The sequence below is a fragment of the Adiantum capillus-veneris genome, chromosome 26 (assembly GCF_014529385.1).
Source record: "Adiantum capillus-veneris isolate H3 chromosome 26, ASM1452938v2, whole genome shotgun sequence".
Taxonomy (NCBI): domain Eukaryota; kingdom Viridiplantae; phylum Streptophyta; class Polypodiopsida; order Polypodiales; family Pteridaceae; genus Adiantum; species Adiantum capillus-veneris.
The window spans coordinates 118347855-118419943 of record NC_140956.1 but is presented as its reverse complement, the minus strand read 5'-3'; the positions used below and the strand labels follow the sequence as shown (position 1 = coordinate 118419943).

At 42.5% G+C, this 72089-nt stretch overlaps 1 protein-coding gene across 3 annotated transcripts; it reads right to left on the bottom strand.

The window, feature by feature from the left end:
* Nucleotides 1-40905: 40905 nt before the first annotated feature.
* On the bottom strand, nucleotides 40906-46497 carry LOC147424057 (Ran BP2/NZF zinc finger-like superfamily protein). Of its 3 annotated transcripts, XM_086500971.1 has the most exons (10): nucleotides 46396-46492; nucleotides 42973-43047; nucleotides 42768-42883; nucleotides 42451-42691; nucleotides 42108-42181; nucleotides 41964-42024; nucleotides 41786-41892; nucleotides 41671-41704; nucleotides 41446-41591; nucleotides 40906-41295 (listed from the first exon to the last, which is right to left on the bottom strand). In XM_086500971.1, the coding sequence occupies exons 2-10, from the start codon at nucleotides 43016-43018 to the stop codon at nucleotides 41293-41295; spliced, it is 828 nt and encodes a 275-aa protein (XP_086357097.1). In that variant the 5' UTR covers nucleotides 43019-43047; nucleotides 46396-46492; the 3' UTR covers nucleotides 40906-41292. The 3 variants fall into 3 exon arrangements, with proteins under 3 accessions (XP_086357097.1, XP_086357095.1, XP_086357096.1); XM_086500969.1 differs by lacking the exon at nucleotides 40906-41295 and having other exon boundaries at nucleotides 41302-41591; nucleotides 46396-46497; XM_086500970.1 differs by lacking the exons at nucleotides 40906-41295; nucleotides 46396-46492 and adding an exon at nucleotides 43815-44015 and having other exon boundaries at nucleotides 41302-41591.
* Between the last annotated feature and the right edge of the window lie 25592 nt (nucleotides 46498-72089).

Genomic DNA, 72089 nt, shown 5'->3' with positions numbered 1-72089 from the left:
TCTTTACTTAAAAATTCAGCCAAATAATGTATTATTTGTGGCTGCAAAAGTCTTTTGGTGGTCCCCTTTGAGTGGACTTCTCTCTTGCCTTCAAATGTAAGCTCCTTCATGTGTATGAAAACATGACCTAGAGTGTTGAAAAGATTGGCAATCATCTAGATGGAGGTATTATTGAAATTTGAAAGTGGGGTTGAGGTTTGAAAATGAAAACTAGTGAATAAAATATTTGGTAGAGTGGAATAATATACATACATGAAAAAAAAATATTAGAAAATACTAGAATATATATATTTAATATTTTTAAGGTCAAAAGAGAGATCAACAAAGAAAGCTTACTTATTATGCTACATCGTGATTGATTAGCATAAGTATTATTTATTTAATAAAGGCTAAAACGTTTGTGAAAAAAGAAGAAAAAAATCAAAAGTAACTTATATAATGGGAAATATTTTGATAAAAGGGCAAAAATATATGGGGGGGTTCCAATGCATGGAAAAGATTTCCTCACCGTTTATGCCACCGTTCCTCTATAATTCCCACCACTCACTCTAACAAAAGTAGTCCAGCATTGGAGGACTTCTTGGCAATACAATGCAACCTACCCTTGTTCGCACCTAGAAAAAGAGCATAGTTTCTCTCGTAGACCTTTGATTGAAATGAGAACCTCCAATCGAGTGAATATTCCCATCCATGTCGTCGTCCTAGGTACCATTGGGTGAGTCCAAGTCTTGTGAAGTGCCTTTTTGTGTCTTGTCTCAATGTGGGACGCAGTTGCTTTCAAGTCCTCACAAGTCTACATATTAGCATATATATGATGTGGCATCCCGCCACCAACACGTGGCACCCCGCCAAAGTAGATCTCCGATATCTTCCATGATGTGTGAGTGAGTTGAGGGCTTTTATATGGCTGTGTCCGACCAGTACAACAGATGTTTAGGAGCTTGGTGGGCTTGGAGGCAAAGGGACCGTCAGATCAAGCTCTAGCGAGATAACATACTTCTAACATTGTTATCAATGTTAATAAGTGGGTCGACTAGAGAGGTCGGCCAAAGTGGGAAACTCGTATAAATGAGCCTCCCCCGCCTTTATTTTTCATACAACATATGACACTTAACCTTCGAGTGGCTCAAGTCCTTCACTTACATGCCCTATCCACATTGAGTGCCTCTCTCTCTCTCTCTCTCTCTCTCTCTCTCTCTCTCTCTCTCTCTCTCTCTCTCTCTCTCTCTCTCTCTCTCTCTCTCTCTCTCTCTCTCTCTCTCTCTCTCTCTCTCTCACACACACACACACACATTTGCATTGTCACCAATGCCCCTCCCCTTCCCTCTGCATGCGTGCGTGCATGTGTGTGGCGGTAGTGTGTGTGGCATGTGTAGAGGAGTGTGTGTGGGTTGGGTGTCATGGTTACACGAGAGCCTCTATAGGTGTGTTGCTTCCACGCGCGTGAGAGTGAGCAAGTGTGTGCATACATGTGTGTCGTCATGTGTTGCCCAGTGGGCTCGCGTGTGTGCATAGGTATATGAGAGAGAGAGAGAGAGAGAGAGAGAGAGAGAGAGAGAGAGAGAGAGAGAGAGAGAGAGAGAGAGAGAGAGCTTGTGTCTATGTGTGAGCGAGCACGCATGTTATACGACCGCCTCCAGTCGTGCTCACAATTTGCACATACATAGGTGGTTGTCCATAAGGACCCACATCCCTTTTTCATTCATTGCCTGCAGAATAGACATATTTCACAAGAAATGAAGCATAGGAGCACTTGCTCCTCAGTGGGGGCACCAAAACAATGTTAGAGTACAAACACAAAGGAAAATGAATGCCTCTATAGCCTTGCATGAGCCACACCGTCAGAAGAAAGAACTATTGCATGGCCAAAAACGCTCGTGGTAAACACCTGTAGAGATTTATTAAAAACCCTCCAACCATGGAACACACTCAAAATCAGTAGAAACAAAGGACATCATGACAAAGCTCGTCTCGTGGAGATGTCCGTGAGTATCCATAGGCAAAAAACAGAGAAGAAATGAAGAAGTTATGGATGCTTGAACATGGAGGTGTCCTTTCTCTTGCTAAAAAATGATCTCTCTAGAAGTTTTGCAGGTGTTCCATCTATTAAAATGGTGGCTTTCTTATCCTTTATCCCCAAGATTTTTCTCTCTCTTCTTAGCCGACAAGGTTCTCTCCTCAGGCACCTTTTAATTGGGAGCGTGCACTGTGTGTGCGTATACCTACACATGTATCTACACGTGTGTGAGTGTGTGCTTTGTGTGCCCTCTCTCTCTCTCTCTCTCTCTCTCTCTCTCTCTCTCTCTCTCTCTCTCTCTCTCTCTCTCTCTCTCTCTCTCTCTCTTCTCTCTCTCTCTCTCTCTCTCTCTCTCTCTCTCTCTCTCTCTCTCTCTCTCTCTCTCACACACACACACACACACACACACACACACACACACACAAACTAGTGATGTGGCAAGCCCCTTGGATGATACACACACACACATTGTTGACGTGGCAACGGTCCAAAAAACCCACTGACAGGTTGACGTGGTAGCTAACATGGAAAACTGTATGGACCCCTGCAAATTGCATTGACTGGCTGATGTGGCAATTTTTAGTAAAACGCGTTGACCTGTGACGTGGTAGTCCTTACGATTTTCAAAAATTATGTTGGCCAGATTTTGGGCATAATGCTTTTGAGTTGAGAAGCTTTTGAGTTTCAAAAGCTTTTGCGTTATTTTTAACTGATTTTGGGGCTCTGCTTTTGGGCATCCCTTGTAAGAATAAATAATTCTGTTGGGCCCTCATTACTCAGAGCATCTGGACATAGAGTCTGAGTGTGAGATCCCATGGACTCCCTTGTACTTTGCACTCAGATTGATCTAAAAAGATATACAAAAAGGGGTCCTTGTCTTTGGGACCAATACCTCTGGGCACGAAACTACGCGGGCCATGTCATTTTTTGTGAAATGTTTTAAAGTGAATCTTTTCCATGTCACAGTAGAATCTTGACTTGGGTGTCCAAGTTTGTTACAGTGGTATCAGAGCGCGGCCGATTTCTCTTCTACCGAGAAATCCGATCCTTTCCTCATTGCGACACTTACGGATTCCAACAAGAATCTGTCGACTTCTTCTACATCTACTGACGCCGAGTTATTCGCACCACTCTCTAGCCCGGCCACAGAATTGAGGTAACTATGGCGAGTCGCCGTTTTTTTTTTTCAAAATCTCTCTCTCTTTCATTATTGTCCGCACTCTCTCTCATCCCCCCCCCCCCCCCCCCCCCCCGCCCCTTTTTTGCCTCGCACACACCTCTCTCCTTCCCCTTGTTTTCTTCCCACCGGCAGGCCGCGCCCGCCCCCCCCCCCCCCTCCCCCCTCTCTCACTATCCCCGTTTCCCCTTGCTTCTCTCCCCTCTATCTCTCACTTCGTGTGTACAATCGCTTAGGGGAAACGAAATAATGCAACTCTCCCTCATCCTCATATCCCATCCCTTGACTTCATTAAACTCCCCCCCCTTCCTCGATCAGAGACGGCCAAAAGTAGCCCTATCACCCTACCACCCCCCCCCCCCCCTCTTACGTGTCCTCTTCGCTCGGAGCCTAGGCGCATGAGATGACCTCTCTCTCCCTCAACTCCCGCACCCTCTCCCTCACATTCTCAGCCCCACCATCCCCTTGCTCACTCTCTCACACTCTCTCTCGCTCTCGATGTCAGCACAGACAAGCCCGCAGGCACAACCCACAGGGCGCTCAGATGATCTCTCTCTCTCTCTCTCTCTCTCTCTCTCTCTCTCTCTCTCTCTCTCTCTCTCTCTCTCTCTCTCTCTCTCTCTCTCTCTCTCTCTCTCTCTCTACACACCCACTCTACACTCTCACACACATACACACGCTTCCGCCCTCCCATCATCCCGAGCATCTTCTTCTCTCACTCGTCTGGTTTCCCCTGTACACAGAAAACGTATATATATATATATATATATAATTGAAAAAAAACCTCCTTCTCTCGTTCCCACACACGGCACTACACATACCTACCATATATGATACACACTACACACAACACAACACATACGCACACTACATACATACTCACAACACATATACACCATACATGCACACACGCATATACGCACTCACAAAAAAAAGGAAACTATCGACATAAACATCAAAGGAAAAAAGGAGGCCAAGTCGTGCGTCGCCAACACCAAAACAAGAAGTGGCACCGAAGGCATGCCTCGGCCAGCACAGGAGGCAACACATAACATTTTGGCTTCTCACAACAAAAACCCATTCCAACAGCACTAAAACCTCACACCGACAACCCGAACCATCGACAAAACCCTTTGTAAATGCCCTAAACCCCCACTCTTCCCTAATAACCTAGCCATGGCTAGTGGATTGTAAAAAAACTCTCCCCCACCCCACTCTTTCCTCTCTCTCTCTCTATCTCTACTTTCTCTCTCTATCTCTCTTACTAGAGAGGCATCTAGACCTTCTACAGCAACCAAAGGATATTTGCAATGACCATTAGGTAAGGACCACCTCTGAAACCTATATAAAGAGGCCTCCGCTTAGCACAGAAGACAAACACGAGGGAGAAGACACAAGTGAAGGAGGAGCACACTATCTCCATGCACTCTACATTTTAAGCACCACTAATGCACGTAGTGCACCCCATACTTGAGAGTAGTGGCATCATGTTTGGTTGCAAGCTTGGGCATTTTAGCATTGGCAACATCGCCATTCTTCCCATGATTCACCACATCACGATTGAGTTACTAATCATGACCACTCTATGCACATGAAGTAGTCACTACTCTCCCGCCAAGCAACATGAGCACGCTTGGATTGAAGGCATCAATGCCATGCTACCTTGGCCCGCTCTCGATGTTGGTGATTGATGTCGTCGGTGGCCGCATCGCATCGTCTGGATGTTTTCCCCTAGCTAAACTTCCCGCTAACTTCAACCTCACCTTGCACAATATGGAGCCTACCTTCCATGATGCATCCCTAATGCCAAGAGCCAGGTTTGTAATCGTCAAGATCACCACTTGTAAGTATCACCATCGCCAATAAAGGGTGCAATGTTGTTTTGATCTTTGGGGTCCATTCTCTATTTTGATCTCTCACAATTAAGGGATGTTTTGTCTCTTGTATATCGCCATGCTTGTGCTCCATCACGTGCAATCTCTCCCGCCAGTCAGTGTGCCCTATTCTGAGCTTTTCAGACACACTAATGACTAGTGATCAGGATTTCTTTACATGTGGAAGTTTGTTACACTACCATTTCATGTTGATTACCTACAGGGCATTTCAGGTTTGCTACCCTAGGTCATGTATGTTTGCGTCCTAGCCGCACTTATGCTAGGTGGTGCCCCTTCCTACCTATAGGATCACTCCTACCTTGAGATGATGCTTGGGGGTGTTCATGCTATATATGGTGTAGAGGCCACCCCATATGGCATGTCATTTCCGGCCATCATTTTCTTGGCGCCGCCACCAAGGATCCTTTCATGATACCTTCCAGTTTACAAGACTGAAACCCCTAAACTTTTGTGGATGGATGAATGGCTAGCAGGGTTCGCTATAACTGGATGATAGACGAAGAAGAGCTCCAAGCACAACTAGAGGAACTCCGCATCTCCATCAAAGCTCGAGTGCCACACGTAACGATAATCGATTTGCAGTGGGAGAGTCAACCAACACGCCAAACTCAGTGGATATACATAGGCTAGGTGCCAAGAAGAAGAAGGAGAAGGTCAAAACCATGCCCGCAACCTACAACCAACCCGCAACAACAAGATGGAGGGAGCTCTGCACACTAGAGAATCAACACTATTCTACTTCGAGAATCGGGTAACTCAAGTCACCAAGGTAATTATCACAGTCAGCTTCCAAGTCGCACCTGATGCTGCAGCACAGATAACGGAAGTATTTGCTCACGCTCTCACTAGAGAGGCTATGGATCTACTGAATTTGTTTCAGGAAAGAACACCACCCTCTCCCACATGCTTGGACAGTGACTAAGCACCTCTACGCTTCACATGAATCAGTAGAACCTACCTCAAGACAGATCACACATATCGACACGAGTACACTCAATCAAGGTAATACTAGACTTGAAGGCTCACTACCAGCACGTCATCGACACCATGTTGGGTGGGGAGCGATTTTTTGAGGTTCTAGCATCAGATCAGCCATTTGTCTTACCTTTGGTACAAGGCAATGTACCGTTTGGGATTTTAATCTATGTCCTAGTATAAGAGGGTATACATGCCTCCTTGTAAATAAGAAAAAAAAAACTTTTTTTTTGCAAGCTAAGCAGTGTGTCTTTCTAGCTCTCTCTCAGTAATCATGTCAAGTGTAGCATTTCCAACATTTAAAGGAAAGAAGGGGGAGGATTTGGTAATAGACTTCCTAGATGACTTTGAAGTAGCATGTGTAGTGAGCAACAAAGATACAGATGAATCCAGGGTTAATATCTTTAAGCATCTCATGAAGATAGAAGCTAGGTCATGGTACAATGTACTTCCACAAGCAACTAAGGATGACTGGGAGCCCTTAAAAACCGCTTTTAAGAGGCGTTTTGGGGAAGGTACCACTTCAGAGAAGTTGTGGGACAAGTTGAGAGACTTGAAGCAGGAGGGTCTTTTAGAATATGCCACCTATGAGTCCGAATTTGTGGATTTATGGGAACGGTGGGTTGAGTCACTGGCAAGGGGGAAAGCTGCGCCCAATTTCCTAAAGAAATACCGGTTCACGCATGGCTTATGGCCGCTTCTCAAGGAGAAGGTGAAAGGTAGATTCTCGGCTACGTACGTGTTAGCCGTCTAGATTGCTCGCCTTAAGGACAAGAAGATGCGAATGAAAGCCAAAGAAACCGAGTCAACAGAAGCAGGAACATCGCGCCGACCAACAACCACGACAACCACCATCCCACCACCACCACCGGCTCATGGAGTAAGAGATGATCAACAAGCTATGTTGGCCCATATTACTGACCAACTGCAGAATTTGTCTGTCCACTTAATACAGCAAGGAAGGAATCAAGAAAGAGATCAAGACAAAGGAGGAGCACGATGACAAAACAAGGAGCATCACTGCTACAACTGCTGAAAAGATGGTCACAGTATGTACTACTGTCCCAAACCACGGCAAAACTATAATAGAGGAGGTAGGAGGAACCAATTGTCACCCCCTAGAGAAAGAACACCCCCACCTCGAGCACTAGCCCCACCAACACAAATTCTACGCCCACCCCAAGCACCACCACAAGCATCCATTCCACCTATTCCACCAGCACCATCACCTGATCGCCCTGTAAACATCATATGGCTAGAAGAGAAAGAAAATTCCGTAGTAGTGGATCCACCCAGAGTAAAGGAGAGGGATAAGGGTAAGGAGAAGGTAACCTTTGTAGAACCATTTGAAGCCATGACTATGAAAAGAGCTAGGAGGGAAAAAGCTACACAATCAGATAATGAGAGAAGCATGAAAGGAGAGACTAGCAAGAGGCCATCCAGGCCACGACAAAAATTAGGCATCACCAACTTCCAGTTAGGGGAAAGTTCTAAGCCCTATGATCTAACATTGGATGTCGCAGAGCAAGGACCAAAGATTACCTGGCCACAGCTGCTACATCTCGCACCAAAGGTAAGGCGGTGTGAGCGGGATGGAAACACACAGAACGCCTCTATAACAACCCGACACACACTCTTGGAAAGATACACACACACACACACTATGGGGCACCACTCGGCTTACACAACCCACCTAGCCGAGACAGGGAACACACCGATGGAGCGAGAGGAGAGAGACTATCCGTTTACCCACTCCACAGAGAGAGAGAGAGAGAGAGAAAGACACACACACACACACAAAAAAAAAAAAGCTCAGCTCAAAAGAGGAGAATTTTTTATGCTTAGATACAATATATCTTGGGCCAACACCAATGGAGCAAATAGCTCACACAGTATGGGTAAAATAAGCCAGATACAATCACAAACTGGAGCAGAAGCTTTGCTCATTGGAGAACTTACACAGCCAAAACAACAGAAAAACAGTGAGAAATTTGGAAAAATGGACAGCGCCATCGCGTCCGGAACGGCCCAAAACCCCAGTCTACAATGTCAAAGTGCTCAAATCCGACCTCGGATGAGCAGTTTACGGCCAAAACAGGCTCCAAAATGAGCAAAAACATAGTTGCGGCTGTTCCGCCTCTTCTCTCCACTCTTTTTCTGGTCTTCTCTCTATTTTTTCAGTTCACACACTTAGCTTTATTACTTGGGCACCCTTGGCCTTTTAGATGACCTCAAACGGACTCGAACAGGCCAAAAACTGACCTCGCAGTGCATAGTTGTCACCTTTTTCAATCCATCTGCACACCTGGCACTCAGCTTTTTTCAATAATGCATCCCGCCACCACGTGAAGTGGCCCTAAAATATGGTCCTCATGATGACCTTTCTGCATAATTATCACAAGAATACATCCACGTCGTGTCCGTACTTATCCACGTGCAAGTATTGACCCCATTTGGCCTCCTGACGCCACGCACCTGCTTACCTCATGTCATCGGCCCGCGTATAGCTTCCTTGAGAAGTTTTACGTGCTACCAACTCCTCCTTATTATTAAAAAAAACACACTAGTACTGGTGATAGTGAAAATCGATCCACTATGTACATGTTGTCCTACTTGTACATGTTGTCCTACTTGTACACATGTGGGGCCCACATAACCACCTAGCTCTGGAAAATGGGCAATCCTTTATTTGATGCACCATGCATGTGTATGTACATATGCGCAATCTCTTGTTCCAAAAAACTCCTGACATAATTTGCCCATCCCCTAGCCTACTAGAGCATTCATGCTCAGCAGCAGCAACACTAGTAGATGCTCATTCCACCTGGATCCCACACAAAAACACTTTGCCTTCCCTGCATCAAAAGCTTAATCAAGCTTCCACCTGGTTCCCAAGGAAAACCTATAGAGATGCCATATATCAACTTTGCATCAAGAAAAACATCAATTACTTCGGCATAGACCTGCATGTGCAAATATATCTCCTTCTCCATAGCTGAGAGGTCTCCACTGATCATCTGTGTCATCAATTCTTGCTTTTTTGACAATTCAACCTTGGTTTGCATCATCCCTTCAATCACTTCATAATGCCCTTCACTTTCATCTTCAACCTCATTCGCAAATGCGACTAAACCAGACTCCTGGATCCCTTTGTCCATCAAAAGAAATGCGACATCAGCATCCTCATCGCTGCTGGTAGTGCTATCATTGTCCTCATCAGTCACTGTGGAATAGTCTTCATCACTAGACTCATCCTCATCTTCATAAAGCTCTTCCAATCGTTTCCTTGTGTCCATATTATATAGCTTCTTGGCACCTGTCTTTCCATAGAGGCTAATCGTGCCACGTCGCCAATCTTGAACAGCTCCCACTGCACGTAACCATGGTCTGCCCAATATAATAGGATATGCTCCCAACCCCGCTGGCATCACATGAAAATCAACCACTGCCTTTGCATCATATGCCTCCACTTCTAAGCTCTTTACAACACCCAAACATTTTAATTTTTGATGGTTGGCCAATCTGATCCGAAACCCTGACACGCCAGTCACTGTAAGACCCATCTTCTCAACGCATGAGTGTGTTATCACACATATTTGGGCCCCGCCATCAACATAGCCTTGTCCCAGATTTTTCCTTTTATGCCACACATCTACTATTGGACAAATGTCTAGTAGCTCATCCATCGCCAACACCTTAACTGAACCTCTCTCTAGCTCTTTCTCCATTGGGTTAACCATCCTCTTCCACTGTCGCTTTAGCTTAGGCCCCATCTCTATAAGCTGCCCAAAAGTAACATCTTCCTTCCTGCTTGTCAGATCCTCCTTCAAGTCATAGCTTAATTTCCCATCCCCTAGTGGAAAATCGGAAACATGAAACTTGCGACGAGCCCTTCTTTTCCTCTTGGCCTTGACATCCTCGCCTTCATGGCTCTTTCCCTTCTTCTTACTAGGACTTGGGGCACTCCTTCCTTCCTTTTCCTCTGTGGTCCTCTTCCCAATAGGCATCACTAATGTATCCTCTAGCTTTGATGCCTTCTCCAAAGTGACTACACTTAGCACTTTTGTCTTTCCCTTTTCCTCCTAGGTTAATCCACTGGTTCCTTCATCTCCTTTAATTTCGATGCCATAATCATTTGATCTAGTTAGCACCTATCTTGGCAATGGATACATGTCTCCCCCCATCCTTGGTGGCTTATCACATTGCGGGCTGATGTGACCCAACTCTCCGCAATTATAACATGCGGGCTGATGTGACCCAACTCTCCGCAATTCATCTCTTTTAATTTCGATGCCATAATCATTTGATCTAGTTAGCACCTGTCTTGGCAATGGATACATGTCTCCCCCCATCCTTGGTGGCTTATCACATTGCGGGCTGATGTGACCCAACTCTCCATAACCTACCATTGCTTTGTCCAACACCATTCTTGGGTCTTTCTTCACCTCCTAGGAGGCTGATTTGCAAATCTCCCTCGACCTCGATTATTTCCCACTTGACCTAGCAAGTTTAGGCTGAGATTCTTCATCAAATCTACCACTTGCCTCATGTCTTGCCTTAGGCCATCATCTTGCACTGCTGTAGTGACCACTGTTGGCATAACTTGAGGAGTAACAGAAACCACTGGTTCATGATGAACCGCTGGCATGCGACCTTGTAAAGAGTCCATAGGCTGAAATTTAGACCTCATGAGCAAAGACTCCACCCCTGACTGACTCATTTTCCTCAGCTTCCACTCTTTGTTCCTTGTTACCTCTAGTGCATCTTCATATGTTCTAGGCTTCTTTAGCTCCACTCTCCAACGTATATTCTCCCAAAGACCAGCCAAGAACCTATCCTTCTTCATCATATCAAGTGGGGGTACTTGTGGTGCTAAGGCCTTGCACATCCGCTCCCATGCCAATGAGAACTTACGTATGTACGCATCTACTGGCTCACCTTCCTTTTGCACCAAACCTTGTACTTCTTGCCACACTTTATCAGGATCTTCTATCTTCACAAACTCCACTTCCAATCCATGCCTTAGATTGTCCCAACTCAATCTTACAGGTGGATCAGCCACACGCAACTCCTCTTCAAATGCTTTGGACCAAACTCGTGCATCACTCTTCAAAAAAATTTGGAGAAGACGTAACATCTGTGTTGGGTCATGCATCTGGTTGCTAATACAGGCAACCTCCATCTTTTCCAAAAAGTTTTCTACATCTTCATCACTTCTTCCATGAAATTCCGGATAAGAGAAAGCCATGGCTACCCAAGTTACAATGCTTTGAGAACCCCTTCGAACACACGTGCAAGAACCCAAAACTTTTCACTACTCAATCCCCAGAAACTTCAATGGAGCTCAACTTTAGATAAGGACAAACACATGCACATCAAATGAGTTTTCATAGTTAATCATCGGAATTACAACAGGCAAAGGACATTCCAGGATCTCTCTTAATCTTCTTGGCCCGAACATAAAGACTATGCGCTACTGGAAAAAAATCTTCCTGGACACATGAATATTTATCGGGATTCTCTGAGTTAAATGAAAAAGAGTGAATTGAGGTCCATTTTGATCATCCATTAAAGCCAACCATGAAGCTCCCAAGAAGGCACACCTGACTTATCCTCTGATTTTGCCAAAATTTCAGCAGCATAACAGCATAAATGCCTTAAAAGACCAGCCATCATAACTTGGAAAATTTTTTACAGAGTTTCCCTAGAAGTAGAGCAGTGAGAACCCAAAATATATACTGTATATGTATGCATAAACTGTCAACAATAGAACCCGAGCATCAAGTAGGAATCACTAGTACATAGCCTATGGCGAGGTCACAAAAAGGGTGCTCCAGCAACCTGTATCACCGAAAGGATCTCCACATTTGAGAATCCCCCAGCTCAATAAAACCTCACGCTATCAACCCTCTCACGAAGGCTAATGCAAATCGCGTATAGTCAAGTCTCAGAAATGACTATCTTCCAGACCAAGTCTCAGAAATGGCTGGGACTGCCAAATAAAACAAAATATGGCTCCACAAAGGCATACAATGGCAGTTTCCACAAGTAACGTACAATCCAGTAGACAATGCGCTCAAACAGGCGCCAAATGATGCATACCCACAATAGCTGCAAGTGACACCACTGCTAGTATATCACTGTACTCCAGCTACTTGTACCTGTGTGAATCACCTGTACCTGTACCTGTACCTGTCCTTGTAACCTGTAACCTATAATCTGCAACCTATTGTCATAAAATCTAATATCTAACTAACCCAAATGATTTTCTCATATTAAATTGATCACTTAATGTGGGAGAATAAACGGGAACAAGTGTTAAGATATAGGTATGTGCTTTTAGATCTATCTCAACACGGGGCCAATGTAAAGGGGCCCAAAAGGGAGATGGTCTATCAAAGAGCAAGGCTAACCAATGGAGCATAAGACCTTAGGGTTAGCTTCATTGAAGACCTCCAATAAATGTGTGTAAAAGTCCTTTTGACCTTAAGTAAGTTAGGGCTGAGCTTGAGGTGGGAACCCGGCCCAAGCTCGAGGTGCTAGTCCTGCTTGAGGTGCTTGTCATGCTTGAGGTGTTTTTCATGCTTGAGGTGCTTGATTAAGATGCTTGAGGTGCTTGACTGGCTCCATGCTTGAGGTGCTTGACTTGCTGCATGATTAAGGTACTTGAGGTGCCTTGAGAAGCTTGCCTGAGATGCTTGTGGGAACACCCCCTAGTTCAAGTGCTTTGTCATGCTTGATGAGTAAGGTGCTTGATCACCTAAAGTCAAAATCATTCCTACAAGAGGGGGGGCGAGCCCTTTTCCTAGGATCTAGAGAGAGAACACCCACTCACACACACAAGGGAAGCCCCAACTTGAAGAGGCAGCAAGGACACATGTCAGGCCCCTACCCATGTTACCTTCATGTGTTGCTTGAAGCCTATTGGCTAAGCTTCAAAGGGGTCCAATGATAAATTACATGAATTATCTAATTGTTTTAGCATTTATCAAGTCCTCTCTCTCTCAAAGGGGAAAGGGGGACACTTGTCCCAAGGCTACCCATGTTGCTTGTAATGGCTCCTGCTTGTGATTGGCTAGGCCTGGAGGGGTCCAATGAGCTTCAGGCATGAGCTACAAGGGGGGGTCGACCCAAGCAAGCTAGGGGGGTGCCTAGGGGGTATACTCACCCACACACACTCACAAGCACTCTCATTGTGTGCTATGCAAAGTGCAAGAGCTCCCTCTCCAAGCAAGTAGAGGTTGAGAGCCTACACCAACACTCTTGGCTATGGAGTGCAAATCCAACCAAGAGCCATGCTTCAATGCTTAAGCTTGCCATCTCCTTCTTCTTCATTACTATGCTATTATGTATGCTAGCAACAAGAGTATGATAAGTGAGGAACTAATTCTTTCTCCTACGAAATGTTTCTTCTTCCTCTTCCCTACCCTCATTCCCTGCTAGCTCTCTCCACCTTCGAAGGTGTTTGAGGTCTTGGGACTGAGGCTTGGGATAGTTAAAGCTTTCTTCAAGTTTATGTTATGTTTGTGGTGCATGAAGCCTTCCATCTTCATGGCATCACCTAGGTCACAAGGAACACAAAGACTGTATTGTAACAAGTCTCTCTTTAAGGGAGAAATCATAATACAAATGCCTATTGGAGGGGGGACCGGCTCCACATAAATCCGGTCCTCAATTGTTGTCATGTTCTCTAAACTCTCTCTCTTGCAAAAGTATTGTCTATGCCAAGTTAACTAATTGCTATGATTATGTTGCTATCTTCAATTATGTCTACCCGCTATGCTCACAAAATCATTTCTTGAAAGTACTCTCATTAAATTCCGCTATTCTCAAATTGAATAGGCAAATTCCATTACATTGGTATCAGAGCATTTGGTTTCTCTTTTCTTGCTTAAGAAGAGAGGTCCTTAAGTAGCCTATAAATGGTTGATGTTGTTAATTATAATAGAGTAAGTGGAACTGGGATCTAATACCGGTTTTGTTAAGCCCACTATGTGGGGGATGGTGCACACCTCGGGAGCTTTGGACTTAATAATGGAGTCTTTTTAGACTTGCCTACGGCTTTACCATTATTGAGCCATAAGAAGTCCGAAAGGAGCTAGCCCTTGGCAACTCTGCTATGTTAGACCTACTCCTCTACTCTCTATAATTAACCACTTTGAGCCGTGGGTGTAGATACTTAAGAGCCGATTTTCAAAGGCTAAGAGGAGTGGCAACTAAGGTTTTGAATTTCCAAAGCATACACTAAGTACATACATAAAATTTTGTTATCATGGCTGACAATAATCAAGAGAGTAGAATGAACATTGATAGCTTTGATTTTGCACATGAAGGTGCTAATGATGATGCTCCCATGTTTGTGAATTATCTTGTGACTAGGTTGCAACAAGCTATGGGCAACCCTACCTTGCAAGCCGAAGTTACTCAACAACTTCGTGCTTATGGAATTTCCCTTCCTCTCCAAGAGGAGAGAGAGCTTAGGAGGCCTCTTGAAGAGACCCCCAAAAGAAGACTCTCTCCCATTCGAGAGGAGGAATCCAAAGAGAAAGAAAGCAATGAAAGTCTAAGTTCTTCTGAAGATGTGGCTCCACGAAGAAGGCGGTCTAGACGATCGCCTACTCCTCCCAAGAGGAAAAGAGCAACCCATAGTCCTTCTCCTCATCACTCTCAAAGGCAAGAGAGGAAACAAAGGAAGAAAAGGGCTAGGAAGAGGTCACCCTCTTCTCCTTCTTCTTCACCTTCCTTCTCTTCCGATGAAAGTTATGGCTATTCTCCTAGAGAATACAAGAGGGGAGGGCATCGCAAATCATTTCCTGCATGGCGAAGGTCACAAAAGCTAAAGAAGTTCAAGGAGGGAGGAAAGAGTATCTCTTTTCTCACCTACGATGGCACCTTTGGTGCTACCGACAAAGTGTTGGCCTTCATCCAGCAATTTGATGCGGCCTTTGGGGATGAGGGCTTCACAGAGTCCTCCAAGCTACGCCATGTAGCTATGCACTTCCAAAAATCAGCTCGTCAATGGTGGGCTAGCCTTCGTGGCAATGGAGAAGCCCCAAAGACATGGAAAACTCTACGAGTTTCCATCATGAAGCAATTTCTTCCAAGCGATACTAAAGATAAAGTTCTTACCGAATGGCGCGGCTTGAAGCTCCTCTCTCATGAGTCTATCAACAAGTATGTAGATAAGTTTTGGGATTTACATCTCAAAGCTACTGTCTTTCAAAAGATAGACTTTGCCGAGCAAAGACAACAATTCTGTGCGGGATTACCTGAAGAGATGGCCGAATATATCAACTCTCAACGGCCCGGTACTATTACCGAAGTAATCCACCACACCATGGTTGCTTCACGCATCAATTTCCATCAAGGGGCTAGACGTAATGTCAAGCCCATGGAAAACAAAGATAAAAATGATGCAAAGGGGAAATCCAATGCTCAAAATAATTCCCAAGGCACTTCCAACAACAACAACAACAATCGGTCCAAGGAGAAGGGAGTTTACAAAGGTAAAAACAAACTCTCTCCTGAAGAGCTTGAAGCTTTTCGCAAGGACCATAAGTGTTTCAAGTGTGGGGAGCAAGGACATGGCTATCGTTCTTGCCCCAAGAAGAATACTCGCAATGAGACTCCTAGGGCTTCCACCATCGAAGCTCCAAAAGAGGATGCTCATTGCAAAGGATCATCACTCTCCTATGCTTGGGGAAAGGTAAGAGAGCATGATGCCTTCATCTTGTTTGACCCTGGCTCTACTCTCAACTTCATATCAATAGAGTTGGCCACCAAGTTGGGCATTCAAGCTTTTGAGATGGGAGATATAGTAACAGCTGATGCAGCTTTCAAGGGACAACAAGCCTCCGTTACTCCCTTGATTGGGAAGTTGAGGCTTCATGTCCAAAGCTATGTCGACAAAGAAGACTTCTTCATCTCTCCCCTCCAACATCAGGATGTTATCCTAGGGGCACCATGGTTTGATCGCATGGCTGCCAACATGAAGTTCCCTGAAAGGAGAATTTACTTCACCTACAGGGGAAAGAACATGTATATAGATGCTAGTGAGCGTGGTCGCACTATTCCACTTGTAAATCCTCTTTCTTTTGATAAATCAATGAAGAGCTCAGTTTCTGCGTACATGATTATGTCAAAGAGTCTCTAAAAGCTAATAATGTTTCATCAAATGAAAATGATAGGAATCAAGAAGAGTTAGACTTGTCTACTTTTCTAAAAGGATTCCAAGATGTGTTCATCGATGATATCCCTATGGACCTACCTCCAAAACGAGGGGATGATGACCATCGTATTGAGCTCCTTCCAGAAAGCTCACCGCCTAACAAACCTCCTTATCGAGTCTCACAAGCTCAACAAGAGGAGATCATGAGGCAAGTACAAGAGCTGGTAGACAAAGGGATGGTGAGGCCTAGTTCCTCTCCCTTTTGTTCTCCAGTCCTTTTAGTGCAAAAGAAAGATGGTACATACCGTATGTGTGTGGACTATCGAGCACTAAACCATATCACTATCAAAAACAGATTTCCCGTACCTCGGGTAGAAGATCTGTTTGATAAGCTACAAGGCTCTACCTACTTCAGTAGGATTGACCTTAAGAGTGGCTATCATCAAATAAGGATAGTGGATGAGGATATCTTAAGGACCGCGTTTCGCACAACATTTGGTCTTTATGAATATCTAGTCATGCCTTTTGGCTTGACTAATGCACCAGCTACGTTCAATCGTTTGATGGAGAAAATTTTTAGACCATATCGAAAATTCACTGGAGTGTTCTTCGATGATATCATCATCTACTCCAAGTATTTGGAGGAACATAAGCAACATCTCCAAGTGATTTTTCAAGCCTTGAGGGAGAACAAACTTTTTCTCAACCAAAAGAAAAGTGAATTCTTCCTTCAAGAGATTCAATATCTAGGCCATATTATCTCTCACGATGGTATTCGTATGGATCCATCAAAGTTAGAGGTAATAAAATCATGGCCTAACCCAAGGAATCTACATGAGCTAAGAAGCTTTATTGGTATGTGTGCATACTATAGACGCTTCATAGCAAAATTCTCTCAAGTAGCAGGACCACTACACGACTTAACCAAGAAGAACGTTAAGTTTGTATGGACTGCTAAGGAGAAAAATGCTTTTGAAAAACTCAAAGAGAAGCTTACTTCCCAACCAGTCCTCGTGCTTCCGGATCTCTCAAAGCCATTTGAGGTTCAATGTGATGCTTGTGGTGATTGCCTTGGAGCGGTTTTGCTTCAAGAAGGGCATGCCATAGCATATGAGAGCCGAAGGCTCAATGGTGATGAACGAGTCTTGGGCATTTATGAGAAAGAGCTTTTAGCTGTTCTTCATGCCCTAGACACATGGAAGCACTACCTATTGGGGACTCCATTTATCCTACGAACCGACCACCAAAGTCTCAAGTATTTCATGACGCAAACCAAGCTTTCCAACAAACAAATGAGATGGGCAAATTTTCTTTCGCAATTTAATTTCCATATTGCTCACATAGCTGGTAAGCACAATCAAGTTGCCGATGCACTTTCACGACGACCAAAAGTTAATGCGGTGTCTATAGCTACTCACAATGATCTATCCTCTATGATAGATGAGTATGCTACTGACCCTGACTTTAGAGACATAATGTCAGCCCTTGCTTTGGGGAAGAAAGAGGAACCATTCACCTTGCAGGATGGTTATCTTCTCCACGGCAATAGGCTATGTGTTACCCATTCCCTTTGTGAGAAGGTTATGTATGAATCCCATGCTCCTCCATATGCAGGGCATAGAGGTATTCAACCTACTCTCCGAGGAGTAGAGACGTATTTCTATTGGCCTACCATGAAAGTGGACATACAAGAGTATGTTTCAAAATGTGTAGTATGCCAAAAGACCAAGTATGATAGAGGGAAGCAACCTGGATTACTCCAGCCATTGCCTATTCCAAATTCACCATGGGAGAGTATATCCATGGATTTCATCTTTGGATTACCCAAGTCTATCCATGGGAATACAGGAATATGGACAATAGTCGACAGGTTTAGCAAGCAAGCACATTTTATTCCTGTCAAAAAGACTATTAAGGCACATCAAATGGCAACTCTCTTCATATCTCAGATTTTCAAACACCATGGATTACCCACATCCATCGTGTCAGATAGAGATCCTAGAATGACCAGTAATTTCTGGAAAGGTCTCTTTGAAAATCTAGGAACAAGATTGAATTTCTCTTCGGCCTATCACCCACAAACGGATGGCCAAAGTGAGATAGCCAATCTTACGATACTCGATCTACTCAAGACTTATGTTACCGAAGTAGATCAACGCTCACAATGGGAAAAGTATTTACCGCTAGTAGAGTATGCCTACAATAATACTGTACATACTTCTACGGGCAAAGCACCTTTCGAGATCATAGAAGGAAGACCTAAAAGTCCCTTGCTACTGAAAGTACATGGGAAGATCTTCGCCGCCGATGAGTATAGCCGTGACCTACAAGAATCTTTTCAAAAGATTAGGGAGGCTATAGCGATCTCTCAACAAAGGCAAAAAGCTGCTGCTGATAAGCACAGAAGAGCCTTAATGTTCAAAGAAAATGATTGGGTCTTACTCAAGTTTCCTAAGGCTCGATTAAGGCAAACGACGGGCAAAAATCCTACGGGCCATCAAAAGTATTATGCTAAACTAGCAAAAAGATACTATGGTCCTTTCCAAATCTTGAAGCCTATCAATGACACGGCTTATCAACTCAAGTTGCCCAACCATTGGCTTATACACAATGCCTTTCATGTAAGCTTACTTAAGCCCTACAAAGGAGAGCCACCAATTGAACCAATTATTGAAGACCCTCCCGAAGTTGAAGACCAAGAAGAGGTGCTACAACCCGAAGCTATCCTTCGGCATGAAGACAAGGTACTACGACATGGTAAGATTATCCGACGGTATCTTATTAAGTTCAAAAATTATCCTTTTGAAGATGCTAAATGGATGCAAGGAATACAACTTAAGGATAGTATGAACCTTGTCAATGCTTACAATGCTACATTAGAGTAAGCAAATGTACAAATTTCTTTTAAATAACTCATGTTTTTGTCTTATATGACTAGTCCTCTTTTTAATTGTGCACAAATTTAACTAGTATGCATGCTTAGAATCATGTTTGTGATGACGACGTCTCTCAAACACCAAGTAGAATTTGTCACTGTACTTTGGGAGAATGAAATGGACTAAAGAGCAGACATGCTTGCGGCAGCTATGTCTCCCAAGCACCAAATGGATTAGTCATCCATCTTGGAAAGATGTCGTAGGGTAAAAAGGGATCCTTTACCCGCTAAGTACGATTGACTAATGACTAAGACTTTATCTCTTCTACCTCATAGTCGAGGACGACTATGATTTCAAGAGAGAGGTAATGTCATAAAATCTAATATCTAACTAACCCAAATGATTTTCTCATATTAAATTGATCACTTAATGTGGGAGAATAAACGGGAACAAGTGTTAAGATATAGGTATGTGCTTTTAGATCTATCTCAACACGGGGCCAATGTAAAGGGGCCCAAAAGGGAGATGGTCTATCAAAGAGCAAGGCTAACCAATGGAGCATAAGACCTTAGGGTTAGCTTCATTGAAGACCTCCAATAAATGTGTGTAAAAGTCCTTTTGACCTTAAGTAAGTTAGGGCTGAGCTTGAGGTGGGAACCCGGCCCAAGCTCGAGGTGCTAGTCCTGCTTGAGGTGCTTGTCATGCTTGAGGTGTTTTTCATGCTTGAGGTGCTTGATTAAGATGCTTGAGGTGCTTGACTGGCTCCATGCTTGAGGTGCTTGACTTGCTGCATGATTAAGGTACTTGAGGTGCCTTGAGAAGCTTGCCTGAGATGCTTGTGGGAACACCCCCTAGTTCAAGTGCTTTGTCATGCTTGATGAGTAAGGTGCTTGATCACCTAAAGTCAAAATCATTCCTACAAGAGGGGGGGCGAGCCCTTTTCCTAGGATCTAGAGAGAGAACACCCACTCACACACACAAGGGAAGCCCCAACTTGAAGAGGCAGCAAGGACACATGTCAGGCCCCTACCCATGTTACCTTCATGTGTTGCTTGAAGCCTATTGGCTAAGCTTCAAAGGGGTCCAATGATAAATTACATGAATTATCTAATTGTTTTAGCATTTATCAAGTCCTCTCTCTCTCAAAGGGGAAAGGGGGACACTTGTCCCAAGGCTACCCATGTTGCTTGTAATGGCTCCTGCTTGTGATTGGCTAGGCCTGGAGGGGTCCAATGAGCTTCAGGCATGAGCTACAAGGGGGGGTCGACCCAAGCAAGCTAGGGGGGTGCCTAGGGGGTATACTCACCCACACACACTCACAAGCACTCTCATTGTGTGCTATGCAAAGTGCAAGAGCTCCCTCTCCAAGCAAGTAGAGGTTGAGAGCCTACACCAACACTCTTGGCTATGGAGTGCAAATCCAACCAAGAGCCATGCTTCAATGCTTAAGCTTGCCATCTCCTTCTTCTTCATTACTATGCTATTATGTATGCTAGCAACAAGAGTATGATAAGTGAGGAACTAATTCTTTCTCCTACGAAATGTTTCTTCTTCCTCTTCCCTACCCTCATTCCCTGCTAGCTCTCTCCACCTTCGAAGGTGTTTGAGGTCTTGGGACTGAGGCTTGGGATAGTTAAAGCTTTCTTCAAGTTTATGTTATGTTTGTGGTGCATGAAGCCTTCCATCTTCATGGCATCACCTAGGTCACAAGGAACACAAAGACTGTATTGTAACAAGTCTCTCTTTAAGGGAGAAATCATAATACAAATGCCTATTGGAGGGGGGACCGGCTCCACATAAATCCGGTCCTCAATTGTTGTCATGTTCTCTAAACTCTCTCTCTTGCAAAAGTATTGTCTATGCCAAGTTAACTAATTGCTATGATTATGTTGCTATCTTCAATTATGTCTACCCGCTATGCTCACAAAATCATTTCTTGAAAGTACTCTCATTAAATTCCGCTATTCTCAAATTGAATAGGCAAATTCCATTACATTGGTATCAGAGCATTTGGTTTCTCTTTTCTTGCTTAAGAAGAGAGGTCCTTAAGTAGCCTATAAATGGTTGATGTTGTTAATTATAATAGAGTAAGTGGAACTGGGATCTAATACCGGTTTTGTTAAGCCCACTATGTGGGGGATGGTGCACACCTCGGGAGCTTTGGACTTAATAATGGAGTCTTTTTAGACTTGCCTACGGCTTTACCATTATTGAGCCATAAGAAGTCCGAAAGGAGCTAGCCCTTGGCAACTCTGCTATGTTAGACCTACTCCTCTACTCTCTATAATTAACCACTTTGAGCCGTGGGTGTAGATACTTAAGAGCCGATTTTCAAAGGCTAAGAGGAGTGGCAACTAAGGTTTTGAATTGCCAAAGCATACACTAAGTACATACATAAAATTTTGTTATCATGGCTGACAATAATCAAGAGAGTAGAATGAACATTGATAGCTTTGATTTTGCACATGAAGGTGCTAATGATGATGCTCCCATGTTTGTGAATTATCTTGTGACTAGGTTGCAACAAGCTATGGGCAACCCTACCTTGCAAGCCGAAGTTACTCAACAACTTCGTGCTTATGGAATTTCCCTTCCTCTCCAAGAGGAGAGAGAGCTTAGGAGGCCTCTTGAAGAGACCCCCAAAAGAAGACTCTCTCCCATTCGAGAGGAGGAATCCAAAGAGAAAGAAAGCAATGAAAGTCTAAGTTCTTCTGAAGATGTGGCTCCACGAAGAAGGCGGTCTAGACGATCGCCTACTCCTCCCAAGAGGAAAAGAGCAACCCATAGTCCTTCTCCTCATCACTCTCAAAGGCAAGAGAGGAAACAAAGGAAGAAAAGGGCTAGGAAGAGGTCACCCTCTTCTCCTTCTTCTTCACCTTCCTTCTCTTCCGATGAAAGTTATGGCTATTCTCCTAGAGAATACAAGAGGGGAGGGCATCGCAAATCATTTCCTGCATGGCGAAGGTCACAAAAGCTAAAGAAGTTCAAGGAGGGAGGAAAGAGTATCTCTTTTCTCAACTACGATGGAACCTTTGGTGCTACCGACAAAGTGTTGGCCTTCATCCAGCAATTTGATGCGGCCTTTGGGGACGAGGGCTTCACAGAGTCCTCCAAGCTACGCCATGTAGCTATGCACTTCCAAAAATCAGCTCGTCAATGGTGGGCTAGCCTTCGTGGCAATGGAGAAGCCCCAAAGACATGGAAAACTCTACGAGTTTCCATCATGAAGCAATTTCTTCCAAGCGATACTAAAGATAAAGTTCTTACCGAATGGCGCGGCTTGAAGCTCCTCTCTCATGAGTCTATCAACAAGTATGTAGATAAGTTTTGGGATTTACATCTCAAAGCTACTGTCTTTCAAAAGATAGACTTTGCCGAGCAAAGACAACAATTCTGTGCGGGATTACCTGAAGAGATGGCCGAATATATCAACTCTCAACGGCCCGGTACTATTACCGAAGTAATCCACCACACCATGGTTGCTTCACGCATCAATTTCCATCAAGGGGCTAGACGTAATGTCAAGCCCATGGAAAACAAAGATAAAAATGATGCAAAGGGGAAATCCAATGCTCAAAATAATTCCCAAGGCACTTCCAACAACAACAACAACAATCGGTCCAAGGAGAAGGGAGTTTACAAAGGTAAAAACAAACTCTCTCCTGAAGAGCTTGAAGCTTTTCGCAAGGACCATAAGTGTTTCAAGTGTGGGGAGCAAGGACATGGCTATCGTTCTTGCCCCAAGAAGAATACTCGCAATGAGACTCCTAGGGCTTCCACCATCGAAGCTCCAAAAGAGGATGCTCATTGCAAAGGATCATCACTCTCCTATGCTTGGGGAAAGGTAAGAGAGCATGATGCCTTCATCTTGTTTGACCCTGGCTCTACTCTCAACTTCATATCAATAGAGTTGGCCACCAAGTTGGGCATTCAAGCTTTTGAGATGGGAGATATAGTAACAGCTGATGCAGCTTTCAAGGGACAACAAGCCTCCGTTACTCCCTTGATTGGGAAGTTGAGGCTTCATGTCCAAAGCTATGTCGACAAAGAAGACTTCTTCATCTCTCCCCTCCAACATCAGGATGTTATCCTAGGGGCACCATGGTTTGATCGCATGGCTGCCAACATGAAGTTCCCTGAAGCAAATGGAGCAATAGCTCACACAGTATGGGTAAAATAAGCCAGATACAATCACAAACTGGAGCAGAAGCTTCGCTCATAGGAGAAACTTACACAGCCAAAACAATAAAAAACAGTGAGGAATTTGGAAAAATGGACAGTGCCATCGCGTCCAGAACAGCCCAAAACGCCAGTCTACAATGTCAAAGTGCTCAAATCCGACCTCGGATGAGCAATTTACGGCCAAAACAGGCTCCAAAATGAGCAAAAACACAGTTGCGGTTGTTCCTCCTCTTCTCTCCACTCTTTTTCTGGTCTTCTCTCTGTTTTTTCAGTTCACACACTTAGCTTTATTACTTGGGCACCCTTGGCCTTTTAGATGACCTCAAACGGACCCCGAACTGGCCAAAAACTGACCTCGCAGTGCATAGTTGTCACCTTTTTGCATCCATCTGCACACCTGGCACTCATCTTTTTCCAATAATGCATCCCGCCACCACATGAAGTGGCCCTAAAATATGGTCCTCATGATGACCTTTTTGCATAATTATCACAAGCATACATCCACGTCGTGTCCGTACTTATCCACGTGCAAGTATTGACCCCATTCGGCCTCCTGACGCCACTAGATTCCATCTGACGCACCTGCTTACCTCATGTCGTCGGCCTGCGGATAGCTTCCTCGAGAAGTTTTACACGCTACCAACTCCTCATTATTATAAAAAAAACACACTAGTACTGGTGATAGTGAAAATCGATGCACTATGTACATGTTGTCCTACCTGTACACATATGGGCCCCACGTAACCACCTGGCTCTAGAAAATGGGCAATCCTTTATTTGATGCACCATGCATGTGTATGCACATATACGCAATCTCTTGCTCCAAAAAGCTCCTGACAGCGGCAATGGTCCAAAATCGTAAGTACAAGACGCTCCAAAGCAAAGGTAGCCGGAGCAATTTCGGGTTGCAACATGGATGACATCCTTCCACTTGTCGATGTCAACATAAAAGGAAAGAGGGTTGGAAACACCTACATTGATGGAGGTGCACAAATTTGTGTGATGAGCGAAGCTATGATGCTTCAATTGGGGCTCGAGGTTGACATGCCTTCTCCATGCAAGGCAAAGATGGAAAACAATGCAAAAGTAAAGTGTGTAGGTGTGGTAAGTTCTGTGAAGATAAAATATTTCAACACTGAGGTAGAGGTAGATGTTTTTGTAATGCCTACTAAGGGGGAGGGCTATCCATTAATCTTGGGAAGGCCAGGGTTGATGGCCATGAAGGCAAAATAGGACTGGGGCACTGGCCTTCTACGCATGACTGGTAAGAAAGGGAAGACAATCTACTACAACATGAAGACTGGCAAGCAGAAGCAAATGGATTTAGAAACATCAGCAGATGAAACCACGAGCGAGTCTTCCACTTCTAAGGAGGAGACCACATCCACTGACGAATGTGATGGGTATCATCATAAAAGATCCACAAAGGGTAATCACAACTGGTGATCCGTCACCAGAAGGGCAACGCAATGAAAAGGAGAGCAAATCACCTGGCCTAGGAGAAAGTAGGTTGAAGGGTATGTTGTCCACAGAATTAACACTTGAGGAGAACTAGTTTTTTACAAATGTTAATGGGATTTCTTGACCTATTCATTGACAACTATGAAAGAATCACAGGTATTACAGTGGTGGAACATCATATTAAGCTGAAGGAAGGGGTAAAACCAATTCTGCAAAAGCTACGACTACTGGGGGTCATACAAGAAAAGGCAGTCCTGGCCGAGGTAAGGAAGCTGCTGGAAGCAGGGTTCATCTATCCTGTAGAAAACTCAGAATGGGTGTCACCCGTCTTTGGAACATCCATAAGAGTATTCATTGATGATTTTTGTATATATAGCTCTCGCATTTCACAATTAGAAAAGGTAACTGAAGGTTTGGCCAGGTTGCAAAGCCTAGGCGCGCAATTAAATGTGGACAAATGCCACATTGGGAAAAGTAAAGTCATTCTGCTAGGCCGTGAAATTTCAGTGAAAGGTATCAATGCCGATCCAAGTAAAGTGTCTGCACTCATAGCCCTACCTTCACCAACAATCGCACGTCAACTGGTCTGACTCATTGGGGGCTGTGCTACTCCAAAAGGATACAACAACATCGTTCATGAGGCCAATTTACTTCTCTAGTCGAATGATGATAGCAGCAAAGAAAGGTTTCACCCATATGGAAGACTTAGTCCTAGCTCTTAGATTTGCAACTACAAAGTTTAGGTCATATTTTCTGCCTAAGCAATTTGTGATTCTAACCACGGATGAGATGTTTCCCTATGTTGTACAACACATGGATGTGTCTACTAGGATTACTAAGTGGCTAGTTCGTCTACAAGAATTTGACTACACGGTACAGGTGGAAAGCACGACAAGGGCAAGCTTGGGAGGACTCATGACCTACCAAGGCTTTGGGAGGAAGGAGAAGCAATCTAAAGGAGAAGAAATTCAATTACTTCCAGTACCACCGATGGTAGAAGGAGCACACTCTCTCTACTTTGATGGAGCCTACAAGCGAGCATCCGACAAAGCAGCTGGCAGGCATAGTGGTCTTTGATGACAAAGGTATCAAGGTATTTTCGCTTGGCCAATTGTTAGATTCACATTCTAACAATGAAGCCGAGTATGCAACACTAACCAAGGGTTTACAATGGTGTGTCTCGTAAGGGGTAAAGCGCCTTAACGTATTTGGGGATGCTCTACTCTTGGTAAGGCAAGTAAATGGAGTATGGACATGCAAAAATCTTAGCTTGAGGACTCTCTTAAGCGGTGTAAAAATCTTGATGGGTAAGTTTGAAGAAGTTCAAATACACCATATCCCAAGGGCTCAAAACCATGAAGCAGATGCCCTAGTAAGTGAAAGACTGCAGGAAGTGGTGGTTGGGGCTATAAAGCTAAAGCTCCCTCTCTTTCAAGGTAGTGATGCCTTACCTGATATCATGCATTTTTTGGAAATAGGGGAATGCCCATCAGATTTAACAAAGGGACAGAAGCAATGGCTGACACGGAAGGCCACAAGGTATCAGCTCATCAATGACGGTTTGTACTGTAAGGGTAAGGACCAAATACTAAGGAAGGTCCCTCTCTCTAATGAAATCACGGGAATAATTGCTAGTTGTCATGACGGGGTTTGTGGTGGTCATTTTGCCGTAGACATAACAAGTAGGAAAATCTTGCAGGCTGGCTTCATACGGCCTAGCCTCAACCGAGATGTACACCACTGGTGCAAGACGTGTAAGTTGTGTCAAAAGGCTGGCACTAGGTCACTTATGCATGAACCTCAGACACCTATCCTTTCATATGGACCGTTTGAAAAGTGGGGTATCGATGCCATAGGACCATTGCCTAGGGCCAACTCAGGGAAATTTTACATCATCATGGGAGTCGACTATATGACTACATGGGCGGAAGCTACAACCACTACTAGAATCACAGCGATAGAGGTAGCTAAGTTTATCTACGAGCACATATGTTGTAGGTTTGGCACACCATTAGAGATCATCTCTGATAGAGGACCAGGGTTCAGAGCAAACTTGGTAGGAGAATTAATGCAGAAACTTGGCATTACAAGGAGGCACTCTTCACCATATTACCCTCAATGTAATGGCCTAATTGAAAAGGTGAATGATATGGTTTCTAAAATTATTGCCAAGCAGGTAAACAATCATCCTGGAGATTAGGATAAGTACCTACTACCAGCTTTGTGGGCCTACGGAACCTCATTCCGTACATCCTTGGGATTCACACCGTATCATTTGGTATTTGGTGAGCAAGTAATCTTGCTTATTGAAGTGCAACTACAAAGTCTCAGAGTAATGGCAAGCCAACTTCAACGGCCCAACATGCATTTGAGAGATCACATCATCGACTTGGAAAGACTACAGCTGGACATAGAAGAAGCAATAAATTATTATGCGGCACAAGCAGAGCACGGACGGCTTAACTTTAACCAGCATCTTCGGCAAAAAGAATTAAAGAAAGGAATGTTGGTGCTCCGCTACGACAATCGCTTCGACACACGCAAAGATAAGAAACTCCTACTCCGATGGGAAGGCACTTTCATCATTAGGAAAAAGTATGCCAATGGAAATTACCAGCTTATGGAAGCTGATGGCAAACTTCATAAAACCAGGGTAAATGGTTGGCGGCTCAAACCTTATTTTCTTCGATTTGATCACGCTCCACCTATCGACATTCCTGATGAGGGTACACCATCAACCGCCACCTCCGACGACAATGATCAAACAGATGAGTTAGAGGCATGAATGTCCTAATCTAAGGGGGAGGGCTAATGATGTCGGGTTATCCGCACCACTCTCTAGCCCTCGACCAAAGAATTGAGGTAACTATGGCGAGTCGCCGTTTTTTTTTCAAAATCTCTCTCTTTCATTATTGTCCGCACTCTCTCTCATTCCCCCCCCCCCCTCTCTCACTACCCCCATTTCCCCTTACTTCTCTCCCCTCTATCTCTCACTACGTGTGTACAACCCCTAGGGGAAACGAAATAATGCAACTCTCCCTCATCCTCATATCCCATCCCTTGACTTCATTAAACTCCCCCCCTTCCTCGCTCAGAGACAGCCGAAAGTAGCCCTATCACCCTACCACCCCCCCCCCCCCCTCTTGTGTGTCCTCTTCGCTCAGTGCCCGTAGGCGCATGAGATGACCTCTCTCTCCCTCAACTCCCTCACCCTCTCCCTCACCTTCTCAACCCCGCCATCCCCTCGCTCACTCTCTCTCACTCTCGATGTCGGCACAGACAGGCCCGCAGGCGCAACCCCACAGGGCAATGAGATGATCTCTCTCTCTCTCTCTCACCCTACACACCCACTCTACACTCACACACACACACACACAAACGTGCGCTCCCCCCTCCCATCATCCCCAGCGTCTTCTTCTCTCGCTCGTCTGGTTTCCCCTGCACACAAAAAACGTGTATATATATATATTTTTTATTATTTTTATTTATTTATTTATTTATGTATATATATACATAATTGATTAAAAAACCTACCCCCCTCCTTCTCTCATTCCCACACACGGCACTACACATACCTACCATATATGATACACACTACACACAACACAACACATACGCACACTACATACATACTCACAACACATATACACCATACATACACACATACATGCACACACGCATATACGCACTCACAAAAAAAAGGAAACTATCGACATAAACATCAAAGGAGAAAAGGAGGCCAAGTCGTGCGTCGCCAACACCAAAACAAGAAGTGGCGCCGAAGGCACACCTCGGCCAGCACAGGAGGCAACACATAACATTTTGGCTTCTCACAACAAAAACCCATTCCAACAGCACTAAAACCTCACACCGACAACCCGAACCATCGACAAAACCCTTTGTAAATGCCCTAAACCCCCACTCTTCCCTAATAACCTAACCATGATTAGTGGATTGTAAAAAAACTCTCCCCCACCCCACTCTTTCCTCTCTCTATCTCTCTTACTAGAGAGGCATCTAGACCCTCTACAGCAACCAAAGGATATTTGCAATGACCAGTAGGTAAGGACCACCTCTGAAGCCTATATAAAGAGGCCTCTGCTTAGCACAAAAAACACACACGAGAGAGAGAAGACACAAGTGAAGGAGGAGCACACTATCTCCATGCACTCTACATTTTAAGCACCACTAATGCACGTAGTGCACCCCATACTTGAGAGCTAATGGCATCATGTTTGGTTGCAAGCTTGGGCATTTTAACATTGGCAACATCACCATTCTTCCCATGATTCACCACATCACGGTTGAGTTACTAATCATGACCACTCTATGCACATGAAGTAGTCACTACTCTCCCGCCAAGCAACATGAGCACGCTTGGATTGAAGGCATCAACGCAATGCTACCATGGCCCGCTCTCAATGTTGGTGATTGATGTCGTCGATCGCCGCATCGTCTTGATGTTTTCCCCTAACTAACCTTCCCGCTAACTTCAACCTCGCCATGCACCATATGGCGCCTACCTTCCATGATGCATCCCTAATGCCAAGAGCCAGGTTTGTAATCGTCAAGATCACCACTTGTAAGTATCACCATCGCCAATAAAGGGTGCATGTTGTTTTGATCTTTGGGGCCCATTCTCTATTTTGATCTCTCACAATTACGGGATGTTTCGTCTCTTGTATATCACCTTGCTTGTGCTCCCTCACGTGCAATCTCTCCGGCCAGTCAGTGTGCCCTGTTCCGAGCTTTTCACATACCCCCCTCGTGCACACACTAATGACTAGTGATCAGGCATTTCTTTACATGTGGACGTTTGTTACACTACCATTTCATGTTGATTACCTACACGACATTTCACGTTTGCTACCCTAGGTCATGTATGTTTGCGTCCTAACCGCACTTATGGTAGGTGGTTCCCCTTCCTACCTAGAGGATCACTCCTACCTTGAGATGATGCTTGGGGATGTTCAGGCTATATATGGTTTAGAGGCCACCCCATATGGCATGTCATTTCCGGCCATCACTGCTAATGCGGGAGGAGATCACGAAGAAGATTTTGATGATTTAACAGAGGAAGAGTACGGGCCACCTCAACCCACTCAGTATGGTCTTCAAGAGATGGAACATCGATAGCAGGTTGACGAGTGCACAAAGCAGATGATTAAATTTGTAAAGGATCCTCAGTTTGCAAAATTTTTGTTTTAGCAATCCATCGCAAAAGTGCATACTAAGTGGAAAAAAGCCACAGAACCACCCATCAAAATAGCAATCAAGAAACCTCCTTCTTCGAGGATGTTTATAGAGCAACTAATTACATGAGGTAGTTCAGACACAAATCAATCGTCTTTTGGACGCGAACAATCAATCCAAAAATCAAGTGAAAAAGCGCAAGAAGGGGTCTGACTACCCTGGTTATTTGGGCTATCAAACTTCTTTTGCATCTGCAAGAAAGCAGAAGAAGCGAGTATGTTTTGAAGGACCACCCAGTTCTTTTTCTTTCTCTTCTTCTAACAATTCTTCTAGCTCTTCTGACTCGAGCGAGGAGGATAGAAAAGGCAAAAAGTGAAGCAAAAAGCAAAGCTTTGGAAAGGGTAAGAAAAAGGCAAAGAAACCCAGTTTCCGACAGTTCTGCATAGGAGTTATCCTTTGACAATTTGGACCCCGATGACTATATGTTTATGCAAAAAAGAAACATTTTTATAGAGCCAACCAATATGACTTCCTCGAAGACAAAACCAAGAAAGTAAAAGAGTTCAAAGAAGACAGTCGATTAAATTCGAATCCTTTTCTAGGTTCCGAGATGCTCTGAGGGCTTTGTCCTTCATTCAACAGTTTGACATAGCCTTCTCTGGAGTTTTCTCTAACAGTTCAAACTCCAATGACCATATGTTTATGTTGCGGACTCCCTATAGAGATCCGAGGCTACTGCCTGGAACAAAAGTCAAATTCTATTTAAGAATTGATGGGTCATGCAAAACAGGGTTTCGTGATACATTCGGAAAATTTGACTTACCCCACTGATGAGATCTTGACTCAGAGAACCCAACAGACCTCTAACAATGAAAGTAGAAAGAGAAAGAGTTCCCAAAAAAAGAAAGATAAGGATACATTACCCCGGCTCACTCTTCGAGAGAGGGCCAATTACATCAAAGAAGGAAAGTGTTTTAGTTGCGGGGAATATGGGCACATCTCCACAAAGTGCCCCAAAAAGACACAGCAAGAACAACGTGAAGACAATCCAGAGTGCTCGAGAGCAGTAGAGGAATGTGGTAGAAAAGGCAAGATGAAAGCATGACTAGTACCAGATTGCATGGGTACTCACCCAAGCGTGATTGATGAAAGTACAGAACTTTGTCGAGCTTGAAACAAAGTGAAAGATCAAGAAGCCCTGATTTTCTTCGATGGAGGAGCCAAGGCCAACTTCATTTCACCCGAATCGGCAGCGTGGCTCAAGATTACACTGGATAGGATGGGACCACCAGCAGAGGCAATTTTAGCGGCACTCGAACAGGACATAGCCATTACACCCGTCATTGGAAAACTTCGGTGCATTGTCAGGGGTATTTGGGGCACAAGGACTTTTACACAATGCCCTTGGAAGGTTGTGACGTCCTCGTAGGAGTCCCTTGGTACCATAAGAACAACGCCGTGGTCGGTTATCGGGCAAAGAAAGCAACATTGACGAATGAAAAGGGCCAAAAAATTGTGTTTTACGTAAAACTAAAGGGCAAGTATGTCCCTATTGTATCGGCTTCATCCATTTCCAAATTAATGAAATCCAGACTCTTTGTTTACTCAATCTACTTGAAAGAGTTAAATGACGAACACAAAACAAACATGTCTGAACTTGATAAAGAACGCCAAGATTTTCTCCACACTCATGCCAATTGCTTCTTTGAGGGTCTGCCACGCGAGTTGCCCTCATCTCGACCCGAGGATCATACCATTGATCTGATTCTTTGAAGCACACCCCCGAACCGGCCACCTTATCATGTTAGCCAAGCCCAGAATGAAGAGATCATAAACCAAGTGAAAGACCTTCTGGAAAAGGGTCTTATCTAGCCAAGTACGTCACCCTACTACTCTCTATCTGGTGTTGTTGGTTTTAAAGAAAGACGGATCTTGGAGAATGTGAATTGATTACAGAGCTCTCAATAAAATTACCATCAAGAACAGATTTCCGATTCCAAGGATCGATGATAGTGACTTCAGGGACCCTCTTGTTTCAACAGGATTGATTTGAAAAGCGGATATCACCATATCCAAATCGCGTCGGGAGATGTCTACAAGACAGTCTTTCGAAGGAGCTTCGATTTGTATAAATTTTTGGTGATGCCTTTTGGCCTTACCAATGCTCCAGTGACTTTCAACCAAATGATGGATAGGATTTTCAAAAAGTATAGATCATTTGTCGACACTTTCTTTGACGACATTATAGTCTTCTCCAAGGCATTGCGAGATCACAAGTTATCAATGCCAAAAAGAGAGAATTTTTATTGCCAAAGATACACTTTTTGGGACACATCGTCTCAGCAGCAGCAGGAGTACAAATGGACCCGACCAAGATTGAGACTATACGTGATTGACCCGATTTGAAGAATGTTCGTGAAGTTAGAAGCTTCTTGGGTTTGTGTTCTTACTACTGGTTCATTTGAAATTTGGCAAAGGTAGCTTCCCCTTTGCACATTCTGACACAGAAAGGAGTCCCTTTCTCATGGGGATCCACAGAGGTGACTGCCTTTTAGACACCGAAAGAAAAATTGACTACTGGACCAGCATTGACTTTGCCGGACTTGAAGAAGTCATTCGAAGTATATTCTAATGCTTATGGTCGTAGTCTAGGAGCGGTCTTGATGCAACAAGGCCATATGATTGCCTATGAAAGTCGATTTTCTTCAAGGCCAAAATTGACAGCACAGATTTATGAGAAAGAGATTTTGGTAATGATCCATGCTCTTACTCAATGGCGACATTACCTACTCGGAGCCGATTTCATGGTCTTTATTGATCATCCGAATTTGCGCTAATTCTTGTCAAAGAAGCAGCTTTTGGAAAAGCAGATGTGGTGGACTAACATCTTATCACAGTTTCACTTCCAGGTTGTCCATGTTCAGGGACAGAAGAACTTGGTGGTAGATGCTTTGTCTCGAAAGTCGCTCGTCTTGGCTAATTCAGCGATTCATCATAGGAGCTCGAGGACATGGTTGATCAGTACGCCACAGATCCAAAGTTTTGGATGTATTCACTCAAATACATAATGGGGAGGTAGTAGCGAGATATTCTATACGGGATGGCTACTTGATGAAGAAAACGATGTTGTGTGTTACATAGCCGTTGAGGCAAAAGGTTTTGACAGAGTTCCATTGTCCACCTTTTACGGGTCACCACGGCATCGACACCACCTTGAAAGGTGTGGAGCGTTATTTCTTTTGGCCGAGACTCAAGAAGGATGTGGACGACTTTGTACACAATTGCTTGGTATGCCAAAAGATCAAGTTTGACAGGCATAAATCACAGGGATTGTTACTACCTTTACCCATTCCCACCCCCCGTTGGGAAAGTATTGCTATGAATTTTATTTTTGATCTCCCGAAGACACAGAGTGGGCATGATGGCATTTGGACTGTTATTGACAGATTTAGCAAGCAAGCTCACTTCATTCAAGTGACGAAAATAGTCAAGACGGAACATTTTAGTGAGACTGTTCATTGTTTTGAGATTACATGGCATGTCTGAGGCAATAGTCTCTGACAGAGATCCCCGGTTCACGAGTTCAGTCCGTACGATTTTCAAAAATTACGCTGGCCAGCTTTTGGGCATAGTGCTTTTGAGTTGAGAAGCTTTTGATTTATTTTTAATTGATTTTGGGACTCTGCTTTTGGACATCCCTTGTAAGAATAAATAAGTCTGTTGCGCCCTCATTACTCAGAGCATGTGGACGCAAAGTCTGAGTGTGAGATCCCACGAACTCCCTTGTACTTTGCACACAGATTAATATAAAAAGAAATACCAAAAAGGACGCCATACTTTGGGGCCAATACCTCTGGGCACAGAACTACGCAGGGCCGTGTCATTTTTTGTGAATTGTTTAAAAGTGAATCTTTGCCGTGTCGTGATAGAATCTTGACTTGGGGTGTTCAAGTTTGTTACACTCTCTCTTAAATTGATATATAAATACGTATGTATACCTGTATACATAGGTGTGTGTGTGTGTGTGTGTGTGTGTGTGTGTGTGTGTGTAGGGAGAGAGAGAGATCATGGGTCCCTAGTAGAGAGGTCCAGCAGCGCTTTCATATGTGCGAGGCTCTCCCTATCTCATTGTGCTATACCATTGGCCTCAAGCACTCTCCAACAATCACCTCTCATACCCCCTATGCGTGTCTCTATCTCAAGTGGAGCGTCTCTTCCTACTCTGTCCTGCCCATCACCTCCCTCTGATTGTCTATGTGTATAGCTTGTCTTGCAACATTTGTGTGCGCGCAATGTGATGGGTTTTAGGGTTAGGGTTCTACGTCAACATCATAGATGCATCAGATTCAATGCGCTCGTTTGGCCTGCCCCAAGAAGGTGATCTATGCCAATCTCTTGGTAAAGTTGGAATTCTTTGTGTAATATTTGCATTTGAAGTCATCTGCATGATGCTAGGACAAATGTGTGACCTCAGTTCTTGGACTAACTTAACCATGTTTTGCAAAAACCGATTGAAGGGCCTAAAACCTAGAGTAAAGAGTATCTACTTACGACTCGTCGAGGGGTCTGAATTAATAAGAGTACACACACAAAAGCCTTGCATAACTAATGATGATGTGGCATAGCACTACAACATTTCCACAAGTTGTGTTGCACATGACACTATCAAAGGTGGCAGTGGAAGATGCAATGAAAACAAGAACTAGCTCATGATCCGGAGGACACCTCGACTCCGATCTAGAATGCCACATGTGCTAACAAACTTGGATGTAGTATTAGAATAAGGCAACAGAAATGTAGGAAACTTGACTGATGTTGAACGACCAAGGAAAACGCTCCCGAGAATCATGTGTGAAGAGACTCACTCATAAGAGTCATGTACTTGTACAAAGGGGAGAGAGAGAGAGAGAGAGAGAGAGAGAGAGAGAGAGAGAGAGGGGGGGGGGGGGTAGTGGGCACACAAGAGCACACACCCACACATGTAGATACAAACACAGATAGGTATACGTACATGCACGTGCGCACACATACAAAGGCCTATGCACGCGCAAGTGCAAACACACAAGCCCATGGGCATACACGCACAAGAAAGCACATATGCATACCTTTCCACCCACATACACACATGCATACCTCTCCACTTACATACACATGTGAACAATACACGTATGCACATGTGCTTTGACTTTGCAAAGATTCTCTCCTGCCTGTCTATTGCACTCCTTAAAACATCTAATTGCATACTCTTGCTCTTGTAAAGAACTAGGAGCTTTCCATTTTCAAAGTTTTGTCTAATGCAAGAGCTATTTCCATGCCACGCATACATTTACTCGTGCTTGCTTCTTTCCAACTCTCTCCAAAGCATAGACATAAGAATATTCAGCAACTTGATATAGTGGACCCAATATTTTCTCAATCTGAAACACTTATCCACATTGCTAAATCAATTTTTATCAACACAATTCATTGGATTAATGGAAGGGAATTTGGCCCTTATTTTATTACAACCTTCCTTTTTCCTTTGTGTTGAAGCTTTTTGTTCCATGCATGTAAATTTATGCTACAAAAACTTTTGTGAAGGTTTATAGACTCACAAATTGATCAACTAATATATACCTGGTTAACCTTGTTCGTAGGATAGATATGAAATACAATCATGTTGAATATTTATAGTAGAAAAGAAAATCAAGGAACAATAAAATCACATGATAGCCTCTTATAAGGCATACAAAGACAACTATAATGATATAGCCTACAGAATCATGCGATCAGGACTTGAGCTATCTCCCTCTTGTGGAGCTTAGTGAAAACGCCTTTCCAAGAGTAGCCACTTTGAATTTGCAAGTAGGATGGATATTTTACTATATGGAGTGCTTAAAATTAAGCTAGAAAAAAAAGTATCATGTTCACTATGATCCACCTCTTGATGCTTACTTAAGGCCATACACAGCCTTTACCAACTTGAAACTTGTTCTTTGAATGTGTCAAGTCAAACAGTTAGTTAATTTGAGAGTTAGTTGATGTGATATACTTTTCAAAAAGCCAACTTTGCATACACATGAAAAATTGCTAAAGCTTTGGTACTTGGGAAAACACGTACCATGTACAACACTTATGTAAGCTTTTGGGCTAATGGTTTTGCTAGTAAAACCAAACCCCTAGTATATGAATAGCCTTCTCCTTTTGAAAAATATGTCAAAGAACTTGCTTTGTTCCCCATTCTCAAAAAAATAAAAAATTCCTTCAAAACATCTTAATTGCATAAGTAAAGGGTGAGTTTAGGACATGAAAAGCCTTATGGAATTGGAAAGTGAAGGCCTTTTCATGTCCATATAAAGACGTGTTCAAACTTTAAGATGTTCAATTAATTTTTTTCTTCTTGTTCACCTTTCCTCTCGTGTTTTCTTTCCTTAAGAGCTTCTTTGAACTATTCACCATGTAATAATGAACTTATTTCTTTTGAAACCATTCGGTATACATAAGGTGCCAACGTGTTTAGGAAAAACAAAAACATTTCAAAAAGTCTTAGGCTTATGTGTATTATAGGATATAAAATGCTTAATTAGGCGCAACATGTGGAAAAACAAAATTCTTCCAAAAGTTTAGGAATTTATAAAGTTACGCAATAAAGGAAAAAGAGGTTTTATTGTTTCCAAGTTAATCCCTTGCTTACTTGCTCTCTCATGGTACCTCCTCAATCATCATAGTACATATGATCATATAGGGTCAAGCTTGAGCAAGATCTATTGTGGCACAAAGAATGCCTATAATTATGGCACAAATCTCAAAACAAGTATTTTTAATTACATAAAGATCTTGAATGGTGTCAAATCATCATAGTACGGTGATGTACACTATGGCCTATCTACTCTTCATGACCACATGGGGTTTAGTCGAAACACTAAACCTATCTTTAGGTAGTTGAGAAATTTTGCGCCATAGTTTCTTTTGATAATAAGTCCAAGTGCTAAAGGAAGAGCGTAAGGTACCTCGAGTTAAAACCACCACTACTGCTTAAATTTGATCACAATCAATTATCACATTGCACCGCTTGTGTGGTCAATATTTGTTACTTTCCATCATGAAGCTGTACCTTACCAATTTAAGACAAAGGGGCAAATATATGGGTAACACATGGGATGTCAAACCACCTTCACTTCAAGATGCCAAAGAGGCAGGCTTGGCTTTAGAGAGAGACATTATCCCCAAAATTGGACTGGCACTCCATCTCTCTGGACTCCTTACCATATAACACAAGGTTCAAATGCAATGGTCTCACAGCAACTATGAGTGTAAATATTCCTCAACCTCAACTTATCACAAGCTAAGCACAATGTAAGAGTTTTGTAATTGTTCCATTACCGCTTGCTTACTTCATCCAAAATAATGGATGTATGAAATTGATGCTAATTCACATCTCCACTTGGGACCACACAAACTTGTATGGAGCCTAGCATGATGTCAAAAGGCTAGGGTCACATCGCACTAGAGTTCATCCTAAATCTATCTTTGAGTCTAAATTAATTAACACAATTACCTATCAATATTTGTGCCACAACACATCTTAACCTCTACTTGCAACTACTCATGCTGTGCCAATGCATTGCAAGACATACAAAATTACACATTCATTGTTTGAAGCTTAAGTGCTACATGCCCACCTTGGATACAGGTGGCTATTTTCAAGCGATATTCCAATTCATACAAGAGAAGATCCTAAGGCCCCCAGCTGTATGTAAACGACGAGTGTGCATAAGACGAGCGGCGTCTTCGTATAAATGCAAGGCACTCGTCCATCCTAGAGTTGACTTCAATATTCATTAATTAACTTTGAGAGAGAGAGAGGTCCAAATGCCACTTCAGATGTATAATAGTGGTGATCAACAATATACAAACAAATGAAGCATACCTAAAAAACTCGTTACCTTAGGAAGTCCATGACACATGAATACTACATAAAATGAGAACAATAAACTTCATTTCAAACCCAACGTTCATGAAGGAACTCTAGGTTGCATGTGAGCCAAAAATCATTCTTTTTTTATAAACAAATCGCGAAGCATACAAAAAGAGTGGTCGCTCATTAGACTAGATATTGTTGCTAACCACCCATTTTCTCTGCGAAAGGACAATAAAACTTCACAGGCTAGATAGGAGAATGCAATGATGAGTTGCCTGACCATTCCTTCAAACGAAGCATCCTCATAACACACTACTCTATTCTGCGTGAATATTTAGTGCATGTGGAACATTAACTACTTACTTTCCTCTGGTCCCAATCCCACCGAGTGGACCATACATCCATGCAAGTTTGTTCAAGAACACGCATTGGTTCTCATCAATGAAGCATGGAATACACAAACAAGCGCATGCACACACTCAAGAGAGCACACATACAAGCATGGAGAGCGAAGCGAAAAAGTCATTGAATTGACTTGACAAGAACCTTCATAACATTTATACAAAATGGTTGGGAGGTTACAAACTCGCGTAAAAAAAAGAAATCAAAGCACTCTATCAATCAAACCACCTGAAGTTATTATAGTCAAAAAATACTTCGTAGAAAGGCTTAATCATAGACTCTATTGCATAGCAGAATTCGCAAATTTTTGACTTGTCAACGTTGAAGCATCAAACACTTTTTGTCAAGGACACTCGTATAACACCGATCTAATAACACTCTCAAGTAAGCTCAACTAGCCAAGAAGGCACAAAATCATGACGAGAAGTAAAATTTTCACATAAAAATATAAGTCACATCAAGAGCCCATCTGTGCTTAAATCTTAGATCCAAATAATGCTTTACAAATAATTTCTTCTAAAGTCTCTTGATAACTTTAGTCTCTATGCTACGAAACAACAATGCACCAGATCCTAATAAAAACATAAAAGCAATTTTGGCCAGCTTCTAAACAAGACCATGACAAGAAACTTTTCATTTAGACACCTTGTAGATCTCCTCATCAACCCATTGTGGTGTAGGACCATATTGGTAGGCCTCCCAGAAACCTAAGTGTTAAGAGTAGGACCACATAATAAGGCCTCCAATTTACATGCTTCAGGTATCCAATGAGGGACGGAGCCTAAAGGCCTGCAGAAGAGTCATCTAGCCCTAGGCAATCCACTCTCAGTTCTTACACACAAAGGAGGTTTGTATACCACAACACAAAAGGTCTGTCGAACGCATCAACCTTGCATGTTCCAGCCGTTTGGAAGTATGAACAACCACAGAACAGAGGAAGCTTGCTACGACAAGCTAAATGTTGGCAGCTTTTGAGAGTGCAATAATCCGCCTTACCTAAGCAGAATCGACCAGAAACATACGACACGTACTAGAGAGCAATAATCCCCCTTAACTAAACAGAAAGAACCAGAACATACAACCCGTACTAGAGTGACATCAAAGATCAATGCACTTCCGACGGTGTATATATGATTGCAAGAAACATGCAAAACTGAGGTGCACTTCACAAAGCACAATCACTTCTCAATACAAGGTACGAAAAGGGGCCCCTACAAAGGTTTCTTGCTGGATTTCACTAATGATGCCTAGACACAACTGATATGACACTTGATGAGCCTTGAACACTAGAACAAAGGAGAAGGAAAACACATCCAAGACCATAATGAATGGTTTTCCCAGTGAATATGATATAGTGGCATACTGAGGCATCTTACCTACAATAGAGCGTCACAAAGGCACCTTATTGTTGCAACATGCCCAAGATGCCGTCTAGGGAAGCCATCCAAAATGATTCTTTGTCTTAGTAATCCCAACATGGAGATTGAGTGGTCCTTAAAATGGGGATTGAAGTGGTGATCAACTCTTCAACATCAGAGCCTAAGGTAACTGGAGTGTCGAACTGGTCTAGCATGGAACGTAGACGCTCTACAGTGTCAAGAGATAAAGCTATCAGTGGAGCCAGGATCGTACAAAACGAGACCCTGATGATTGATCAAGGTTCCCCAACCTTTGAGAATTTGTCTCTTTCTTTACAGATAAGTGTCAAGCTTACATCCTTGTCCCCCACTTAAAGGTCTTCTTGCCACCTTTTTTGGGTGGCAAAGAGAATGCAAATTGCGCCCAATGTTGAGCCTATATATGAAGCTACTCTATGTGGGTGCTAAATAGAGCAGCTTCCATCACATAGAGTAGCTTCATATATAAGCTCAACACCTAGTACAGAGAAAAGGCAAGCTACTAAATTTACCTAGAACATGAACTAAATCAAACATGACACATTCGGGTGATTACAAAACAATATTTCGAGATAACAATTCAAAAAGAATCTTTCCTATGGCATGCTTAATTCCCCCCTCTAAGCGGCAATACACAAAATTCAAGAGTCGGCCTTGTTAATAGCTCTAAAGCTCTTAACAGATTCCCTTATTTCTCTTTTCCTGCAGTTTCATTAGTTTCTTCAAACCAAAAAATGCTATTACCATAAAGCCTCCCAGAATACACTCAGAAAGGACATTGACATAGTTGGAATATTTCTTCAAAAGAACTCGTTAAACTTCTCATCTCTTCAATGTTGCACTCATTTGTCTTGGGCAGCAGTCAATTTTTAAAAAATGAACATTTCCAGGCTTCCTAATACGGCAAGTTCCAACCTCAACTGGTACATCAGCTAGAAACTAGACTTGTGTATGCTTTTCCTATCGCTTGACCCACCCAAGATGCAGACGATGCGGCTAACAGCGAAATATATGATCTTATGCAACGAAAGATGGGGGTTCTGGAACTAGGGATTTAATTGGAAGGACCAACTTTTCCAACCCACAACGACATGTGAAACCTGTGTCAGGCTACATGCATAAAAAACCTAGATGGTAGCCTTGAATTTCTAAGACATGCCTTAAGACTTGCCCCAACTAGAAATCACATGCATTTAGACGAACAAAGAACATGAAACAATCAGCAAAGCAGTAGTTTCATCTCTAGACAGAGGACCTTCCTGTAATGCAGACACTTCATAATATTTTACCAGCTATGCTATACCTGGCCCTAGATAAGTAAACACTCTTGACCAGACAGAACCAAATAAAACGCAAGTTAAGCTTGAACCCAGCAGGCCACTGCAAATAAGGCAGGCTTGGCAGAGCTTTGAAACTAGTAAACCGAAAGTCACTTGACTGGAAAGTAGTTATGCAAATCTGTGAGTGACCAACTTTTATGGATCTTACTGCCGAATCCATTTTTCATGGATCTGAATAGGTGAATCTGACTGGATGAGACAACAGCAGGACGCTAAAGAGATTGGCAGCACATTGAGACCTTGACACAATGCAGACCCATGACTGGTGCATGACATGGTAACGCCGACTCTTGGACCTCCATTAAGCACTCACTGGAACAGTGGAAGTTACTTAAAATCAATCACAACACCAACAATGCAGGGAACAGAACTAATAAATTAACAAAGCATCAAGGTTTGAAGACAATAATATAGGGCATCATACTTAGTGGGCTTTACCTGCAGACTTAAAAAATTACGAACCTGGGTGTTGGCTGTCATCTTGGAGCCCTGCTGCTTTCCATCTGGTTTTGGTGCTCCACAATTTCGTCGATTGCATTTTGTCCTGAAGGAATAGTTGACATTGCCACATTGATCACAAGTCCAGCTGCCCTCAGGCAGTCCTTCACCTGGAGGGGACCACAGAATTTCTCAGCACTATGTACCAGCTATTCAGATAATTCTTGGAACAAAAGAATCAAAAACTACCAGCCGCTGAAGATTTCCCTTGCCCACGGAATGGCTGCAACAACAAACGTCAGCCCCAACATGCACACCAAGCATCAAACAAGGAAGATCGTCTGTTCACAGTCAGAAAACTCACCTGTGGGGCAGGTTTAGGGGTGTTACACTTTCTCATATTGCAGATCGTACGGAACGCAAAATTAGTATTGCCACATTTCGGGCATGTCCAATCACCCTCAGAAGTATCTAGAACAAACAAAAAAGCTTTAGACTATAGGGACCATGTTTGACAGCCCCAGAATATCCAAGTTAGTCACCTCCTCTTCGCTTGCGAGAACCATTTTCCTCCATATACATTCCACTCCCTGGGCCAGATAGCTATATGACAGCGTGTTATTACTCACATAAAGATGAAATCAGTAATATAAAACCACAACAAGAATAAAACTGACTCCCACTACCATTGGCCCTCGAGTCATGCCATAATTCATTCCATAAGCTCCCTCCATTCCATGTCCCGCTCCATATCCCATACCTATAAACAAATTTCCAGGAAAGTGGTTATCTAACAAGTGATCATATATACCTTCATAAGGTCAGAAAAGTCTGAACTTACAAATTATAAGAGAGGCTAAAACACTTTCACAAAACCCAAAAGCAAGGCACACAAGAACACGGTAAAGAAGAAAACTAAATCACCCTATTTGTTTCTAAACAAAAAATAGATAAAAACAAACCAAAATTTATTCTAAGATTGACAAGTAATCTGCTACAAACAACTGATTGCATACAATACCAACTCACCTCCTCCACCGACACCGCCTGGAGGCCCATACGGTGTCTGCAGGGACATTGCACCATAGGATGGAGGTATATTGATGGATGTGCTGTAGTCATAAGGGATGCCGGCTGCAGGTGGCCCCATTGGTACCCCATAACTGGTTGTCATTCCAAGGGGCATCTGTGGTGGGGGACCACCGGCCGAGCCCATGTAGTATGGGGTTGTCATTGGCTCATACATTGATGGATTCACAGGTGGAACTCGCTGCCCAAAAAATGAGAACTTCAAGATAGAATCCTTCAACCAGAACAAAACATGAAAGAAAATTTTGTCTCCATACCTGTGGAGGGTATGATGGTTTGGGAGCATTACACTTTCGCAAGTTGCAGTTGGTTCTGAAAGCAAAATTCACATTTCCACATTGGGGGCATGTCCAATCTCCTTCGTTCTGGGGCCCTGAAAATGTAGATTGAACAGCTTCAGCTGGTAAGCTAGAATGACGCCTTTATGGAGAACCAAATAAACAATAAACAAATGTCACGCACCATCACCACGAGCTCTCTTTTGCCCTCCAGATCCTCTTTGATCCATCTGCAGGTAAGATTGCTCTTTTCAACCACCTACCATCATTGCAATAGTAAACATGAGCAGTGACTGGCAAATTCAAGACAGGAGAGAGCAGTAAAGCCTAACATACTAAGGCAAAATGATGAAAGTGATACCAAAAAAGTCGCTACATTATATTATCCCAAGCACAAGAAATGACTAAACTGTGTCCACAGAGCATACGTTGCAGCATAGAACACGGGACCTTCTAAACCACAAGAAATTCTCTTCCTCAAGAAAACCTTCAGTATTTCATATCTTATATCTTGTGCCTTTTCAGCTATGAAAGCTACCCAAAATATCCCTCAACCCTCTTTGCCATGAGCTTCACACATAGAGACGGTGATCTACAGGCACGCTCACAAAAAACACACTTTTCAGCCACAAATTAGCTTAACGGGCACCTGCTACCATGGATCACTCGCGGAATGCAAGTAAGACTATGAACCAGTCACAGGTTGCAACTAAGAGGCCGACAACACAAGTACAAGTCAGCACCCATAGCAAAGGAGTACCACACACAAGGGGACCTTAACCTTTATGAGACAAAAAGAGGAGATTTGGGCTATCCATTGTTTCTTTTTAAGAAAAAATCTCCTTATTAAATAAAAGGCACAGCCTTATAAGGTAAAAGTAAAAAGTCAATCACCACAGTATAAATATACAATCCTTACTCTAGAATCTATAAGGCTTATGAGTCACCACCAAATCACATTCAATGACAAATGAAATAGCTCACAAGAAAATACCGCAGATACCAGTGCAATGTCAAATGAAGAACCTGTGGTGCTAATGATACGGCCACATCTAAGGATGGCCAAGGAAGACACATTGGATATACTGCCAGAGCTTTTGGATACTTTTCTACCTGTTTCTTCCTTCAAGAAAATAACCTTCAAGCAACAAGTTGACCGGTTCTTGTCACAAAGTGATGACGTGGCATGACCAATTGGAAGAGAAATGGCCGAGCGGACAAGAGAACCTGAACCAATCAACATAAAAAACTTATGGAACGCCGGCCGAGAGGCCTAAAACCCTAAACACCAAAAGCTTGACCTCTGGAAGAGATTTTCATAAATCGCACTGACATGCTGACATGGCAATCCCTACAGATGGTGACGTGGGAGGACTGTACGGATTTTGTGTACCAAACTTGGGCACCCCTAGTCTAGAGTCTGATACGACACACGAGAGAATCACTTAAAAAACACTTTACAACTTTAAATCACACTTTAATTGAGTCGACACGGCCCGATGTAGTTCCGTGCCCAGAGAGATTGGCCCCAAAGACTGACGCCCCTTTCAGTATTTATTTTTGTATTAATGCTTGAGCAAAGTTACAAGTCCCGAGGGTCCTCTCTGCTCTACAGCTCGTTAGCCAACTCAGCCAGAGAGTCATGAGCCAGAGAGTCATGAGTGGCCCTGGGTTCATATTTAAAGGCCCTTTAGGGCTTCTCTAAAAAGCAGTACATGAAAAGCTTCAAACTCAAAAGCATTGGATCCCAAAAGCTGCTTGCACTGTTTACGAAAATTCCGTACTGTCCTGCCGTAAAACGCAGAGATCCATACGGCCTACCACGTCATCAACGCAGAACGCGGAGCGTCCATACAACTGCCACGTCATCAACGACTCTCCCTCTCTTTAATTTCATCTAGTGTCCATAGGCTGGCATAGGGCCCCATTGGAGGGGACCCTATAAGTTGGAACAACTTATAAATTTAGGGTTTCGTCAATTGGACATGCCACACCATCAATTTGTGACATACCCCCCTCTTGAAAGAATAGTGATCGCCCTCGATTACGCCTGCATAAACAAACAAAAGCCATAAACCAGTTCAAAAGACACTAACTCTAAGTACCGACACACTAGACGACAAAAATCTAATACTTGCATAAAGACGACAGTCAGTGCACATTCAAACCAAATTCAAATCAAATAACATAAAGTTCATCCAGATCGAAGACCATGATTCTTGGCAACGTACTTAGCAATTGCATCTAGATCCACACCAAACCTCATTGATGTCAGATTAACTAATTCTTATTGCGACCATGTCTATAGAATCTCAAGACCGAAATGTTGCAATCATTTTGCCTTTCAATCCTGCACTCAAATAAACTAGAGGAGCTCCATGAGGCCCTCAGAGCACTCCCCCGAGATGGTTGTCCAGTACACGAAGTTTTGACTCCCACCTTTTTCTTGGAGTACGATCTTTGCAACACATTCCAATATGTTTTACACACTGGCGAGATGCCTAACAACATGAGTGAGGGCTTGATCTACTTGATTCCCAAGAACGGAGGCTCCTTGGATGAGATTCGACAGTGGTGACCCATTACCATCCTCAATTCATTCTAAAAAAATTTAGCAAAGGCTCTAAGCTTGAGGATTCAACCACTACTAGAGAGCATTATACATGGACCCAGACAAGTTTTGTCAAGGAGCGTAGCATCCTTAACATCATCTTCACTTTTTGGGAGACGTCTGCCATCGCGAAACTCCGAGGAGAGGATCTGGTGATACTCCTTCTCGATTTTGAGAAGGCCTACGACAAAGAAGACTGGGGCTTCTTGGAGGGCACTTTACGCAGGATGGGTTTCTCAGATGCTTGGATCATAGGTGTGTCAGCTCTATATGGTATACAAGCGTGCGCACAGTCAAGTGCTCTTGGCAGAGGGAAGAGGGAAACGCTTCTTGCCCACACGTTCAGTCAAACAGGGTTGCCCTCTAGAGGAAGACAACAACTTTCTGGGTTGGCAATGCTCCTAGCCTGATTGGTCACCAGATGAGGGTTTTAGATGGGACAAAAGTTTGATACTTGGGTTGTCAAGTTGGCTTGGACTTGTCCCCTGAGCAAAAGACTGCTCCCCTCCTCCTATCCATTAGGAGGAAGTTGTTGCATGCCACGTTCAACTACATGCTATGTTGAACATGCTATTCAGATGAGGTGCGGTTTCTTGGAGCAGAAGGAAGCAACCTAATGGTTACAAAATTTGCAATTGTAACACCCTTCTTTCCATTTTCACTTGAGTCACATGATGCACATGTTTACCAACCAAGACTCATTTAAAACTGCATTAAATGTCTGCTCTGAAATTCTTGACATGGAAAAATTGACAAGAATTCCTGCGAGAGTGCTACTCCTATTTCTACCTTCACCCAAGGCTACTAGGATGAAGATCCCTTACAAACCAGAACGACACCAACCATGTAACGATCTGAAGATTACCTCATTTCTCTCATCATGGTTATACTGACTCTCATCGTCGAGATAAACTGCATCTCTCTCACACACACAAGCGCATGTATATACCCATGACACGCGCGAGCACACGCACACGCACAGAAACAACGTATTACCTGAGGAGCCGAGTAAGTGCGATGGCAAGCTTAGCAAAGATCACCAACAGCTTGCAAATTTTTAGGGCTGTTGAAAATACATTTTGGCCTTGGCCATTGGGTCTCGCAAAAGTTATTGGGTCTTTGCAAGCTACTTGGCCCTTGTCTAGTTAGGCTGGGTTCACACTGCCCGATTTTTTCTTAGGTGGACCAATCACAAAGCACGCCTATCGTGAAGCGGTTCAGATTGCATGTTTGTTGCTCTTGGCTATTCTTGGTTGGCATGCTGGCTCACACCCAAGAGTTCTTGATGATGTTTCGGCATGCACACCCCGCCCATGGCTTGTGCTCACATGTTGCAACCAATCAAACGATTATGCAGCCTGCAGCAACGTGCTTTTTTGTAGTTGCGTGTGAACACCACAGGGGGCAAAGCGTACATCCTCGCTACTTCTAGGTGGAAAAGGGTTGGGTTCGTAGCGTGCAGTCTGAATGCGGCCTTAGGCAAACTTGTCAATCACCTAGCACTCCACATTCTCAATTGCAGGCGGAATCTCTCTCTCTCTCTCTCTCTCTCTCTCTCTCTCTCTCTCTCTCTCTCTCTCTCTCTCTCTCTCTCTGCTACTACAGGCCACACAGTCGAGGTGGCCGGATGAAGGATATCGCGCCATGTGTCAGGGGGCGAAATCCCTCCCCCTTTTATAATAGTATAGATGTCTAAATTTACTAAGTCACCCCATGCCTAAAACATTTAAATAACTTTGTGTTTGAGAATGTTAATGTGATGTCTTTCCCTTGTTAAGCTACAATTTAACCCTAGTAAAGCCAAAGTGTATTGTTGGTGACCCCACCAATTATGAATGTGAACCATCTATGAACTAATAGTGAACCCCAAGGGAGCTTTTCCTTTAATTTTACAATATATATATTGTAAGACGCACATAGTCATCAAAGAAGCATGCACTAGCATGGTGGTAATGCCTTCATCTTGAAAGAGGGTGCAACAATGGTGAACCATGGTGAACATGTTATCATCAATTTACCACTACAAGATAGAGAAAGGAAAAGAAGAAGAAGGGGGAAAGGCCGGAAGGGGGGGGAGAGAGAGAGAGAGAGAGAGAGAGAGAGAGAGCATGTACCCACGCAGAGAAAGGACATGAGCAATGGGTGGAATCTTCCCCTACACAAAAGTGAGCGTGTCTCTCTTACGTGAATATAATATATATATTACATTCATGCTCAAAATAGCTACAATAATCACTTGCGCATGCAATAGTCATTACTCATCACGAGCTCACAAATAATAATTGTCTTTGAAAATTGCTAGCTAATTTAATGGCATAGACTATGTAAAAGTGTGCTTGCCAACATCATTCAAAAAGTGGCAGCACCATCACAAAATAGAAGCCACTATCAACATATTCTGCAGCAAGCCACTTATCAATCAGCTAAACACAACCCCATACCATATGATCATAATAGTCATATCAATCCTCATTGCACCATCCATACAATGAATATCAAATAGATAATGTACAATTATCCAAACATCAATTTCACACCCTAGAGTTAAAAGATAATTGACCCCAATTCTTATCAAAACCAAACTAACAGTAGTTGTGGCCAAGCACTTGCAATATGGTTTACTAATTGGTGTTGCTTAAATCGATGAATCTGCACCAATGGGTATGTTGCCTAAATAAGCGAATCTACACTTGTGTTGCCTCAATCGACTAATTTATCATCTATGATAGGACTTTCACCTATCATCCATAGTCTACTAAAAAAAAGTTGTATGTCTTTCAAAATGAGGGGGGGATATCATATTCATCAAAAGGATGTGTCTATGATTGTGTACCCCTTTCATAGCATGGCCTTGTGCAAGGGATTTACTAGCTCAAGAAAACACTACCAATAAAAGACTTATATGGACATTTAATTTGGCTAATAAGTAATAAATTCATCCAAAAAAATCATTAAAGGTGTATACATTATGTGCAATGTTGATATTGTGCTTTCTCCACAAGTTTCTAAGTGACTTTGAAAAAAAAAAAGTATAAGAGGGATTAACTCATTGCATCTCTCCAAGGACACTTGTCCTTGATGTTGTGCATGTACCAAGCTTAAAAAGGTCAATAGTCCACTTTATCTTGAATCAATAAAAGTTTAACAAACTGATGATATTGATGGTAAGAGGTGCCATGGAGTTTGGGGTTGCAATCTTTAGGCCTTTCTTATGTAGATGCCCTAAATTTTTCCCGTCCTCTCTCTTATGCTATGTTGTGTTACTATGTGTACTCCATGATTATGTCTACACCTCTTACACTCTCTTACACTCCTTCCTTGTCAATCTATTCTCTTGTAGCTGTGTGTGTGTGTTTTGTCATAGTCTAGGTGTGTTTGTGCTTGGCAATTGGAAGAGATGGTGAGAGTTTGATAAGGAGGTGTGCAAGCAAGATTGGAAGTTGAAAGTGATCGTTCTCCCCACCTTCTCAGGCAATAGTGGTATCAGAGCTTCTTGTTCAAGAAAATTTGACAATCGAATTCAAATTTTAACGAGAAAATTGTGAATCTGTTGCATCAAGTTCTCAAATTAAGGCTAATCGATGATTAATTGACAAATTAAATATGCTTATCGACGATCGAGCTTCAGTATGGAAAGTTTAAATTTCAATTGATGGTTAACTCTTGTGGACTGTGAAGATGGGATAGCAAGAATCAAAGAAGCGAAAGGGATTCAAAGATTTTGAAGAAGAGCTTTGATTTAGGAATGGGTAAAAAACACAGCCTTCGAAAGCATTCAAGGCTATTTTAAATTAGAAATTGAGATTCGGAGCAAAGTTGGCAAGCAATACGTGCATCCCTAATCTCCGATCTGAAGGAATCAAGCTTGACCCCTTGCCCATGGAAATTTCAAGCTCTTGTGGCGATAATTACCACAGCATGGTATCTTAGGCAACCATTTTGCATCCGATCTATCAAAGGAATTGCACAAGGAAGTAAGTCGAGGAGTCAACGGACATGGGAAACGGGTCTTGCCTGCAAAAAATTGCCTCAGTCCACCGGCACCAAAACCTGGAAACTTTGCATCAACGCAGACTCCCTGGCCTTGTGAGTGTTTTTCCCTCCTTCCTCGCAGCCCGAGAACACCTGCAGAGGCTGCTATCTTCACTCTCTCCCTCGTGCATTGTCGGTGTCCCTCTCTGCACGCTGCCATGCCGTAGTTTATGCAAGTACACACCTTTTTAATAAAAAGTGTGGCTTTTGAAAACTTATTGCCTTTGGTCGGCCACCCACTAAACCATTGAGCCCTTTATTTAAGCCTCAATTCACCCCCTACTCAACCTCTTGGTCAACCGTCTACACAAGCCGTGAAAAGGAGAATCCATGGTTCGAACTCATGCATTCGTGACAAGTGCCTTACGGTGAACTCCCATAACCACTTGTGAAAAGGATGAACCACATGCCACGCAACATCAACCCCCCTTTGTAGCAAAAAGGGAAGTTTGACCGGGCATCATCGAAGGTCTTTGCAATCCACTCTTTGCCTACTCGACAGCCACCACCACAATTTCAAGGGCAAGGACACGAGAGATCAGACGTCAAAAATTCAATTGATCTACATTCGACTTATTGAATCACTCGTTGTTTTTGAACTTCTCTTAGTGCTTCGAATCTGGATTGGACGTCATCACACTGACTGTCAAGCTAAGTACCCACATCTTCCACAGCCGCCCACGATTGCTGAGCAGCTCGCTAATCTACGACAATCTCTCCCTTATGAACACATGCAAAGGCAACAACTTGAAGATAAATTATTGCATTTTGCATACATAAAATCTGCACCAACACCCAAGCAAAACAATATTAGCAAAAAACCTTCACTTTCAAGGATTTTAATGGCACTAAATGTGAGTGCGCAAATGCGGTGCGCGTGCGGGGGAGAGAGAGAGAGAGAGAGAGAGAGAGAGAGAGAGAGAGAGAGAGAGAGAGAGAGAGAGAGAGAGAGAGAGCACGACATAGGATGTGGGGTGGAGCTCCCAAATGTCACTGTATGAGCACCATGTGAGAATGTATAAAGAATAAGGAGATAAATGTGGGCAGTCGGACACTGGCCGACGGACACGGGCAAAGCACGGTGAGGCACACCGCCTTTACCTAACATTATCCCACTAAAGGCTATGTGCCGATAAGTGGCAAAAAGACTAGCCTACAACTAGTATATACAAGAGGTGAGAGAAGACGGCTCTCAACCTATGCCCACTGGTTCACTCTGTAACTGCTCTAGTGTAGATGCAACATGCATACGACTAGGGCTAGAGCTACGATGACACTCTTGATGCAAGTATCAAGTGACGACCTGCATGACTCCACAATGCACAATGCCAATGTCAGTCATCGCACGACTGACAATTCCTACTGCAAATGCACCAACCGCATAAGCAAGATCAGGTCTCGAGACCAAAAGGTCAGACATGAGAGACTCGAAAGCCAATGAAACATGCATTATGTGTGTCAACCTATCCCTCTCAACAACCTCAGTGCCATATGTATCCTCATCAGGAACCACCTGACTATGCATCACCATGTCAGCATCGTCTGGCAAAGGCATATCTGCTGAGAATGACTGCAAAACTGAAAAATCAGCACCAGTGCAATCACACACAGCTGTCTAAAGGACACTATCGCTCTCAACTGTATCAAATGCATCATAGAACAATGCATCGATTTCTGGCTCAACTGATGTCACCTCATATATATATATATATATATATATGATGACTGACCAAGTTGTGCATCCCCAGAGATACCACTGTCTGCGTGAACGTCACCACAAGACAAATGCACAACATGCTCTCCATGTAGCACATCCGCAAAAGAGACACGCCTCATCTCTCGCTCCAAACATGGCTGCAAATACACAGAGACTACACTGCCTCGTGTGTTAGAAATATGCAAAGGTTATACCAAACCACTCCTAGCACCTCTGGCTATCACCAGTGATCCCCTATGCATCTAAAATGACCGCTTTCCAAGCAGTACACAATGTCCACTACTCTACAACTGACGCATTGAAATGTGACTCTGATTGAGTCCTGGTACATAACATACATCTCGTACTGTAAGCAATGCACCGCTAGGTAAAGACATGGATACGTCTCTAGCACCCTCTATGTCATTTGTTGAACCATCAACAAACTGCACACAACCAAGTCTGCCACTAGAGAAAGAGCAAAACAAATCACGACATGGTGTCATGTGAAAAATTTCATGCTCGTATAGTAGAAAACGCGTAGACAATGTGCTATCCCAAGACACAAAGTAGTCTGAAGGCAAGCTAGACTCAAAAGTGACATGCCCGTCACATGCATACTCTAGAGCATATGTCCTCATAGTAGATCTGTCTCTTTTGCTGCCTCATACGCCTGAAGCAACGACGCCTAATATGCCCATCATGGCCGCAGTGCCAACGTGTCAGTCGCGATCGTGAGCGAGAACCGCCTCTAACTTGAAGTGTCTCCATATCCATGCCAAAACTATGGCAAACAAAGTTGGAGGTAACGCGGCCACTACACAATGATCAATTGCATCAAAATCAATGCTCACATATGCATAAAACAACTCCACAATCTGTGAACTCTGCAAGCATAATCTAGGACAAACTGCTCAATTGAGTGTAAAGCGCATATCCATATACGCAAATAGAGAGCAAACTAGGTCATAACATGTCCCACAAGAGAAATTGCCTGTAGAAATGTGCAAAAACCTGTGACTAGCCTGTATTGTAGCCACACAAGCATATGCAAATCCTTACTGCTGCGAAAGTGGGTACAAGAACACTAAACTGTGTCCAAACTGACAAAACATGTCAATGTGAGAGCTAAGCTTGATCACAAACTATGGTGAGTAAACTCCAGCCACTATCCCACAAAAGCATACACAAAGCAAAAGCTCAAGACACCCGCTGTGTCGAAACCGGTATGCAAGCCAAAACACTGCAGAGGATGTCCTCAACTGCAAATGGCAACACATGTGGGAGTACTAGACTCAACCTGTGGGGCTGGGAGTCAAAACTGGAAGCTCCGAATGGCCAAGCACTCACAAATCAAGACAAAAAATACAGAGCGAAACATGCTCGCGATGCACCACCCAAAAGGGAAAACACTGCACGCAAATTCTGAGTGCTACAAGCAATCACAATCTTGATCGCACCAACGATGCGCATAAAACTGTTGAGAAAATTTTGCCAAAGTTTCGTCAGCAAAATGGCTACAAAATCAGTAACCAAAGTGACTGCATGCTCAAAACCATGAGCAACCAAAGTGCATCAAATCGCACTTCAAATGCATGCACCGATCTCCACACTTTGCATTCATCATTGCAAACACTTGCAAATCTAGTACACAAAGACCTGTTCTACCTGTGACTGCCAAAAAACATGCTAGAGACATACATTGCCGAGCTTGAACTGCAATCACATGAGTCTCCCTAAGCATCAAACCACATGAGGCATACATAGTATCCTCCCACCTGTGAGAAAACTTGCAGCCAATACCACTCTCACATTCGAGAGCAAACCATGTGTGGAATCCTCGACACCACACAATAAACAACTGATGTTGCAAAAAATTCAGCACTCAAAATTTCAAAATTCTAATATGACCAATGCATCAACGTGCCAAAACTCCAAGGTAGAATCCTGGATCACATGTATCCAAGTCCAGGTGTGAGAAATATGGCAAAAACCTCCATTTTCGGCCCAAAAACGCACCATAAACTACCAAAAGAAAGTTGAAAAATGCAGCTCCTGAACCGTAGCTCGAGGTTTTTGATGGCATGAATGACTCCAAAAGGAGGGAGCGTAAAACCCTAGGACACCTGATGGAAACGCTCTCGAAAAGCTGGATTTGCCAATGCCGAAGTCGGAACCCTGTTTGCACTCTTAAAAGTGCGCGCGTGCGGAAGCGATTTTGGGAATGAAACACCTTGCTCTGATACCAGTTGTGAGTGCGCGAATCCGGTGCGCGTGTGGAGAGTGCAAAGGGGAGAGAGGGAGAGAGAGAGAAAACGACACAGGATGTGGGATGGAGCTCCCAAATCTCATTGTATGAGCACCATGTGAGAATGAGTGAGAGCTCCTTATTCTTTGTATGTATAAAGAATAAAGAAATAAATGTGGGTGGTCGGGCATTGGCCGACGGACACGGGCAAAGCACGGTGAGGCACACTGCCTTTACCTAACACTAAAGATGCTAGCATGGTTCTAACATGGGTTAGTCAATTAGATGACTATTTTCATGATGAAGACTTTCCCAAACGCGAAATGGTAAAGTATGCATAAAATCATCTCACGGCGCTGCATTGTGGTGGAACGCTGCCAAACAGCATGGTAAAAGACCACGTACCTAGCATGCATTCAAAAAGTTGTTTCTACCTCAATTCTTGCCCACACAATATAAAGCTAAAGCACGATGCCAATGGGATTTAATACGACAAGGCCGAAATGAAGATGTACAAGGCTACACTGATCATTTTTGGAACTGTTTAATTCAATTGCAAGCTATTGACATGTTAGTCCTAGTAAATTAAAGCTAAATATATATCTGGCTTAGCACTACAAATTGGTGTAGAGGTAGATATGTTTGAATCGGATTCACCGTCAAAGGCTATTAATTTGGCCCTTAATGCGGAGAAGAAGAAAGGTGGACAACCCTCTCTCACTGAACAAACTGCAAACACTAAACGTAACAAGAGAGCTTCTTTCTCTCCTAACTTTGACAAGAACAAACATCAAAGCCGTACTTTTTTTCAAGAGACGTAGATTTGACAATTCTGCTACAACTTCACAACCATATGGCAACAACAACAACAACACACAGCAGCAAGGCAACCAACATCCTAACCACCAACGTTCTGCTCAAAACTCTAATGGTAATAAAAAGGTGAAGTGTTTCAAATGTTTTTTGTATGGTCACTATGCAGATAAATGCCCAAAAGGTCTTGCTAAGAGCAATGGCCAATCCAATGGAGTCACCCGAAATCCAAACCAAAGACCCCTCAACAACAACCGTCCCAATGGTGCTACTGTTAACCTCATTGAAGATGCTAATCCCAATGACAATGAGGTGGAAGCTAATTATAGTGAAAGATATGATCATGAGTATGATCACGATGACAAACCATCTTCAGGTACTCTTATATCTCCTCACACTTTGCCATGATTTTATTTTTGCACGGTTGGCACAACAATTCTCTCTCTCTCTCAAATTTCTTCACGTCACAAAGGTAAATGTGTTTTTAATAATCAACATTTTAATTGCAAAACCCAAGTGACTGTTGAAGTTTGCATTGGTGAATTTACACAAGCACGCACATTTCTTGTAGCACCATTGCATAGTCTTGATATGATTTTGGGAATGCCATTTCGTCATGAATTTGATTTGTTGATTAATTATAAAACACGTACCATGTCTCTCACTCATAATAATCAAAATGTATCCATCCAAGCAACACTATCACATTAAAAAATTCCACTTCTCTCTCACATTCAAGCCAAAAGAGCAATTTGAAAACAAGGAAAAACATATCTGGTGCTGGTATATCAAATCTCCGCTGAAACTGAAACCTCACATAATTTCTCACATGATGATTTTTTCTCACAATTTAAGAATTGTTTCATGCATGATCTACCACCTAGAATTCCACCTTCACGCCTAGAAGACCACAAAATAGATGTTATACCGGGTAGTGAACCTCCTTATAGAGCACCTTATTGTGTAAATCCGACTACACACAGGGAGATATAAACTCAAATCACTGACTTGCTTGATCGACAAATTATAAGACCTAGTAGTTCAACATGCGGAGCTCCAGTACTTCTCGTTAAGAAAAAAAATGGGACTTTTTGTATGTGTATTGACTACAGAGCTTTAAACAAGAGATCACCATCAAGAATAGGTTCCATATTCGTAGAATGGATGATCTATTAGACAAAATCAAGATGTCTACGAAACTGCTTTCAGAACACAAATGTGACATTATGAATTTTTTGTCATGCCATTTGGTCTAACGAATGCACTAGCCACTTTCACATGCATGATGAACAAAATTTTCATTGACCATCAAGATTTTGTGATTGTATTCTTTGATAATATTCTTGTATCCAGTAAATCAAAACAAGAACATAAAGAGCACTTAACACATGTATTTGAACTGCGTGCACACAACCACTTGCATCTAAATCCTAAAAAGAGCTTATTTTTTCAATCTGAAATTGAATATTTGGACACATTGGATCGGGCAAGGGAAAATTGAAGCCATTCAAGCATGGCCTAGATCCAAAAAATTACATGAACTTCGTTCTTTTATTGGTCTATGCACTTATTACAGGAAGTTTGTGCATAGCTTTGCTTACAAATCTCATTACCTAACTCATTACAATTTCTCGATTTTGATAGACCATTCTTTGTCGTAGTCACTGATGCTAGTGGAAAAGGTATCGATGCAGTCCTTATGCAAGATAACCATCCACTCGCATTTGAAAGTCATAAGTTTAAACAGTCTAAAGCAAAATTTAGTACATACAACAAAGAATTGACTATTGTTGTACATGCTTTGAAAATTTGGAAACACTATTTAATGGGTGCTGACTTAATCATCAAAATTGATCAACAAAGTATCAAGTATTTGTTGTCTCAACCCTTAATAGATGATAGATATATTAAGTGGACTACCTTCATTCAAATTTTTCAACTCAACATTCAATACTAACCTAGTAAGGAGAATGTTGTAGCTGATGCTTTGAGTCGAAGACCCTCTCTTAATAATCTATCAACCATTACGGGCACTTCATTTCATTTAATGTGTGACACTTATGCACAAGATGATGATTTCAAAACCACATGGTTGCATATGATTGAAAATTCTGTGCACACATTTTTGGAATACACTAGTCAAGAAAGCTTTCTTTATTTCAAATAAAAATTGTGTGTAACTAAACCTTTTCGTACATTAATCATTGAAGAGTTGCACAAACCACCCTATGCTGGACATAGAGGATTTGCTGCTACTTTTCAAAACTTATGTCGTGATTTCTATTGGCCTACTATGAAACCTGAAATTAAACAACATGTTTCAACTTGTTTGATTTTCCAAAAGGTCAAAGCAGCAACATGTAAGAAATTGGGGCTTTTACACCCTCTCCTTATTCCTGAAAAACCTTGGGAACATATTTCAATACATTTTGTTATTGGATCTTCACTCACTGTTCACAAACACGATATGATTTGGATTGTAATTGACCGTTTTTCTAAATAAGAATATTTCATTCCTTGTAAGAAAACACTCACAGCACATCAAGCCACACTTCTATTTCTTAAGACTGTATTTGCACATCATGGTTTGCCTAAAGTCATAATATCTTATCAAGATTCAAAATTTTGTAGTGCTTTTTGGACTTGATTTTACTTCTGCATTCCATCTTGAATTTAATGGTCAAACCGAAGTCACTAATCGCACTATCATTGACTTGCTAAAAGCTCATGTTTCCTTTCAACCTAGGAAATGGGATGATTACGTGCATATTCTACAATTTACATATAACAACATCACTCACATTGCCACATGTAAATCTCCACTTGAAATCGTGTATGGTCATTCTCTGCCTACTCTTGCTTCACGTATTTCTAATGTTGTACCTGCCGCTAATGATTTTACTACTGATTTTCATGATATTTATGCAAGTGTGCATTTTTCTATTAAACATTCACAAGAACTTTACACTAAACATGCACCACAAGGCACACCAATTTAAAGAAGGTGATTATGTTATGCTTCGCATTGAAAAACGAAGGATCAAAAGTGTTGATACTAATGTTTTGGTTAAACTTGCTCCTCGTTTTTACGGCCCATTCAAAATTTCTGTTGTGATCAATGATGTTTCATTTTTTTTAGACTTACCTTCACATTGGCACATTCACAATGCTTTCCACATTAGTCTTTTAAGACCTTTTGGAAGACCCCTACCTACACATCACATTTATGGAGATCCACCTTCGCTTGTGGACCAAGAAGAACAACTCATCCCGACACAAATAGTTGATCACAAGACCACCACCACACGCACTATGATGGTTTATAACCGCTATCTTTTGACCTTTAAAGGACACCCTAGAAAGAATTCCAAATGGATACCTGAAATTTATTTCCACAACTTCCCAGACCTTCTCCACACTTTCCATCACTCACGGTCTAGTTGATTCTTTAGTGAGCAACTGAGGACAATTGCTATCCTTGGTGGGAGGGGTGTTACGAGACCGGGTGCCCTCCTTTTGCATGTGTTAACTTGCAACTGGGATAGCTTGCTTAATGGTTAATTATGCGCTGTCTATTTGATTTTACTAACAGTGAGTGCATGATGATTTGTACGTTGGAATTCTAGGAGTTGACGAGGAGGTGCCGGCAATAATAATCCTCTCAGTCATTTTATTATTGCACAATATTTTAAATCTTTTATCAATAAGCCACTATGGTTGCATTGTAAATAGGACAGTAGGAGCTCACCCTAAGAGGATCATGCAATAAGTAGTAATGTGTCATACTCATAACTAAAGTAGGACTAAAGTGTAAAAGAGGGGCCTCCAATTGTTGGCACCAACAATAATATCAAATATCAAATACCAAACTCCACAAGAGGTACCTTGGAGTTTGGGGCTACATTCTTTAGGCCTTTCTTGTGTATATGCCCTAAATTTTCCCTTTCCTCACTCTTATGCTATGTTGTGTTACTCTATGTACTCCATGATTATGTCTACATCTCTTACAATCCCTCTTACACTCTCTTACACTCTTTCCTTGTCAATCTATTCTCTCTTGTGTGTGTGTGTGTGTGTGTGTGTGTGTGTGTGTTGTCATAGTCTAGGTGTGTGTGTGCTTGGAAATTGGAAGAGATGGTGAGAGGTTGATAAGGAGGTGTGCAAGCAAAATTGGGAGTTGGAAGTAATAGTTCTCCCCACCTTCTCAGGCAACAATCTTTGCATGTTTACGTAGCACCGATTGTGGAGGTGTGCATGATCACGCTCTCCCTCATGTTTTGCCAGGGTTTCTGTGTAGGACACGATTGCCAAGGTATGCATGATGGGCTTTTGCTATTTCATATGTATTTTCATGTGGTTTGTAGGGAGTCTATGCTACCGATTATTGCAAAGGGAGGTCAAAGATTTGAGTCTTCCCAAATTCAAATGAAAGGCTTAGATTCTCCAATGAAGGATTCTCAAATTTAAATGAAGGTTTTTTTTTTGCCAAATTGTACAAGTCCCATGCGAGGTAACAAAGTACATTCGTGAGCGCCAACAGGGTCACTTGGCCGCATTTGAACTGATGAATGCTCAAACAACCAAGATAGCTCTTAGATTCTCCAATGAAATAGAATTTTCAATTTGGTTTGAACCCATTCGTGTCAAGTGTCCCATGCTTGGTTTTCCATTTATATTAGTGTTAAATTAACTTTGTGCTTCTAAATTAAAACACATGTTTTCTCAAAAAATGCTGATAAAGCACACTTGAGAACTAATAAACTACACTTCAAGACAATGACAAGCAAGGTTTTCACTAGAATATCCCTTTGAGAAGCTACAAAAAAAGAAAAACAACGGTTAAAAGCTATGTTCTACAATTTGTGGCAAAATCATATTATGAGACCACTGGTGATCTGAACTGCCAACTCTCCACCCAGCCGTAGCCTCTTATAGGCTCCCCCTAGCCATGTTCAGACTAGCCCATGGCTTCTGGCCCTTGGTCTGACATTATTCCCCCCTTGGAGAAGTGTTTTTGTCCTAAAAAACAAGGGGAACTTCTTCTTAAGAAGGCTAATGTTTTCCCAAGTGGCACCTTCCTCAAGTCTGACTTTCCACTTGACTAATGCTTATCAATGCACATGATGACGAGTACATAAATCAAGATAATTGATAATGAGTTCAAGTTCATACAATTGAGTTGGAGGTTCGATGCAATCAATTGGAATCTAATGATCAATAACATTGTCATCCTTATTATGTAAGCGTTTATGTTAACAACTCACATAAAATACTGGATGAATGCAAAAGTGCGTAGGTAACGAGAGTTTGCGGGACATATCACCAACTCACTTAAGTATCTTAAAAGGCCCATAATACCTCAGAGATAATTTAGGTGTCAAACTTTTAGAATGCTCTGGTATACACAAAAATACCTCATCCTCTTTCGTGAAGGTAATTTGCTGACATTTCTCATTAGCATACTTTTTATACCAATCATGTGCTTGTCGTACATTTTGATGAGATAGTCTCTGCATTTCCATCTAGTCTTGGAGGAAATCCTTGACCTACTAAATGTTAAGTATGGAGCCTGATTTACCCTTGTAATTTTCTGTGGTAAAAGCGCACATTTGTAAGGCCCCCATTATGAGGAGAAGCCATCGTGCGTGAAGGAAAATCACTCACCGGAAACCAAAATTTTCACGGACAAGAATCAGGGGCAACTTTAGAGGCCGCCCTCGAGACTTTTTTTCGCCGGAATATTCCTTTTCGCCGGAATATTATGGCCGGCCGGCGGCCGAAAAGTGGTCGGAAAACAACCGGTCGGTTGGCAGGTGGTCGAAAGTCAATGGCTGGTGGTCGGTGGCCGAATTCAAAAGCGGACTTGTCTTCTCAAGGGCGGCCACACATGGGCGGATTGGAGGGTCCGATTTGGACTTATTCGCACAAGGGCAACTACACATGGCCGTCTCTCATAAGAGAGGGCAGCCCTTTTGGCCTATAAAAGGAGACCATATCTACACACATTTCATAGTGTGAAGTTGATGCAACAAGGTGAGTGTGAGGTGGTGAGAGTGAAGCAAGGCGCGAGCTCTATCAAGGGTTTAATCCCTTTGTAAACTACTTCTTCTTTTGAAGTGCTAAAGCCATTGAGTGGCTGCTTTCCCGTGGACGTAGCCCACATTGGGTGAACCACGTATATCGTGTGTATTCTCTCTCTCTCTCTACTCTATAATCTCTTGTGTGTGAAATCTATCTCTCTCCATTAAGTAATCTACTCAAAAATCTATTTAGCTACGTCTTATTTCCTAACAATTGGTATCAGAGCAAGGTTTGCTCGTAGCTAAATTATCTCAAGGAAAGGATTCCTTGAATTGAGTGGGAGTTATGGCGGAGGAAGGGAAGCTCAAGATTGAGAAGTTCAACGGCAAAAACTACCAACATTGGAAGATGCAGATTGAAGACTATCTCTACCAGAAGGACCTCTATTTGCCACTAGGCGGTCTTGCGAAGAAGCCCGTAACAATGGCAAATGAAGCATGTATTGTCCTTGATCGAAAGGCACTGGGAACAATCCGGTTAAGCTTGGCGTCAACGGTGTCCTTCAATGTTTTGGAGATGAAGACCACGGAGGACTTGATGAAGTCACTTGACGACTTCTACGAGAAACCATCGGCATCCAATAAGGTATTTCTTATGAAGCGCTTGTTCAATCTAAAGATGGCAGAGAATGGTTCAGTTGCAGAACACCTAAATGACTTTAACACAAACATAAGTCAACTTCGATCAGTGAAAATCAATTTCGATGACGAAGTGCGAGCTCTCCTTATACTATCATCTCTACCGGATAGTTGGGACAGCCTTGTGATTGCTGTAAGTAATTCTATCTCTGGCACAAATACTCTTAAGTTTGATGATGTTGTGGGTGTTCTCCTAAGCGAGGAAATGCGAAGGAGAAGCACATGAGAATCATCAAGTGCTGCACTATCAGTGGAAACAAGAGGAAGGCCTAAGGAGAGGTTCAAAAACCAAAAGGGTCGTGATCGCTCAAGGTGGAGCAAGTCACGCACAAAGTTAGTTCTTGAATGTTGGAACTACGGCAAGAAGGGCCACGTCAAGAAGGATTGCTGGTCCAAGAAGAAGAAGGAGACAGATTCTCAAGACAACAAGCCAACATCGGAGGCCAATGTGGCAGGTAAAGTAGAGCAAGATACTCTAATTCTCTCATTAGACAATGTGTCTAATTCCTGGATAGTAGATTCCGGGGCTTCATTCCATGCGACACCACACAAGCAACATTTACAAGACTACACCAAAGGTAATTTTGGGTATGTATACTTGGGAGATGATGAAGCTTGTGAGATTGTCGGCAAAGGTACAGTTTCTGTCAAAACTGCTAACGGAAATGAATGGAAGCTTAAAGATGTTAGGCATGTTCCTTCTCTTCGCAAAAATTTGATCTCTACAGGACCATTGGACGATGAAGGTCACAACATTGCATTCCGAAACAAACGGTGGAAGATCTCAAAGGGATCTTTGGTGGTTGCCAAGGGAGAAAAAGTCGGTACACTTTACTTGTGTACTGTTAGCATGCAACCTTCAGCTTGTGCAGCAACTACAGAAGTTGACAGTGCGGTGTGGCACTACCGACTTAGGCATATGAGTGACAAAGGAATGCAAATCCTTCAAACAAAGAAGCTTCTACCAGGTTTGAAAGAAGTGGACTTAGAGTTCTGTGAAGATTGTGTTTATGGTAAACCAAAGAGGGTAAAATTTCAAAAATTAGGAAATGAAAGAAAAAATAAAAAACTTGAGTTGGTTCATTCTGATGTTTGGGGTCCTACAAGTACACCATCACTTGGTGGCTCATTGTACTATGTAACATTCATAGACGATGCGACTAGAAAAACATGGGTTTATGTCATGAAGAATAAATCCGATGTATTTTCCATATTTCAAAGGTGGAAAGCCTTTGTGGAGAATGAAACAGGTACCAAGGTTAAATGCCTCAGATCCGACAATGGAGGCGAATATTGCAGCCAAGCTTTTGAAAGCTTTTGTGCTAGCAATGGCATTCGGAGGCAAAGGACAACCCCAAGGACGCCTCAACAAAATGGGATTTCAAAAAGGATGAACAGGACAATCATGGAACGAGCACGAAGCATGCGGCTACATGCAGGCATACCGCTTGAGCTTTGGGCGAAAGCTGTAAGTATGTCTGTGTACTTTATCAATCGGTCACCCTCAACGGCATTGGATGGGGGAGTTCTAGAAGAGGCATGGACAGGTAAACCGGTGAATTATGCATTTCTCAAAGTGTTTGGGTGTGAGGCTTTCATGCACATAGATAGAAGCCTAAGATCAAAGCTAGATGCAAAGTCCAAAAAGTGTTTCTTCATTGGCTATGGAGAAGGAGACTTTGGGTATCGCCTATGGAATCCTGAAGATGGTAAAATCTTAAGGAGTAGGGATGTAATTTTTAACGAACAAAATATGTACAAAGATTACTAGGAAAGAAAACAAACAAAAGAAACAGGTGATGAGTACATGGAGCTTGAGGACGGTGAAGACTCAAGGACTGCAAACGGTGACAATGTGCAACAATGTCAACCAAATGAGGAGCCTCAACCTATTCCCCGAAGATCTACAAGAGCAAGTAGACCTCCAGAAAGGTTTGTTCCTTCCTTCAACCATATCTTGATCTCAGATTCTGGAGAGCCGGAATCATACGAAGAAGCTATGCAACATGAATCCAAAGAAGAATGGACGAAGAGCATGCAAGTGGAGATGGACTCACTACATCGCAACCAAACATGGGAGTTGGTTGAGTTGCCTAAAGGTAAGCGGGCACTTCAAAACAAATGGGTGTACAAGCTGAAGGAAGAAGAAGGTGGGAAGAAAAGGTACAAGTCTAGGCTTGTGGTAAAAGGTTTTTCTCAAAAGAAAGGTATTGACTTCAATGAAATATTTTCTCCTGTTGTAAAAATGAACTCAATTAGACTTGTCTTAAGCCTTGTGGCTGCTCATGATCTAAATCTCGAGCAAATGGATGTAAATACAGCATTCCCTCACGGTGACTTAGAGGAGGAAATCTACATGCTTTAACCAAAGGGGTATGAAGTAAAAGGTAAGGAGAAAATGGTTTGCAGATTAAAGAAGAGCTTGTATGGTTTAAAGCAAGCATCAAGACAATAGTACTTGAAGTTTGATCAATGGATGTTGGATCATGGATTCACAAGATGCAACTCAGATCACTGCGTCTACACGAAGAATTTGGGAGATGGGAAATTCATCATCCTAATGTTGTATGTTGATGACATGTTGATTGCAAGTGCTAACATGCAGGACATCAAAGACCTAAAAGAGGAGTTGTCCAAATCTTTTTCAATGAAAGATTTAGGTGCTGCAAAGAGGATACTTGGTATGAAAATATCAAGGGACAGGACGAAGAAGACAATAAAGCTATCTCAAGAAGATTACATCAAGAAGGTACTAGAAAGGTTTGCAATGCAAAATGCAAAACCAGTTTCTACACCTTTGGCTGGTCATTTTAAACTAACGAAGGATATGTGTCCAAAGACACAAGAGGAGATAGCCTATATGTCTAAAGTTCCATATGCTGCAGCGGTAGGTTCTCTAATGTATGCTATGGTCTGGACAAGGCCAGACATTGCACATGCAGTGGGAGTTGTGAGTAGGTTCATGGACAACCCAGGTAAAGAGCATTGGCAAGCTGTGAAGTGGATACTTAGGTATCTAAAAGGGACAACAACAAATGCTTTGTATTTTGGAGGAACTGATATTTTTCTAGAAGGGTATGCTGACGCAGATATGGCAGGTGACAAAGATACTCGAAGGAGCACTATTGGCTATGTGTTCACGGTTGGAGGCACAGCAGTAAGCTGGGCTTCAAAGCTGCAGAAAGTGGTTTCACTTTCTACCACGGAAGCAGAGTATGTAGCAATGACGGAGGCAAGCAAAGAAATTCTGTGGCTTCACAGATTCTTAGAAGAGCTTGGATTCAAACAAGACAATTGTGTCTTGTACAGTGATAGCCAAAGTGCTATCCATCTTGCGAAGAACTCAGCCTTTTATTCAAGGACAAAGCACATTGAGGTGAGATATCACTTCATACGCACTCTTTTGGAAGAGGGACAACTAAAGCTAGGAAAGGTGCATACAAGTGAAAATCCTGCAGACATGTTTACAAAGGTGGTCAACAAGGAGAAGTTGAGCTTTTGCTCATCTTCAATCGACATTCAAGGATAAGAAGCCAGAATGGAGAGCAGTCACAAGTTTGGTTTGGAGATCAGTCTCCAAGTGGGAGATTGTTAAGTATGGAGCCTGATTTACCCTTGTAATTTTCTATGGTAAAAGCGCACATTTGTAAGGCCCCCATTATGAGGAGAAGCCATCGTGCGTGAAGGAAAATCACTCATCGGAAACCAAAATTTTCACGGACAAGAATCAGGGGCAACTTTAGAGGCCTCGGGGACGGAGGCCCCCGAGACTTTTTTTTTCGCTGGAATATTCCTTTTCGTCGGAATATTATGGCAGGACGGCGGCCGGAAAGTGGTCGGAAAACAACCGGTCGGTTGGCCGGTGGCCGGTAGTCAATGGCCGATGGCCGGTGGTCGGAAGTCAATGGCCGGTTGTTGGTGGCCGAATTCAATGGCCGGTGGCCGAATTCAAAAGCGGACTTGTCTTCTCAAGGGCGGCCACACATGGGCGGATTCGAGGGTCCGATTTGGACTTATTCGCACAAGGGCAGCTACACATGGCTGTCTCTCATAAGAGAGGGCAGCCCTTTTGGCCTATAAAAGGAGACCATTTCTACACACATTTCATAGTGTGAAGTTGATGCAACAAGGTGAGTGTGAGGTGGTGAGAGTGAAGCAAGGCGCGAGCTCTATCAAGGGTTTAATCCCTTTGTAAACTACTTCTTCTTTTGAAGTGCTAAAGCCATTGAGTGGCTGCTTTCCCGTGGACGTAGCCCACATTGGGTGAACCACGTATATCGTGTGTATTCTCTCTCTCTCTCTACTCTATAATCTCTTGTGTGTGAAATCTATCTCTCTCCATTAAGTAATCTACTCAAAAATCTATTTAGCTACGTCTTATTTCCTAACACTAAAGCTTTTCAATTGCCAACCCCATCGTAACTGGTGACCTACATTGAAAACCATACACGTGCATGAAACCAGGCATTACATGCTTAACACTATTGTAAGCAAACTTGAGAATGGGAAGATAATCTTTCCAATCCAAATGCTTCTTGCTAATGTATGCTTGTAGCATATCCTCTAGCACTTGGATGATCCATTCAATCTGATCATGTGTTTTAGAACGATATGTAGTATTGATATTGAGTTGTGTATCCAATTGTTTAAACACAGCCCCCTTAAAAAATGACTATTAAACTTACTCACAATGTTACTTGGCAACCCATAGAACTTGTACAGATTGTCCACAAATAACTTAGCTAAATCTCGGGTGGGTATTAATTGTGGATTTGGTTGAAATTAACTTGCAAAGTTTAGTTAACTGGTCTACGATCACCCATACCGACTCATGACCTCGAACAATGGTTGGTAATCCCACAAGGAATTCCATAGAGATCCCATTTACAATAAGAATCTCCAATGGATGCAAGGGACCTCTTGCCATCAGGCACTCTACTGTTTTTGTTTGACATTTCTAGCAATGCAAGACATAATCTTGAACATAGCATGATTTTTCTTATGCCGTGCACTTGGATTGTTGTGGCATTCAGAAAGAATTTGGCACCGAATGTCTGCATCCATCGATACACACACTCTCCCCTGGAGTAGGTACCCATCATTTATGGAAAAATTTTATTCCATCTCTGTAGCTCATCACTCAAAAGAGGAGAACTAGACGTAGAGGTTAAAGACATAGTACCAACATTGGAGTGAGAAGGATCTCTCATTTTCACATGGCTCCACACTTTGGAGTATGCATTGAGATGCTAGAAATGCACTTCAAAGCTCGGCAAAAAGAAGAGAGTTGATCTCAGTCATGCAACTAAGAGCATCGGCTACCACATTGTATCATCCTTTACAATACCTAAGCTTTGCACCATACTCCTAAACAGTCCCAACCCACCCGACCTTTTGACTTCAAGTCTGTTTGTTGTGTAAACTATTTTATGCTTTCATGGTCAAACACAACCTCAAATTGAGCTCCATACAAATAATGTCACCATGTCTTCAAAGCAAACACTATTGCATAGAGTTCTCTTTCATAAGCAAAATAATTTTGTTGTGCTAAATCAAGCTTCTTACTTTCAAATGCAATTGGTCTACCCTCCTGCATAAGGACCACTCAAATAGCATGATTACTAGCATCCATTTCTAAAACAAATGGTTTCAAAGGATCCACAATAGCCAAAATAGGATCTATTGCTAATGCATCCTTGAGAGCATCAAAATTTTGATGTCGAGCTTTGTCCCACTGGAAGGTTTTCCCCTTGTCTTTCAGTTGATCCATCATAGAAACATCAATATGAGCATAGTTTTTAACGAACCTTCAATACAAACCTGCAAATTTAAGAAAATTTGTAGGTCTTCTAGGTTTTTGGGAGAAGGCCATCTTCGAATGGCATCCACTTTGGATCGATCCATGTGCATCCCATCAGCTGAAATCACATGTCCTAAGTAATGAATTTCCTCCTTGAGAAAATCACACTTTGATTCTTTAGCATATAACTTGTTTTCTCTTAACAATTCAAACACCTGTTGCAAATGTTGTCAAAGGTGAATACACTAAAAATTTCATCGAGAAAAATGATAACAAACTTTTTCAAATACGGTTTCAAGACACTATCCACCATAAGCGTCATGAAAGTTGTGGGCGCATTGGTTAACCCAAAGGGTATAACCAAACACTCATAGTGTCCAAATCGTGTTTGGAATGCAGTCTTGGTTATATTCGCAAGCCTAATGCATACATGATGATACCTTGAGCGTAAATCAATCTTCGTAAAGATACAAGCACAAGTGAGCTTATCAAATAACTCATCCACTCTCGACAATAAATACTTATTCTTAATAGTAATCACATTCAACCCTTGATAGAAACCACCTTCAGCTCTCAATGGATACATGTTCTTAATAGTTTAAACATTCAAACCTCAATGGATATTTGTTCTTAATAGTAACCGCATTCAACCCTCGATAGCCTATGCACATGTGTATACTATTGTCTTTTTTCTTCACCAATAAGATGGGAGAGGCCCATGGTGAAGAACTGGGTTGGATAAACCCTCCTACCAAGGTAGTCAATAAGTTGATGTTCCACCTCATCAGCCTCAAAATGATGTAATCTATAGGGTGGTTTACTTACGGGCTTACTGCCTACAACCACGTCTATGCCATGTTACACATCCCATGTAGGCGATCAAATCATATGGGAATATATCTTTGTATTCCATTGATAAATCTTTTAACTTATTAGCAGCATTTGATTGTTTTGGAGAGAGAGAAGTACTCATAGGTGTAAGAGAAGGGAGAGAAACATGTAGCGTTAAGGAATTTTCATTCAACACGTTCTCAACATTTGAAAGAAAATGACACATGGAATAAAACAAAAAGGGTTCTTCTATTTCATCTTGAGAAGAGAGCTTTATAAGCTTGGTCGAGTGATGAGGAAGGCACATCCTTCTCTCCCAACAGTGGCACGTGCACTTTATTGGATCTGAATATCAAATTGTTGTGCTCATAGCTACGTTTAAGTGACGATTCTAATCTTTGAAACCACTCCCGACTAAGAACCACATCAGCTCGCTGCATATTCATGCCTTGGAAATTCAAGGAAGTGTAATCTTCTTGAATCTCTAGGGGTACATCTTTCACTTGAGTATCCCACACCTCAGCATCATGGTTGTTCATCATCGTTACCTTGTAATAATGGAAACTCAGAGTCTGGGGTAACTTGAGCCATTTCACTAACTTATAGTTAATGAAATTGTGCGAAACACCATAGTCCACCAATATACGCACCTTGTGTCCTTGGATAGACCCATGCATACACACCAACTCACGTGGACCAAAGGCCTTGATTGCCACAGTGAGGCCATTATAAAGCACTCGTGTATCGCTTTGGTGTGTGTTATCTCCACATTGGAGAAACGAGAGGAGGACTCAAGTGGCAACAATTGCACCATGTGCATTGCTTTCTCTTACCTTGGGTAGCAGATTTCCCTTTGGGACAATCCTAATTGCTATGTCCACTCCCTATACATGTAAAACGTAGTTTTTTCTTTTTAGCCTTCCCAAATTCTTCACTATATAGAGGGTCCCTAGACCCTTGAGTTTCTTGGATGCCTCAGATGCACTTACTATAAAGTTCCTTTTATTGTACCCATGCCTTGTACGTGCATTTGCACATGCCGTGTCAGGCATGTGAGTCGTATGCAATGCTTTCTCATCGGGATTGTGTATGTGCTTGCACTATGGCTTTCTCGAGCGTCTTGGGGTCCTATGTTTTGACATGCTTCTTAAGCTCTAGTGTCAACCCCAAGATAAACACACACACTTGCTAAAAGGTATCTAACCTCTCTAGCTTGAGAATTATATCACCGTAGTGCAAGATATACTCCAACAGTGTCTTATGCTGACGCATAAAATAATTATCCCAAGTAGACCATTTTTTGTCCGCTTCATTTGTGGACATATATTTTTTTTGAACACTGTCTCAAAGGCTTCCCAAGTCTGTGGTATGATGCCCTTCTCTTTGATAGACATCCACCATTTGAGGCCTTGCCTTCTAGTGTCAGACTCGTTTGTAGTGCCTTGGCTGTGTCTGGAGTGCGTCTAAGATCGTTTACAGTACCTTGATTGTATCTGGAGTGCATCTAAGATCGTTAATACCATCCCATTTGCTTAGGAATATATATTCACCGTATCTTTGTTGTGTCCCATCTCTTCTCCCCTTAAAATAAGTGGCTTGATATTCTTCAACAAGTCATCCACCTCTTTTTGAGAGAGAAGGTGCAACCCCTCCAGATTAGGGCCTTGCTCCTGCAGACCAGGTGTGCTCCCGCTAGGCATGGGGGATGCAAAAACCCGAGCTACTCATTAAATTGGCCCTTGGACGACTGTTGCATGAATTGCACAAGCATATCAAACATTTTGGCAACATTCTCATTCAACTTTGCAAAATCAAACTCTAAAACAATCATGCGTGTTTGCAGTGCTCTAAACTCTTGGATGCCAAGAAATTCCTAGCTATTATCTGACCCTAATTCTGTGCGGGTATCCTTCACAAGAGTATCCAATCATGGGGCAAGAGTAGGTGAAACTTGTGCAAAATTTTCAAAATCAAGCGTATGATGTATGTCAATGTCTAAATCAATGGCGGTTTTGTGATGTGCTAGCAAGAGGAACATTTGAGTATCTTATACCAAGAACCGCCTAACAAATTGCTACCCTAACTGGCAAAATAGTTGTGCCAACGGGTCTGTAGCACTTGCCAAAATCACCTTGATGTTTGCTTGGAGAACTAGTTGAATTCTTTTAAAGAACTTGCCAAATTCGCTTTGATGTCGCTTAAGGCATTCAAAAACCACCAAAAACCACGTCCCTGCCAGAGTGGGAAGAAGCTTTGAGTTGAAGCCTTTGAAAGCGATTGCAAAGGATCCCTGAACAAGGTAGAACAAGGTTTGAAATTATTGGGTAAAAATCTACAAATGATGCAAATTTTTTGTGATGGTCGGAGAGTCCAAGAGTGCTTTTGAAATATCATAGTTTGTTGAGCTTTACGATTCTGTGAATGGGTGTGTACCGGAAGTAGGCATGCACCATAAACTTAGATTTTGGGGTGGGGAGGCAAGACCTTTAGGTGCCTGTGTGAAGAGGAAAACACTTCCAAGCTCTGTTGTGGCACCGGCCGCCTATGTAAGAACAAGGAGAGAGCTAGCGCATTGTAGGGTGCTCCTTTCATGTCACAGATAAAACAAAAAGGCTTTCCCACGGTAGCGTGCACCCAACGACAATAGTCCCAGTGAATTTGGTGCAGGTCATCAAGAGTTTCCCCCTTCGACTAAAACTTTATTCCCACACGGGCTTTGAGCCTTGCTGCTTCATCTTCTCCATGGACATGAAGTGATCTTGCTAAAACAAGAGACCACGCCCTTCCTTTGCTAAAAATAGCCTAAAATCTGATACCAATATGAGACCACTAGTGATCTGAACTGCCAACTCTCCACCTAGTAGTAGCCTCTTATAGGCTCCCCCTAGCCGCGTTCAGATTGGCACGTGGCCTGGCATATATAGTGCAGTGGTGGAGAGTTGACAATGTATCTCCAAAATGTATGAGAATGGAAGTTGTGTCTTGCCCCGTAGTCCAATTAGTAGCCCATTCTAGCACGTAGGCATAAAAATCACGAATAAGGGAACAAACATAAAACTATATTCAATTCAATAATGCACACTTTTTCTTTAACTTTGCTATCGACATTTTTTAAAACATTGCAAACAACTTGTACACTCAAGATTTCGTAAAAAGGAAGCCGATGTTAACAATACGACGAAGTGTTTATTAAGTAAATGAAGCATGTCCTCCTTCCATCACCCAAGAGAAAATGAGGAAGAGAGAGATATCTCACTCAAAATTTTCTTAAAGAAATCACAATAAAAAGGCTACAAAGAATCTTTCATTTGAACATTAGGTACATATGCAAGATCAAAGTGTTGATTACACCTCGGAGGGAGTACCCACGCTAAAGGTGCTTCTTGATATTATAGGCTGAAAGATAGCTTTTTCAAAAGTATTTGTGAGCCTTTGCAAGCACAAGTCTCTCAAGCATTCTAGCAAACTCCACAAAAGTATCAATAATTGAAGGGCCTCCATTCATCTCTTGTTTCTAATGAATGGGAACACATCAGCTATTGCTAAATGGAATGGGTTGCAAGCTTTCTTGATTTGGTACCCTATCACCATCCCAAACAAAACATAGGATTACTTTCATGAGTGAAAGAGAAGCATCATAATACATCACATTTGTTATCCAGGTTGGCCTTATGCGCTAGCACTAAGAGGGCACATACTTATCCATGGTAGATTGGTTCTGCCAAGTAGAGGAAGGGCTAACGAGTTGTTCATATAAGGTATCTACATTCATAGTTCTAAACATGACCTTAATAAAGACCTCTTTCCGCAGGTTCAACTTCATAGTTGTAGCCTTTTAAATACATGGTGGGCCCTCCACTATCTAGTTATAACCTCCAAGGATTCCCTTTACTCATGGTAAGCAAGGGTGTAATGACTTGGGATGTGTGATTTAAAGCCTATAAAGTACCATGAATCAGATCCGCTCCTAGAGAGGGGTTACCAGAGAAAATTCCTTTGATGTAGATAAGGAATCAATTTGAATCATAGGACTTTTTATAGGGTAAGAGATTGTTCAAGTGGCTTGTAAGAAAGAGGCAAATACAAACATTACATATGCTTCTTTCGATGCTCTTTGAACATATTTTATGTAGAATGCAGAATGAGCTTTTATTGCACCGTGTCAATATGGGCATTTTTTCATGATGCACGTATTGAGGAGTGAGTGGGTCACGTTGGGTACTTTGATAGTGGTGAGATCAAGCACATCAACATATCATGATTTTTTCACATCTTTGAGATTGTCTCGAGTGGGAATATTGTCACATGCCAACAATGCCTCTTAGAAAGTAAACATAGTTGGCAAGATTGTGCTAATCACTGCAAGTGGTGGTTCTTTCATATTTTCTTATGCTTTCTGCATACCCAGGATCACGAAGAATCTTTTCTTAAATTTGTGGACATACAATGCATGCTCTCAATGTTGGTGATATATATTGTGGCATATATATTGCTCTCAATGTTGGTGATACGGAAGCTCTATGATTACAAGGATTGTGTGGAAGATGTAGC

What these genes read in the sequence shown, in the direction of transcription:
- LOC147424057 (XM_086500969.1), bottom strand. Translation starts at nt 43,018, where the DNA reads ATGGATCAAAGAGGATCTGGAGGGCAAAAGAGAGCTCGTGGTGATG. An exon ending in AGGCGGTGTCGGTGGAGGAG is followed by an intron (nt 42,182 to 42,450) that starts GTGAGTTGGTAT and finishes ATTTGTTTATAG; the next exon opens with GTATGGGATATGGAGCGGGA. An exon ending in TTCTCGCAAGCGAAGAGGAG is followed by an intron (nt 41,893 to 41,963) that starts GTGACTAACTTG and finishes TGTTTGTTCTAG; the next exon opens with ATACTTCTGAGGGTGATTGG.